The 62,855-nt window shown below is 42.4% G+C and overlaps 3 protein-coding genes across 3 annotated transcripts; 1 reads left to right on the top strand and 2 right to left on the bottom strand.

The window, feature by feature from the left end:
* Positions 1 to 18,055: 18,055 nt before the first annotated feature.
* On the top strand, positions 18,056 to 30,828 carry cmasa (cytidine monophosphate N-acetylneuraminic acid synthetase a). Its single transcript, XM_061710673.1, has 8 exons — positions 18,056 to 18,346; positions 21,711 to 21,853; positions 21,925 to 22,080; positions 24,197 to 24,333; positions 24,410 to 24,504; positions 25,678 to 25,849; positions 26,533 to 26,686; positions 28,518 to 30,828. Exons 1-8 carry the CDS (start codon positions 18,126 to 18,128, stop codon positions 28,718 to 28,720), a joined length of 1,281 nt encoding a protein of 426 aa, XP_061566657.1. The 5' UTR covers positions 18,056 to 18,125; the 3' UTR covers positions 28,721 to 30,828.
* LOC133420821 (E3 ubiquitin-protein ligase TRIM7) lies at positions 30,063 to 47,411 on the bottom strand. The gene is made up of 15 exons (XM_061710672.1): positions 47,306 to 47,411; positions 40,330 to 40,471; positions 39,887 to 40,106; positions 39,141 to 39,349; positions 38,340 to 38,444; positions 36,197 to 36,292; positions 35,117 to 35,350; positions 34,862 to 35,009; positions 33,475 to 33,522; positions 33,305 to 33,331; positions 32,175 to 32,239; positions 31,985 to 32,095; positions 31,776 to 31,894; positions 31,233 to 31,329; positions 30,063 to 31,123 (listed from the first exon to the last, which is right to left on the bottom strand). Exons 2-15 carry the CDS (start codon positions 40,468 to 40,470, stop codon positions 30,971 to 30,973), a joined length of 1,773 nt encoding a protein of 590 aa, XP_061566656.1. The 5' UTR covers position 40,471; positions 47,306 to 47,411; the 3' UTR covers positions 30,063 to 30,970.
* Positions 47,412 to 54,646: 7,235 nt separating this feature from the next.
* Positions 54,647 to 56,954, bottom strand: LOC133420185 (C-reactive protein-like). The gene is made up of 5 exons (XM_061709785.1): positions 56,858 to 56,954; positions 56,617 to 56,671; positions 56,057 to 56,159; positions 55,678 to 55,975; positions 54,647 to 55,045 (listed from the first exon to the last, which is right to left on the bottom strand). Exons 2-5 carry the CDS (start codon positions 56,669 to 56,671, stop codon positions 54,803 to 54,805), a joined length of 699 nt encoding a protein of 232 aa, XP_061565769.1. The 5' UTR covers positions 56,858 to 56,954; the 3' UTR covers positions 54,647 to 54,802.
* Between the last annotated feature and the right edge of the window lie 5,901 nt (positions 56,955 to 62,855).

Below are 62,855 nucleotides of genomic sequence, written 5' to 3'. Positions count from 1 at the left end.
CCTAATACCATATTTAATTTTCTCTAAATATAAAAAGGACATCAGGTCTTTCAACCAAGAATACAATTTGAGTGGCTCAAAATGTCCTATTTAAAAAAACAAAACTAGACAGGATTTTGCAAAGATAAATCACATTTAGATTCTGGTTGTGTATCATTATTTAGGCCTGATTAAAAACAGTTTCACGTAAAAAAATCTTTGGTAAAATACTTAGAAAATTACATTAGTATCTCAAATGTACTCAAGTTAAAATATCAGAAGTAATTTTGAACATTAAAAGCAGTTAGGTATTTGAAGTAAAAGTGAAAGTATAAAGCTCTGAAGGGCTTTTAGGAGCCAACTAATGTCAGATATCACTGATGCTGCAGCTTCACTAACTTAATGATAATTTAATCCTCCCAGATGTGTCTTCTGTGTCTTCTGAGGAGATTTTCAACAACAAGATTCAGTGACTCTGAGTTCAACATGATGCTCTTCATAAACATCTGATGAACAACGTTATCTTCTTCACAACTTCTATCTTCGTCTTCAAATAAAGTCTGCGATGCCAAGTGGTCCTACCAGGACCAGGACCCGTACATGCTGGACCTCTTTAGTTTTACCATTTGGCATTTAAGATAAACCAGCATCACTGAGTGAAACAGTGCACGACTGAACCTTAAATGGATGAGATACACGCTGGTTCACCTCATCTGCTCTCTTGCAGTCTAACAAACACAGGTGGTCGAGGAAACCGTGTCACAGTAAAAGTATTCATCTAGGAAATTTAGTAAAAGGTACTAGGATAAAAATATTAAAGTTGAGAACAGATGAGTGAACATTATACTTAGGCAGAGAAACAAAGTAGTTCTTTACATGACAACACAGTGAGGGGGGGTACTCGTGTATTTCTTGCTTGAAGCTGTGGCTCCAGGTGACATCCAGGTAAGTCTACTGTGTTTACACTTTCATCAGGACCGTTCAGCCGATGGGAGGATGAAGCTCTCTGGTTTTATTACTGAGTCCAACCCATTTATAGAAATACTTATATAAAAAAATAGGGTTAGTTGCAGGACTGTTTTAGTTTAACCTGGATTTTTTTGGTCTAATTTTTTGTATTTGTTCACCTCTTTGTTGATTTTTCTTTCAGTTCTGTTTACAAGATGGGTGTTAAATATTAAAATGTTGCATCATAAAGTGTCCTCTGTTCATCCTAATCTTGTATTTGCATAAAACTGTATGCCGGCAGCTCCTTCCTGTAATTACTCCCAGAAAAGGACAAAACCTCTCTCTTTATACACACACACACACACACACACACACACACACACACAGACACACACACACACACACAGCCCTTCATGTTTTCTGTAGTTTTCATCTACAGATGATTTCATCCATCCACCCATATCCATGCATCCATCCATCCATCCACCCATCCATCCATGCATCCATCCATGGTCATGGGAATCTACTCACTTCAGAATTTTATGATTTGCAAAGGAAACAAATATATTTTATTTTATTTTTTTTAACACTAAAGTAAAGTAAAATAGTTATTAGTCCTGCGAAAACATTCTTGCAGTCCAAAAGCTCTGAATCATGTCTTTGATTTCCTCAAAAACTCTGCCGCTGTGAAGTTCTTTTTCTTTTCTTTGTACTCTCAGCCGAGCGCCATCCTTTGGTGTTCAGAAGTGTCACAAATACAGAAGCAGGAAACCACACAAAAGAAAAAGCTCCAAAAGTTTACGCCCATATTCAAATATCCAACTTTGCAGCAGAAATAAACAAATTTACAGCCTGGTTTAAAAAAAGAAAAACAAAAAAAAAGAAAAAATGACGATTTGATGGAGGGTGAATTTATCTAAACCTCATCAGGTAAAAATATATAAGCAATACATTTATGCACAGTTAGGGGTGTGGTCTTGTCAGTGAGATTCTGTGCACTGCAAAAACTCTTTTCTAGGACAGTAAAAAACATTAAAAAAAAACATTAAAAAACCTAAAAGAAAAGTAGAAGATTGGTTTAGACTATTTTCTTATTTTTTTCTGGTTTTAAGTGAAGTTTTTTCTTACCCTGTTTGGCAAAGAAATGTTCCCTAAAATAAGACAATTTTGACAAAATTTTTGGAATATTATGCTTATTTTTAGAGGGGCTATTTTATTGATGTATCTTTTATTTCTTGCAGTGAAGTCAAACAGAACTTTTGGAGAATAAATGTAAGGTAGCATTAGTTTTTAGGTTAGCAGGAGCTAAATCAAGCTTAACTACCTCACCTGTGCTAACTGAGCTCCGGTCGGCTTCCAGGCTACTTGTTCTTGCCTATTTGTTCATTGCTGAATCAGCTCCTGTCAGTACAAGAGGCATCCAGCTCTTATTATAAAGTTAAATTCACTTCAGATTTATTGGTGAAATATCGGCCCAAATGAAGAAATAACTGACTTCTAATATTCTTTATAATCAGTGCAAATAACTTTTATTTCAACTAACCTGACTAACAAATCAGCTCATTATAACATAGCTTATTAACAGTAAATCCTAAATGCCACAAATTGGAGATAATATTAAATTCTCAGATTTCTGACATCAACATCAGCAGCTTGTTTTAATTCTGCACTCGTGTTTCAGTCAACAACAGATAAGAAGAGAGATATCAGCCTTCCAGTGTGGATGTGACTCCCTGAGAGACTACAGTTCGTACCGCTGCCCCCCCTGCGGTGTGTTTACGACCCCCCTCCTGTGTCCTCACTGTACTCTTGAGATTGCTATTAACCCAAAACCCTCACATCGTCACTTGAAGGGTCTCTTGAAACGCTCCAAACCCATTTCATCAATCGGAGACAGAAGTCCGAGGGACGACTGTGTCCAGTTCTTCACCTACTCGTTCATGAAGTCAGCCGTCCTCGTTGATTTACAACGTCTGATCATAAATCACTCGGGTTCTGCTGGATTCAGCTCTCATTTCTGGGGGGTTAATGCCAACGGACGCAGAGGAAACTGACTTTCAGGCGTACAACCCAGAGAGAGGCAACGAATTACTGTCAAACGTCAGTAATAATGAAATCAACTCACTGAGCTACAGTAGACGTCACTGGAGTAAGAGACAGAAAGAGAGTAACTGAGGCTTAATGACATCAGATGTTGGATGATGTGTCACTACTAAAAGGTTACCGGTCCAAATCCTGACTGGGCTCTTTCTGGGTGGTTTTGTACAGCTGGAACTGTTAACCACTTGTAGTCATCTGAAAATAATCCTGAAAACACTCAGATTTCTTTTTTAAGTCAGGCTGATCCCTGCTTAAACCGGCCCACGTCTGTCTAGCTCAGTGTTTTCCAACCCTGGTCCTCGAGGCCCACTGTCCTGCATGTTTTAGATGTTAACCTGCTTCAGCGCACCGTGATACAAGTGGCTGTGTCATTAACAGAGTTGTGCAGACCTTGATGACAAGCTAATTAGGACCATTAATTAGAATCAGGTGTGATGATGAAGGGAAACATCTAAAACATGCAGGACAGTGGGCCTCGAGGACCAGGGTCTTGTTTTGATGAGTGGAGCAATAATACTAGCACGCTAACAGCAGACACCATCACCACCCGTCAGAGTGGAAGTGGACTAAATCTGTTTCCTTCACGGACATGAATGTTGGGACAACGTAGGAAATACAAATAAACAGCTTAGACGAGCCCGTTTAGTTACCTGTAAAGTAACTAAACCTGTTAGATACAAATCAGGACCGTGTGAAAAAATAAAAGCCCAGGTGAGGTGAGGGAAGTACTTTAAAATTTGTAAAAGTACTTGGTTAATTTTTACCACTGATGTTTAATGAACTTCATCCAAACACAATCAGTTAGTTATCAAATGATATTATGAACAAGAACAAAAATGTCCAAATGAACACTGTTTTGTACTTTATACCTTGAATCCAAACAAAAAAACCAAAAGCCAACATTTGTATCTGTTATATTTGGTTGTTATTCTGGTTTATAACCCTTTTAAAGTCTTGATGTTTAGTGTTGACTGAAGTGTCATGCTGTTGATTGTTGATATGTCGAACTTCAGATGTGGGATGTTTTTGCTCTGTGATTCATTTGGACCAACTTCAACTACGTATCAGTGGAAAAACCTGAAAAATCACTTTGGTTCTGTGAAGCCTGTTTGTTTTGAAAGTTTTGAAAGCGGTGGGACAGTGTGTGGTGTGTTTCTGTGCCGCCCGCTTCTTCTTTCTTTTACTATTCTTTTACTCAGTTGTGTTTTCTGTACACGTAGTTCTTCCTCTGTTCATCGTGGTGACGTGTCAGAAAGGTCCCGTGAGGTCGGACGTCCAGGTAAACACAATCCAGCCACCAAAATAAACTTGTGCAAAACTCCAGTGGGGGTTGTCGGCAGCAGAGGAGTGGTGCACGCCGAGAGAACGAATGATCGGTATGCAACCGGGGCAGTTGGAGTAGTTTGGGCGGATGAGTAACCCGCTCCCTCCTCCCCGTCCTTTCTTTTTCATCCTCTTCCCAACTGTCAGTGATACTGCCGTACACGGGAGGATTACTGAAGAAGCATGGAGCCCAAACATCCAAGTCCCGTGGCCACAGCCGTTGACATTCTTAGAAAGTATATGAAGCACGATTTCAGAGCTGGAGGGAAACTTTAAACTTACATTTACTTACAACAAAGGAATAAACTCTTAGCTATGCTTTTGCTTTCTGACCACTGGATGCGACCAAATCCCTGGTTCAGAGCCAGAAAAGCGGGTGCTACTAGGGTAAAGGAGCTGTAAATGTGGGTCCCAAGTGGGTTTATCTGAAGAATAAACTGATAGGATGCAACTGGTTAACTGGCAACAAACTAAATGTGACCCCAGAGAGTGTAAGAAAACTGGACAAACCCTCCTCTGATGTCATACAAGGGTTTTTCTGGTGAGCTTTTAAAGTGTATTTCCCCTTCTTGGTGCACGGCGTCATATTGCAAATTGGCGGAACGAGCTGGGCTGGAAACACGGCCACTTTATATCAATCACTGCAAATTAACAATTTTAGCTTGGTTGGCTTGGCTTATACCAGTGGTTCCCAAACTGGGGGGCACGGCGCTATTGCAGGGGGGGCGCGGCGAGGTTGGAAGGTAGATTAATTAAAAAAAAAAAAAAGATTCTTTTTTTTTTTTAAGATTTTTTATTTCTTTAAGATTTTGCCTTCAATACATATGTGCAGTGAGAGAGAGACAGGTTCAGGAATCTTTTTTTTTTTTTTTTTTTTTTTTTTTTTTTTTTTTTTACCTTGTCTGCACACATATTATTGATTGATACCATGACGGTAGAAACCAAAAGTGTATATATGTGCATTATTACTATATGTAATATATACATATATATACGCACACATATGCGTACACATACATAAATATACACATACAAACCCAGTGTTTTTTTTTTTTGTTTTGTTTTTTTTGGGGGGGGGGAGGGGGTGGGGGGGGGGTGGTGACGACATCCACTGCCAATCCAGGAAGCAGGAACACACGGAGACACACGTCAAGCACTGGAAATCTGCAACAAAAAAACCACAAACAAAGCACGAAACCGGCACAGAGCCATCCAAAACACGAACAGCAATCGACCTAAATCTTGAGATCTGATCGCAGTCTGAGCTAAGCTATCGCTACCGCTACCTAAACCCAAAAACTAGAGAGCCAGCATGCAGGTGAACAAGCCAGTGTGTATGTCTATGTGTGTGTGTGTGTATGTATATGATCATGCATGTGTGTGTGTGTGTGTGTGTGTGTGTGTGTGTGTGTGTGTGTGTGTATGCATGTGACTAAATGACTATATGTGTGTGTGTGTGTGTGTGTGTGTGTGTGTGTGTGTGTGTGTGTGTGTGTGTGTGTGTGTGTGTGTGTGTGTGTGTGTGTGTGTGTGTGTGTGTGTGTGTAATAAACCAAACAAAGCTCCACCTGAAGTGTATCTATAGTGGGGGAGGGGGGGGAGCAACCCCGCCACCCGTGAGACCAGAGGCCGACAAGGAAGAGCCCGGAACCCAGGCCACCGGCAACCCCACAGAGGGGAGAAGTAGGGGGGAGGCAACCCACCGCCTGCGAGGCCCCCCCCCCACCCGGCGGCGGCCGAGGGGGCCCGCGGGCGGGGCCCCCACGGCGCGGAAAGAAGCAGCCAGGGATCCCGCGGCGGCGGACCGCGACCCAGGCAATCCCCGGCCACCCGGTCCGGGCCGGACACGCGGCCAGGAGGCCCTCACCCTTCAGGCCAACGACCCCCACCCGGCAGGGGGCCAGCCTGCCCGGAGAGACAGAGCCGCCCCGGCCGCCGACGCGGGCAGGCGCACCCGTCCCCCACGAAAGTGGCCCTCCAAGACCAGAGGGGCGCCCCGCCGTAGAGGCAGCGGGGGGGACCGGAGACGGGCCCGGAGAGAGGGAACCCCCCAACAAGGCGACACCCGCGCAGGCCCGACAACGGAGGGCCCCAGACCCAGGCATCCCATTCATTCATCCATTCACCTATCCGATACCTATACTAATAATAATATAATATACTATACATAATAATAATAATAATAATACTAATAATAATAATAATAATAACCATCTTTGTATAATATAATATTGATAAATTATTAAGTTTTTGATGTCCTGCCAATGGAGGCTCAAATCCTCCATGGCAGGACCCTTCCATACCGCATTCTCACCGACACAGACATACAATCACGCACCGTTTCCCCCTCCCCGGGGGGATCCAGCACCGCCAGAAGGCACCCCAGGCTGCACGGCGGGCCCCGCCGGGCCCAGGTAACCCGACCCACCCGTCCCAGGCCCAGGCCGGTGAGGGAACGCGGGTGATGTGGGACCCCCTCCCGCCCCTTGTGTTGAGTGCATGTGATTAATGCCATAAAAACAGGGAGGAGGGAGGGCCAAGTATCGATTGACACAGACCCCCCCCCCCTCCCGAACTACGTGTCCTTGTCAAATGTATTTATTAAGTGTTGAAGGTGCAGTGTCTATTTTGCTGTTAAAACCGTGAGGCGGGGAGTGCCAGGCCCCGCGGGACAGTGCCCCCCACGACCCGGACCCCCCGCCTTTCGCCTATGTGCGTATGAATCGTGTAGGGGGGGCAAGAGGGGGAGCGGAGGCCGAAGCCAGGAAGCAGGACCAGCAAAGCCGGCCCTGATAAGACACCCGCGTCCCCCCACCGGCCGTCCAGTAGACGGGGGCCGGCCCCCCGAGCCGGGCAAGGGCCCCACCGTACCTCCAAGGGCGCCCCCGGCGCCGCCGGAGCCCCCAGACGGAGGGGGAAGCGGTCCAACATCCTCCCATTCATACTGACAACATAAGACATAGATACCTGGGAATGGTGCCACCCCGCCGTCGCGCCCGCCCGTGCACCCCCCGGTCAGGGGAGGCCCGCTCCCCGGACCCGGCCCCACCCCCCCCCGAGGCCACCCCGGCGGACACCCCAAGGGTCCCGGAGTCCCCACATCCGCAGGGGCACTTGGCCCCCGCCCAGCGACGGAGGACCAAGGCAGCAATGCCCCCCCAGCGCAGACAGCCACCCCCCACCCAGGCAGGGCCGGGCCCTCCGGGTGGGACCCCCACGTCCACGGCCCCGCCCCCCCCGGGAGGCCCGGAGACGCCCCAGCCACAGCCCCCCGCCCGAGCCCTCCCCAGCCACCCCCCCCCCCCCCACCGCCATGAGGTAACCCCCCCCACAGGCCCCCAAGGCCCCCACCGGCTAGGGACAGGGCCCCGCGGCCCCCCCCACCGCCCCCCAGGGGCCACCAGAGGCCCGCGCCCCAGACCCCCCAAGCCGACCCCCAACCCCAAGCCCAACCCCAACAGGTTCAGGAATCTAACCGGGGAATCTAACCGGGGACCTGCTGCTTCAGGCCCCACAACTACCCGTTGCTACTGAGGTAGATGCATGTGGTAATCTCTCACCTGCAACCCCGGTTTGAGAGGATCTGTAACATGAACAAGCCCACCCCACTCACTGAAAAGGTGTGGGGATTAAAGCTGACATTTTTGCAGAGCAATTGTTGAAATTTTTATTATTTGTTTAGCTGTTGCTGCTGGGTTTTTTTCCTCAGGGAGTTGGTTATTTTTGTAAAAAAATATGTTGAAAGTAATGCATACTGTATTGTACAGTAAAAAGGAAAAAAAGAAATGTGTTGCACACATGAAGCAAGCCCACTCACATCACTGAAAAGATGTGGGGATTAAAAGTGTAATTTTTGTAGAGCAAATGTTCAGATTTTGGCTCCTGTTTGTATTGTTGTTGTTTCAATCTCCGTGAGCTGGGGCCTGTACTACGAAGCGGGATTTGGGGTTAGCGAGGTAACTTCAGGTTTAACCCTGGGTTTTCAGGACTACGACGGTAGTTCACTTCTTAGCGGGGCACATCGCCATGGTAACTTATGCTGAACAGCTAACCTGCTCCGGAGCAGGTTATGTTCGAGATACAGATCGCCGGGTGTAAAAGCACCGCCCACTGACCAATCAGCTCTCTTGGAAAATGACATGCCCTTTCGAAGAGAAGCTTGGTGAAGTGGAGCTTGGTGCGCGGATCGTGAGAGGATCCCTCCGAACAGAACGCGTATTCAGGGACCACCAAAACCCCTTTGCTTTCCCTGATGAGTACCTGTATGAACGATCCAAAAAAAAAGGAAAAAAAGAAAAAAGAGGTGGAGGAGAAAATAAAAAATAAATCAATCAATGAATAAATAAAACAAATCATCACCCAAAATCCGATGTACAGTCAATCCAAAACTAATACCAATTAAATAAATAAATCAAGAAGAAATGAAAAAGAAGATGCATTTGTAAGGGGATAGCAAAAAAGGGATTTTCAATTTCGTCCCTCGAACATTCTGAGAAGTCACTTTAAAAAACTAAATACCCCCCTCCTGAAAAAATAAAAAATAAAATAAAATAAATAAAAAAACCCAATTCTTTGGTACAGCATCAGCACAAGTTATCGGTCAACAACAATAGTTATAGAACCAATATATACAGGACTGTCTCAGAAAATTAGAATATTGTGATTTTCTGTAATGCAAACACAAAAACAAAAAAAATGTCATACATTCTGGATTCATTACAAATCAACTGAAATATTGCAAGCCTTTTATTATTTTAATATTGCTGATCATGGTTTACAGTCTAAGATTAAGATTCCCAGAATATTCAAATATATGTTTATATCCCTATGAATTTACGCATTTATACAGTCAGCGATCTTTTGCCAGCTGTCTTTCCTGCATTTTGCAGCTGCAACTGTGTTGCTTTTTGCCTGTATTATATGCCTATACTCATCATATTTCCGTAAAATTATTGTTTGCTCTTCGCTACTGAAATAAGCGGCTCTGACAGCGGACTTCTCCATGCTTGCGATTGGTCATGCGCTGAAAACACTGCCCCTTTTATGTGCACGCGCTCATATCCAGATTGGAGAAACCTGGGTTGATATACCGAGTTGATAACCACCGTCGTGTGACCGCTTAGCGTGATTGCAATTGTCCCGCTTAGTGAATCTGGATAAGGAAAAGATATCCTGGATATGTTGAACTTGCTTCGTAGTACAGGCCCCTGGTCAGGTTGAAAATCTATTTTTACAGAGATGGACATATGTTCAATGTATGAAATAAATTGCAGTCGCATTTGAATGCAAAAGATGTGTGTGTCTGTGTTGGGGTCGGGGGGGGGCTCGAAAATTCTCTTCTCTTACTTACAAAAGGGGGGCCTGGCAAAATAAGTTTGGGAACCACTGGCTTATACTAACTTGTGATGCTATTTAATACTAATTTCCATTTGTTCTGATTAAATCTGTCCAAATTATAGTTGTTTCAAATGCAGCCACTGAAATGACATCTGAAACAGGTGCTGCTGGAGCTGGAATGAGGCGTTCCACAGGGAACTATCACTCTCGGGGCTCGGCCGCTTGCAGGTCTGCAGGTCTGGTGTACCCAGGTCTGTGGGTCCCGCTGCATTTCCACTACTTCTCGTTCCAGCTCTGGCAGCATTCATTTTAGATGCCAGTGGTCATCGGCCGGCTGCAGGCCTCTCCTGTCTGCTGCAGCACAGCAGCTACTGTACAGCGGTAGGTCAGGAGGCTCTGAGGGCAGGTGTTCTGGTGCAGCTTTCTGAGGAAGTACAGTCTTTGTTGGGCCTCCCCCACCTGGTGAGAGATGTTTGTGGAGCAGGTGAAGGTGGCCGAGATGTGGATGCCAAGAAACTTGACTCTCCACCCTCTCAGTGTAAATGGGACGGGGTGCTCAGACTACTTGTATCTCCTTAAGTCCACTATTATCTCTTTGTTCTTGGCTGTGTTCAGGTCCAGGTTGTGTTTCCCACACCATTGCCTCAGATGCCAGACCTCCTCCCCGTAGGCCAAGTCGCTCAACTGTCAGAACCAGCTGCTTCAACAGAGCTAGAGACAGTTTGGCTGGTTATCCCTGATCAGATGTCTTCCAATGGGGGTGAAGTTAGCTGCTTCAGCTTTCAACCACATCTGAATCCTTCTAAAACAACCAAAAAACTATCTTAGTACATCACAACAAGCCATATTAATCTACATCCTCATCTCTTCTCATCTTATAACCCTTTTAGCACTTGGATCCTAAATGGGGGGCATGTATGTGGCCCACAAAGACTTCCCTTTTAGGGTCCAAAGTACTTCATCCATACGAGGCGGAGTCCTGCACTGCAGCCATGGTTGTGGTGTGGAGGCCGGACGGCCCTGATCTGGGCGTTACGGTGCTGATGCCCTCATTGGTCTTTGGTGGGGGGGCTCCTAGTGTGTATAGATCCCCAAGATACCGTTCCTCACCTTAGCGTTAATTATTTATTTATTCATTTATTTATTTATTTAGGAAGAGATGTTTTATTTATTTATATATGATCGGGGTTTTTTTTTTTTATGATGTTTGTGATTATGTTTTAATGTCTATTTGGGGGGGTATATGTGTGCTGTGTGGGTATTAATGTGAGGATGTGTGTGAAAATAACCAAATGTGTGTTTTTAACCATGACTGCCTGAGTTTTTATATGTTATATGTGGATTTTATTATGTAAAGCACTTTGCGTTACTCGTGTATGAAAAGTGCTTTATAAATAAAGTTTGATTTGATTTAATTTGAGACCTGTTGGTACCCGTTGCAAGGCCTGGCTCACCTGAACATGGTGGCGGAAGTCTATTGAAATGAAATTAAGTCTTGGATGACTGAGTCTACACCAATAAGTTTCTTTCTTTCTTTCTTTCTTTCTCTTTGTTTTGTTTTCTTGGCAGAGGGGTGGAACACTGGTCAGGTAGCATACCTGTGTGTACGAGGTATTTTGATGACGTTTGTGGTTGTTTACACTTTCTGGTGTCAATGCAGATGTACGATGACACGCTTTTTGAAAAACGTATTTCCTTTATCAAAGTCACAGTTTCTGGCAAAAGGTGGAGCGACGTCTTCGTCCGAAGTCAACTTGATATCATTTCTGTATTTGTGCAGAAATGTTGGTACAACTTGTGTAACATAAACTTCTTCATAGGATTAAAACAACAGAAGAGATGGATACTGGACGTTAAAAACCCATTAACCCGCAGACAACAAGCATGATTGGGAATCGTGAGGAGTGAAAAGCAAAGACATCACATCTACTTTACACACAAATATCATGAAAGCAGACTTTTTTTTTAATCTTATCTGGTTAAAATTAATCTTGGACATTTCTTGCCAAATAAGAATAAAGATGCACTTGTTTGTAATTGTGGGGGGAACTATTGGGTATTTACTTGTGGACTGTCGTCGCTCCACCATGGTTGAGCGTTGAAGATGTTGCAGCACCACCTACTGGCGGACCCGTCAAACTACAAGACAAAAGTTTAGATAATCATTGATTTTACATGAACAATCCATAACAAGGATTGTTCATTAAATTTTCAAAAACCCTTTGTCATTTTTTTATTAATACTTTAATGTTATAATGTTTACTTTTATGTTTAACTGTGTTCTCATTATATCTTGACATTTTATTATGTTTTTTTCTATAGTTTGTCTTTTGTACGGTGACCTTGAGTGCCCTGAAAGGTGCCTATAAATAAAATGATGATCACACTCGGACTGGTGACTGAGACTTGACTTTATTAGCATCACAACCTGCAGGGTTTATCATCTGCTCCAGGAAGAGATATCTCATTTCTTTTATCTATTTATTGTTTTACTGTGTTTCCTGTCTCCATCTCAGTCACTTTTGTCTTTAGCCACGTTCTGTTGTCCTATCATTGTGTCCAGAACAATGACATGTTTATCTTATACATTTGAATTAAATTTCATCTCTCTATTTTAGTTTAATTTGCCAGCTGCCACTCCAGCTGAATCTCAATAACATTTTAAGTTTACAGGGGTGTTTACAGGGGTTTAGGGGTGTAAAAAAAAATTTGGGGTGAACTGGTTAAAGTACATTAGTTTAAGATTTTAAGTGAATATACACATTAGTTTAGTAAGTTATATTTATTTGACTGTAGGCCTATATTAGGACAATTTGTGGCATGCATATAGTCAACTTTTGCACAGTCTTAGCTTGGATTTGTTTGAGTTTGGGTCAACGTTTGAGATAGTTATCAATTTGCTTATATTGTCTCTTTCGGATTTGTAGTTTGATGCAGTATTTTGTTTCTTGCAGTATTTGTTTTGTTTCACTGAGGGATTGATATGTGTATGAGGGGAATTTCATTTAGTAGTTTTCACTGTATTTTCTGTTAACCTTGTGTTGTAAATGGTCTGATCAGATAATATATATGTCTCTCTTTGTCCAATTATTGTGTCAGTCTGCGTTGGCAAACACCTAAAGACCCAAAGACCTAGGTAAAAACCTAAGTAAAGACCTAAAGACCTAAGTAAAGATCTAAAGACATAGGTAACGACCTAAAGACCCAGGTAAAGACCCAAAGACCCAGGTAAAGACCTAAAGACCCAGGTAAAGACCTAAAGACTTAGCTCCAGATTGGTTTAGTTTATCTCTTTCTCCTAGTTTATCCTTTTTGTTCAAGAAAAATCCTGTCTGATTCCTTTTTGCCAGCTTGATCGGTGCCTCACATCACCGGAGAAGTGATGAAATGAATAAATGAAATAACTGACCAGAATATGTGAGACTAAGTTGATGTTTTCCAGAAAAATTAACAGTTTTGTTTGTAGGTTATAGGATTTTGAAAAGATTTCATGCTGACTCTGGCATACAGGTTTGTAATTGTGGATTCCTCCAACCCCACATTTAAGGTTTCATGTTGAGATGGGGTTTGGACACGTGTGTCATGTGTTCTCATGTATTCTGGCTGCAAGGATGCGTTTCATCTCTTCTGTTGTATATTTGATAAGCTGATGACTGTAGGAGTCATTCTAAAAAACAGATACCACCTGAAGTTTCTGGAGGGAACAGGTTTGATCTTGAAGACATTCCCATCACCTGTCGAAAAACTTAACATTTAACAGTTTCAAACTAAACCTGAGCTCAGAGGAGCTGAGAGTGAGTCGGAGTCCATCTTTCCATCCACCATAGACAACAAGAACTAAGTCCAAATAAATGTCTTTGAAGATCTACAGGAGAAATCCTGGGAGTCTGAATCAGTAATTAAGAAACTCTTGTCACTTGAGTTGCGTCTTATAAAAAGGTTAATATGCATTTGTGATGAAATCTCCTGTTTCGTGTTGTTGTAAAGGGATTAACCTCCTGAAAGAATCGGGTCTAATAATGTAGTTCCAAATCTCTGCCAGCAGAGGTCAGTAGTGTCCACTAGTCCAGCAGGTGACCTTCTCTAGCAGGTCTTCACTGACTTTTTTGGTGCTGCAGCTGCAGCAAAAAATTCCCCATCTTGGGAATAATAATATCGACTCCTTAAATACCAGTTTTGATCCGAGCTGCTTTGTGAGCGATAAGTCTACAAGAGCAAGTTTCTAGTTACTGGCTTCTGCAGGGTCGACAAAGTCACTGCAGTTGGTTTGAGCATCAGCACACATACGTGTGAAGGTTAAGCAGGTTTAATAATTCAAGGTTCTTCCCTATCATATTTATTTTCATTCATGCAAAAATGTAGTCGTAAACCAAAGTAAACCAGGGCCATCACCAGAGTCATAAGGACTCATTCTGTGTTGGGAAAACTCTTCCTGGTATCTGCAGAACAAACACAGGCCATTTACAGCCGTACAGCTGCACCTTGTTTGCAGAAATATAACCGTGAACTGAGCCAGCATTTGAAGTCTGCACCACAAAAGTAGAAGAAAAGGTAAAACCAGGACCTAATTAAACACACAGACTCCTCAGATGGCTGATGGAGAGGGAAGACCTCCAGAAAAGCACGGAGGAAGTAGTTGCTTTGGCCGTATGTCAAGTCTTAAAGGATGTGAAAAAAAACAGCTGAGACAGACTTTGTAAACTTTCATAGTTTAGAACGAGCAGAGACACAGACAGCAACCATGTCAGGTCTCTGAAACTGAATCAAGACTAAGGCAAAAACTCACTTTAAAGAACTGAATCCTCGCATTGTACTTAGGTGTAATATAAGGTAAGGTAAAATAGACTTTATTCATCCCCGAGGGGAAAATTCATTTGTCACAGCAGCAGGACACAGAACAGAAATAAACAGGACGAACAAAAAATAAATAAATTCCTTAAAAAACATAGAAAGACTATACTATGCTTGCTGAATAAAAAACATTAAAAAACGCTCAGTCAAAAAAAAGTAAAACCAGTGGTTTAAAGTGTTGGATTTTTTGCAGTAATGTCATGGGACTGTCACTAGATAATGACAGCAACAACAACAACACCAGTAAAAACTACATGGAACTGTTAAAAAATCTAACTGACATAGGGATAAAAGATATGTCATATAATAACTAAATAAATCACAATTTTCATGGTATTATATATATAATTTTTGTCTTTCTTTTCTTTTCTTTTCTTTTCTTTTAGCCTCCCTCCACTGTCTGCCCATACAGTCTAGGATTCATTCATTCAACAGAGGGCAGACCCACAATGCGTAACGTTTGCAATGTACATTGCAAACGTTAAACGTTAAAAATTGTTGAATTGTAACAGTGATGTCGCTTTCATTTTTTCTAACATTATTAGCTGATTATATGTATAGTGGGCTGGCATCAGTATTTGATTTTAGAATGAATTTTGGCTGCTGTACGACTGAATTTCTCCTCTGGAAGATCAATAAAGTCTTCTATTCTATTCTATTCGGAGAATTTTGAGTGTATGTCTCACAGACAATGAGCTGAGTGTATTTCTCCCAAACTATAAGTTGTGGAATATTACTTTTTTAAAGATAATATTAAGATAATTTAAGGCAACTGTAAGTGTAATTTTTATTTTATATAAACTTAAAACATTTATAAATATCACTAAAATATTTTTGGGTAATCAGTTACAAAAATGTTTTTGAGTTCTGTGATCTTATTAGGGTTTACAGTGTATGGATGGAGAAGGTTACTCAAATAAATCAGAGATTCTGCTGAAAAACAGTAGCGCTCTCGCAAATACTCATCGGGGAAAGATAAAATGTCATACTGTGGTCTTATCACCCTCTCACGGTGAATTGAACGGACAATTTGGGCTTCTATGTGTAACAAGCAGCAGCCCTCCTGAACTTGCGCTTAAATACCCGAACATAACTGGGTTATCTGAACAAAACAGGTTATGTTCAGAGCCTATGTTACCATGGTAACTTACTTAACCTGACCATTTTGGAATGGAAATCCCAGGTTTACCATTTACCCTGGGTTAACATACCGAGTTTAGCCACTAAACCTCCTTCTTGGAATACCCCCCAGCACTTTGGACCATGTTGATGTTTTTAAAGTGCTTTATAAATAAAGTTGACTTGACTTGACTTTTATTTTTTTGTTTTTAGTGGATGTAGTGAACGGTGTGGATATTGAAAAAGCATATGATATGTTGTGGAAAGAGGGGCTGATAATAAAATTGTACGACGCAGGAATACGGGGACGCATGCTTAACTGGATCCAGGATTTCCTTAAGAACAGGGAAATCCAGGTGAGGGTGGGAGGGGCGCTATCCAGTGGCACAGGCATTGAGAATGGGACACCTCAAGGTAGTGTAATCAGTCCAGTCTTATTCAATATAATGATAAACGACATGTTTAAAGACATTGGGCCTGGGTTTGGCTTCTCTCTGTTTGCTGACGACGGGGCAGTATGGAAAAGTGGGAGGAACTTAAAATATATAACGGAGAAAGTGCAGGGAGCATTAAATCAAATAGCTGACTGGGGGAGCAGGTGGGGCCTTAGGATATCAGTGGACAAGACAAAGTATGTGGTGTTTGGGAATAAGAAAACTGAGTGTCAGGGGTTAGTCCTGTATGGACAGGGGATTGAGAGGGTGAAAAATTTTAAGTTTTTGGGTGTGCACTTTGACGAAAGGCTTACATGGAAGAGGCACATTGACAGCATAGTAACAAAGTGTGAAAAAGTGATCAATGTGATGAGGTCTCTCTCTGGAAGTACTTGGGGTGCTGGCCAAGAGACTCAAAAGTTAATATACAGGGCAATGGTGAGGTCACGATTAGATTATGGGTGTTTGTGTTATGGAACGGCAGCAAAAACAACATTAAAACGGCTGGATGTAGTGCAGGCGAAAGCGCTTAGAGTGTGCTGTGGGGCCCTCAGGACCACTCCAGTTCCGGCCCTGCTGGTAGAAATGGAAGAGACTCCACTGGCAAAGCGGAGAGAAAAACTGGCCATGCAGTGGGTGTGCAAACTGAGGGGGTTCCAAGGGGAGAACCCAGCTAAACTAGTCCTGGAGGAAGCGTGGGAGTGGGGAGGAGGCAGGGTTAAAAAGGAGTGCTTTATCAGCAGGACTAGCAAAGGGATGGAGGGGATGCGCTTGGGAGGGGTGGCCCCCACAGTGTGCTGGCCAGCTGTGCCGCCTTGGCTTTTACCTGCTCCAAAGACAGACCTCAGCATTCTGGACTGTGTTAAAACAGGTGGAAGGGCCGCCGACAGTGGAATGGTAAAAAAGAGACTAGAGAGCTCCTGGAAACATCATCTTCAAATATACACAGACGGGTCCCTAGATCCTAAAACGGGAAAGGCTGGGTTTTCCTTTTGCATTCCAGGGTTGGGAATTGTGGTGGGTAGACGACTGTCTGAGGGGGTTTCAGTTTTTACGACAGAGCTGACCGCTATAATATGGGCACTGGAGTGGGTGGAGGAGGTGCAGCCAGGGCAGGTTGTCATTTGTACTGACTCGGCCTCCGTCCTGATGACTTTGAGGGAAGGCAAGCTGGGAGTGCGTTCAGACCTGGTGGTGGAACTGTTAATGCTGCTATATAAGATTGAGAAGGCAAGAGGGGAGGTTGGGTTCCTCTGGGTGCCAGCCCATGTAGGGGTGGAAGGGAATGAGAGGGCAGATGCGGCAGCAAAAATGGCATTGAGGAGGGAGGTGGATGTTGAGGTGGGCATGGGAGTGTATGAATGTAGGACCGTCATAAAAAAGGAAATAACAGCAGTATGGCAGGAGGAATGGGAGAGGGAAACGAGGGGGAGGCACTACTTCAGCATCCAGAGAAATGTGAAGAGAGGGCTGAGCTTTCAAGAATCAGAAAGGAGGGGAGCAGTGCTAATGACAAGATTAAGGCTGGGGCACTGTGGGCTGGCCTGGGACCTGCTGAAGATGGGGAAACATCCAGATGGACTTTGTGGAATGTGCAGGGAACATCAAACAGTGAGGCATGTCCTTATGGAGTGCAGCCAGTTCGCAGAGGAGAGGAAGAAATTGTTTACAGCAGTAGCAGGGCAGTCCCCAAGTACAGTTACACTTAAGACACTGCTTAACCCCAAAGAGAATCAACCAAGGACTGTGAAAGCAGTCCTTCAGTTTATGGCAGCAACAGGACTCCAGCTGTAGTTCTGAGCTGCTCTTTCTGATCTTTTTGACTGTTCTGGACTTGACCTGTGGGAGGCAGCAATGTGCCGAAAGGCATCTAGTCTGCCGGAAATAACAAGAAGAAGAAGAAGTAGTGAACGGTGTCCATACCGGTAGGTGGCGGTGCGCGTCATGCCGTTGTTTGCCAACCGCCAACAACATGACACACGAAGAAGAAGCCGACCAAGCAGCAGCAGCAGCAGCAGAACCACTAAGGTGTTAATGATGGCGTCTCGGAAGCGGCTGGGCCAGAATGCTGCGTGTGAAGCGGACGGCGTGGCCCCCAAGCAGCTGCGGGTGGAGGGCAGCAGGCACGTGGCCGCCCTGGTGCTGGCCCGGGGCGGCAGCAAGGGCATCCCGCTGAAGAACATCAGGAAGCTGGCCGGAGTCCCGCTCATCGGCTGGGTGCTCCGGGCTGCCATCGACTCAGACAAGTTCGACAGGTGAGCCACACAAGCTGCAGTTCATGTTCAGTCCAATTCAGTTGGTTTGGCCAAAAGATTCGTTTGGAAAGATGTATTTTAACTGTGTAACTCAAGTCAGTATGGAGTTACGTCGATGACGTCAGTCACGGGCTCCACCAATCAGATTCATGCGATTACATTCCAAACTCAGAGCAACAAGTTCAACAGCTGATTGCAAAAATAGATAAAAAAATAATATAATTAAACCTGCTGTGGGAGCTTCAAATGGCCCTGGAACCAACCAAACCGCTCAGTTTCACTCCTGTAGGTTGTAAATATTGTAATCAGGGGTGCAGATCCATTGTCAGGATTGGGGGGGACACCAACGTGATTTTAATTTTAAATTTTTTGCCAATATGCAACTCATACCATGCCATAAATTGGTAAAGGCTCTCCAAAAAATACTGCACAGGGAATCATTTATTGTGCTTACCTTTCTTGTTTATTTGTCCTAAACGGCCCAACAGTGTGTGTCACTGCTTACTTAACTGTTATATTCGTAAATCATAATTTTAAGGGTTTTGGGCACGTAGTGTCTATTCATCTCAAATTCTTCTCACCATCTTCCTTTTATCCTATGGGACTACTTTATGCACGATCAATTGATGTATGGATGAAATATGGAGCCCTAAACAAGTTGTTTAAACTAACTGATCATGTTTTAACACAGTTATGGTGGTAAACAGTTCTGAAAAAAAAAGGACCCATTGCTAAGAGCACAATAAACACAGCACAAGTTGACCCAACATCAAATTTATTTACATAAATGTCTATGTTCGTTTTAATATATATTTTTCATATATATTTTCAATAAATATTCAACCTTTAAGTCTGAAAATACATTTGTTAAATTTTGAATAATTTAGGGTATTTTTATTGGGGGGGACAATTCATGTTTTTCAGAAATTGGGGGGGATATGTCCCCCCCGGGATCTGCACCCATGATTGTAATCATATTACTGGACAGGTGGAACTGTGACGTCCCCTACAGGTTTTGAAACACCTTTCCCCTGCTGCAGGATGTGCATGGAGTGGAGCTCCACTGGCCTCCCCACTGGTGCGCTGGTGGTTAGGGTTGGCAGGTGCTCGGTTGGCTGGACTGTTTCCAGCTTTGTGGTTTTCTTTTGTTAAGACAAGTATCCGTAGTTCTTACCTTCACACTTTACTGACAGTTTCGGCGGAACTTCCTCCTTCCTAAGAGAGTGTGTGAGAGCGTGACCGACCTGTCAGGTTTGACAGGTCGGTCACGCCCCCGCTGTCCTCTCGCCTCAAGAAAAGACCCAACAGAAGAAAAGAAAAATAAACTCAATGCGCTGTTAAAACCACTACTAAATGATAATAAAATAAACAAGCAAACATTCAACCATCTCATACCAACACCACGTATATACGGCACGCCGAAAATCCATAAAGCAGGAACACCACTACGCCCAATAGTTGACAGTAATGGTTATAGAATAGGTTATAAATAGAACTACGGACACTTCAGTCAGTGGACATCGCTAAGCTCAGTACCAGGATGATGACCAATGAGGAGATTAACTCACTTTCGTGGTCAATCGATAAACTGTAGACTTGTAGTTCTCAAGACCACTTTTTTGTGGTCTTGGTCTTGTCTCGGTCTCGGGTCTCTCCATGTCTTGGACTCGGATAATTCAGAGTCCGTTGCACCAAGGAGACAAAATCCGGGTGATCAGCAGTTTTTCCTCTTGTTAATGTACAGTTTTGTAAACTATTTGTATTTTCATTTGATTTAATGTTTTGGTGCATCTGCATGTTTGTCTGTCTTTAATTACAGTTTTGTGTTTATAACAGCCTTGTTTGGATAAATATATGGATAATATTTGCATATTGTCATGATTGATTAAGCATCAGGTTCATTTCAGTGATGCTGATATACGGTGTAATCTGATTACTATAATAGTAAATAATGTAATTTCAATCTTTAATATTTAAAATTCTGGTTTCATCTCCAAATTCAGTCCAATTTAAATCGGTAACATTTACTATTCATTACTTCTGAGGTGGAGGGACTTTGGGACTAGTTGGTAGTCGTGTCAATTAGGGCTGCACGATTAATCGTTAAAAAATCGCGATCTCGATTCATGCTTGAACGCGATCTCATTTCCAAATGACGACGATTTAAAAAAAAAAAAAAATTTTTTTTTTTTTTTTTTTAAAGATGGCTGCATAAAAAAAGGACTAGGCCTATGTTCTAGGTTGTTGTAGTCCTGTCATGGTCAACTATCATGTTGTCATGTTTGTTATATTTTGTTAATGGTTGTGGATTACATTTGGAGAAACATCTACCTTTCTCATCACCTGACACATATTGCACATAAATATTGTTAAAATTGTTATTGTTAAAATTATTTAAAGACAAGAGAGATGTTTATTGTTTTTATGTTCAATGTCAGCTGTTACAGCAAAAAGCAGCCAGAGGAATAATTTGTTGCCTCAGAACTACAGGATCTGTTACAAGTCCCCTTTCTGAAAGGGTGTTCAACTCAGGGAGGAACAAATATTGTTCAAAATTGTTATTATTGTTTAAATTATTCAAAGGTTTGTGTAAAGAAGACAAGAGATGTTTATTGTTATTATATTTTTGTTCAGCTGTTGCAAAGTTAAAGTAATAAGTGCAATACATTTTATATTGGAAAAAAATCGTGAGAGAATCGTGATCTCAATTCTAAGCAAAAAAATCGTGATTCTCATTTTGTCCAGAATCGTGCAGCCCTAGTGTCAATCCTTAATAGCTCTGGAGTCAATCCTCCAATAGTGTAGAAATAGCGGTAGTGCAGTCGCCACACATATCTGATCTCAGCTGACGGATGAAAACATTTATAGTGAGTTCATCATCATCCACTTCTCTGTGTTATTGTGCTGCAGTTGAATACAACATCTTATGGAAACTAGCAGAACCAGGATGGAGCTGATGTTCTACAATCACGCAGGATCAGGAAATAACTAGGTTTGTTTTGGTCTTGAGATGAACTAGTCTTGGTCTTGATTCTCTGGTCTTGGTAGCGTCTTGGTCTCGGTTTAGTTGGTCTTGACTACAAGTCTATTAAACTGTTACTTCAGTTAAACCCGGGGTCGGTAACAACCAGGACGTTTGTTGCTGTAGGTGATGTGTAATTCACTAACATTTTGAGAAGGAAAATAAAATCAAAATAAGACTTTTTTTCTTCTTAGATTGAGCTGTGAGTGGCCAATCATAAAGGTTAACTAGTTCACTGCAGATGTGACTGAGAAAGATTTTAAAACTTAAATTTCAGATAATAGAAGCAACAACGTGAAAAGTAACAGATGACGATGCTGATTATGAAACACCTTCTCCTAGTGTGTGGGTTTCCACAGACCACGATGAGATTGAAAAAGTGGCGTTATCCATGGGTGCGGAGGTGCACCGGAGAAGTCCGGAGGTCTCCAAGGACTCTTCCACGTCGCTGGAAACCATCCAGGAGTTTCTCAGCGTCCACAAACGTATGTGCAGCACAAATCCAGGTCCAGCGTAGACGTCCTCTAGCTTTAAATCCCTTTCTCTGTCCCAGCAGATGTGGATGTGGTGTGTAACATCCAGGCTACGTCCCCGTGTCTCCACCCGTCCCACCTGAAGGAGGCGCTGGAGTTGATCACCAAGCGGGACTGCGAGTCCGTCTTCTCGGTGGTCCGGAGATACGAGTTCCGCTGGACCGAGGTCAAGAAAGGCTGTGAGTCCCGATACTCTTAGTCTGGGATTATTTAGTATCACAGCTCCACGGTTCAGATTCAGACGACTTTATTAATCCCTTTGGGAGGTTCCCTCGGGGAAATTGACATCTACATCTCACTCACACAGCACTCATTTACAAATCAAACACCCCAGAAACCAAACACCCATATAAGATAAAAAAAATCAAAAATAAAGATAAAAACCTAAATAAAAAGTGCAGTACCATAAATAGAATTATAAGTGTTATGTAATATTGCACAAAGTTATTGCACTGTTGTGCTGAGAGGTGATGTTTAAGAGCCTCACTTGAGCCGTGAAACATCACTTCATCATCATTGGGGTTTGGTGCAATTTTCTTTGAATCAACTGTGAATGTTTACCTGGAAGACATTTTACAACCAGCTGAAACCAGAAGGAAGGAAAAAAGTAGTCCTTATTTCAACAAGATGGAGCAACACGCCGCACTTCATGAGACTCACTGGCACAGGTTTATGGAGGAGAGTCGTATCAGCCAACGTGTACGGACCTGAAATGGGTCCACTGTCGGAATCTGTTGTAATTTATGGACTCGCCAACAATCCTCAGCCTCCTTTTAGTAAAATCAGTTTTTTTTTTTCTTTTTCTAAACCCCAACTTTCCTTTATCCTTCAGCCAAGTTACAAACTCAGAAAACAGCCACATGATTGTTGTTTCATTTCCTTGCAACATCCTTCTGATTAGTGGGCGTCATTTATGACAGGGATGTTCCTCGTGGCAACATTTTGAGTCATGGTGAGCCAGAGTAGGGCTGGGTGACGGAAAACCCTCTGAGCAGGACAAAGTCCAGATCCAAGTCTGAGCGTTTCCAGGCTGTGTGCTGAGGAGGAGGCTGGGGTGGGGGTGGGGGGTGTTTAACAACTGAACAGCTGTTCTTATCCTCGTGCCTCCCTCAGGCCTTTTTGGGAAATCCTCCTGATTTAAAGAAAAAATAATACCACATTCCTCTAAATATTCATTCTGTCTTTTTTTATATACTGTACATCACAAAAAAAGTACTTATTTTTATTAGATTTATTTCATAATTTTTCCCCCAGAGACTAATTCTGCCAAATCAAATTCCTCATTTGCGAATAAAGTTGATTCTGTCATTTTCTGAATAACAACAGTGACATCATGCATTCAACGTTGCATTTGAAGAGTTAAATCCTGAAAATCATGAAACATTTGATAGTTTTGAACAGAGCTGAAGCAGTTTAAGAGATTTGAACAGGAAGCAGATATTTATATATGATGATTTTTCTTCTTTTTTTTTTTCTTTTTTGGCTCGAAGGTCCTCAAAGGATGCAGAATGTAAAATCTGACCGGACATAAAAATACTAATGCAATTAAAACCAATGCAACTGCTACTTTTCGGAACATCCACAAGTCAAATCAGCAGCAATGCCCCACCGCTGCCCAATTTGATATCTATAAAAGATCTTAATTATTAATCTTTAGTAAAAACAGTCACATCATGTGTTCAAAGTGGGATTTAAAGGGCTGCAATCCTAAAAATGACCAAATATTTTGTAGTTTTGAGCAGAGCTAAAGGGATTTGAGAGATTTATGCAACAAAAAAATGGTAAATTGAAGGAACGCACAAGGGTTGAAAATGGTTAAATAACTTCTGAAAGGGTTGTTGATGTTTTATCTGTTCATAAGTTTGGATTTGGGTTTGTCAGCGTGGGGCTGGGATTTACCGAGTTTCTGGCCTGAGCGGTCCCCAGCAGGTCCCCTATCAAAAGATTCTGAGAATCAGAAGGAATCTCTGTATACAGGGGGGGGGGCTGTAGGTCAAAACTAGACTCTTATGATTCTCTGGGGCCTCGGGGATTAAAAACAGGCTGATTCTCTGCTGGAAGTCTCTACATGAGCGCAGCAACACCTCCAGAGATCTGTGTCGTACTTCAAAAGCCTGCATCTCTGCTGGTTCGGAGTTGCAGTTGTGCCTTCGGTGTGAGCTGCTTACACACCTGGAAAGGCTCCATCATAGCTGAAATATATCCTCCCATCCAGACGGCAGTCTCTTTCAGGCTGTAACTCTGTGTAAACAAGCTGTGTTTGTCTTGTGTTTGATGGATCCTGCTTCCTTCCAGCTAATGAATCCACTCAGGCGCTGAACCTGGACCCCAAGAAGCGGCCGCGGCGGCAGGACTGGGATGGGGAGCTATATGAGAACGGCTCGCTGTACTTCGCCACCAGGGACCTGATCATGAACCGTGGATGTTTGCAGGTGACGACACGACCGGTCCTCAGCCCTTTAATCAGCACTGGGATGCTTGTTAGTCATGCTTGTCCCCTCTCTGCAGGGCGGGAGGGTTGCCTACTATGAGATGGAGCCCAAGTACAGCATCGACATCGACGAGGACATCGACTGGCCTGTAGCGGAGCAGAGGGTCCTCAAGTGAGAACAAATCAAACTCCATTAACAACATTTCTTGTCCTTCAAGGACTTAGCCTGATAGCGGTGATCGCCGGGGTGCGAGCAGCGGCAGAACAGGCAAATCTGGACCTTTTGTATTTTTTAGAGATTACAGTTGACTAAAGTTGCTTTTGTCAACGAAAATTATGACTAAATATCGTCGTCAACGAACCTTTACCACCTGAGGAAAACGAGACGCAACGAAAATGCCGGTCATGTGACGATAACGATAATTAAATATATAATGCAATATCGTAGATGAATAAAAAACAGACTATAATGTAGATTACAAAATAAAAAATCTGCTAAAATGTGTCTTCATTTTCGTTGACTAAAACAAGATGAAATGTTCTACCAAAGATCCTTAATGTCCATGTTTTCAGTAGTTTCCTCTGGTTTAGTTCTGCTGCTGGGTGACGTCACGTCCTCAATCCCAGTCGCGGGGAATCAGATCCAGAAGATGCAGCTGCAGAGTTAGAGGCTGATGCCGTCAACGCAGAGCTCTAGTTTCACGTCCATTAAAAACAAAGGTACATGGAGAAACACGGGGATCTTCTCTGGGAGAAGAAGAAGAACCATCTTTGGATACACTTTCCTACATAGACGTGGAAAAGAAAACCCAATGTGTCGTCGAAAAAGATGGAGAGAAATGCAGAAAAATTAATATGTTGTAAACTCAAATTAGAGTCTTCTGTATCTGGAATGAATGTATTCTTGAGCCTATAAGGTAACAATAATATAATAATAAGATAACCTTGTTTGAATTGTAAAATGGGTTTGGCTAAATCAATATTTGACTAAAACGAGACTAAAATGGTCCTTGACAATTCTGACTAAAATAAGACTAAAATGCTCAGACTTTTAGTTGACACGATGAAAAGGAGAATGAACGTGACTAAAACTAATAAAAACTAAAATGATAGCTCGACCCAAAGACTAGACTAAAACTGAAACAGGCTGACAAAAACAACACTACAGTTGACTTACTGCCACCAAGTACCTGTGTAAAGGTCTCTGTTGCCGTAAATCAGCATGTGAATGTTGCCATGTTGAGCCACATGCTGCCGTCAGCAGCTGCTCACACCCCGATGATCAGGGCTCGGGGGTATTTATTTGTTTGGTTTTCTGCTACCTGGACTGCTCTTCCGTCCACAGGCACGGTTACTTCGGCAAGGCCACCCCCGAGACGGTGAAACTGATGTTCTGCAGGGTTTCTGGGTGTTTGAGTGACGGGAGGATCTTCCTGTCGGGGTCTGGAGAAAAGATGCTGTCTTATCACAGCAGAGACGAGGCCGGCCTCCGCATGCTGCAGGACAAGGGCGTGAAGGTGACTGAACCGCAACCTACCTCTGTATCTAGTGGTGGGGAAAAAAATTGATATTGCAATATATTGTTGCGCTCTCTGTCGCAATAAATAATCGATAAACTGATGGCAAATATCGATATTTTATTACAACACACATCATGGATTTAGGCGGTTGTCACCGCACTATTGTTCATGCACTTCAATTTGTCCAGCTGTTCAGTGTTTACATTTACAAGACTAGGAGGCAGTGAGGTACTATGCAAACTTAAGTTGCTTACTGAGTTAGTATTAGAAACAAAGCAGTGCATTGTCCTGGTTTATATAAAACATGTTATTAATTTTTATGCACTTTAATTAGTCCAGCTGTACAGTGTTTACATTTACAAGCCTAGGAGGCAGTGAGGCTCTATACAAATGCTCTTTCTTTGTACATTGTGTACATGAAGTTTTGGCATTGAATAAATGCATAACTACGGATGTTTTCCTTTTTATGGGCATTTTTTCTTTTTCAGTCACATATATCGTGATATATCGTTGATGAAATTTCTTACAATATATAGAATATCGTAGATATCGTGTATCGTGATATTATCGTTATCGTGGACCACAAATCGCCACAGTATTGAATCGTGAGTTACCCGTATCGTCCCACCCCTATCTGTATCGTAAATAGCTCCTCGCTAGACCCTGTCTGCTTTCTCCAGGTGGTGCTGCTGACGTCCAGCGGAGACCCCGCCACCTCCTGCCAGAAGATGGGCTTCCAGGTGGAGCAGGTGGGAGACGACTTCCTGAAACAACTTGAATCGGTCATGAAGAAACACGAGAAGGAGCTGGACTGGAAGAATGTTGCATACATGGGTAAAGAAGCCGCCCCTTCTTATGACTTCATTACTCTCTAAAGGGAAACTATAAAAAGGTTCAATCACTGTTACGACGGCAGGTTAGAGAGTCGTGACTGAAGCTGATAGTTTGTAGCAGAAATTATCTTTGATTCCACTGTGATGTGTTGAGGATGTGCAGTGTTGTCCACTCATCTGCGTCGCTGTTACCCAACAGAGGGGTGCAGATTAGTGATGCACCGATTGTTCGGTAACCGAAATTGTTCGGCTGAAAATGGCAAAAAAAACACTTTCGGTGTTCGGTGGAATAAGTGGGAAAAAAACCGAACAATTAATAACGGCGTTGTAATATAAGGAAATAGACTGGCCGCTCCGTAACTGTTGCGCACCACATAAATCGTTGGCCAACCAAAAACTAACCACATAAGAATTTAACTAACATTCACCAGCAGGTGGAACCAAAACAACATAAATCAATCTATTACTGGTGCGTTTAGATGACGAAATCAAACAGCGAAGAGCGTGGAGTGAAGTGGTGCGGCGCAAACATGTCAGCAGTGTGGAAGTATTTTAGAGGGGCAAAGAATAATACAAGAATGGCTGTTTGCAATGAATGTTCTGCTCAAATATCTAGAGGGGGCACATCTGCAAAGTCTTTCAGCACTACAAGTTTGATTTATCATTTGAAATGATAAAAAACCCTGAGCGCTTTAATGCATTTTTATTGTTTTAAGGCCTATGTTACAATGTTCAGTAAGTTGAGCCTAACGTAAGCTCAAAGATGGCCAAAAAATGTATTTTGCTAATTTATTTATTTTAAGTTATTGTTCTTTGCTGGTATAATGTCTGCTGGAATATTTAAGAAATGCTGGGAAATTAAAAAAATTTCAGTTTTTTATGTTCAACAAAATGTTTTCTACCTTGTAATTTTGTAAAAGATTTTTTTCTTTTAAAAGCATGCCTAAATCAAATTTATTTGATTTATGCAATGGTGAGAAAATTGGCAAAATAAATGAAAAACTGCAAAGAACCATGTTCGGTATTGTTCGGTATTCGGCCACAAATTTTCATTTCGGTGCATCACTAGTGCAGATAAAACTGCACTCTTCATAAACTTTTACAAGATATGGATCTGAAGAAAATGGTTGAGGAACCAGTTAATTTGTAGAAAATGGGGGAGTTTTCATCACATCTTAGATGCTGGTCTGTCGCTTCAAAGTTTGTGTCAGTGGATATTAGAAGTAACTGCAGCCTTTCAGCCCCCTGCGATCTCAGTGGAGGTCCCTGGCTGGATGCTGACCGGGCGAGATCAGTGCAGCCGTGGGTCCTTAAAAAGTCTTAAATTCCATTTTGATAAAATAAGGCCTTTAAATGTCTTAATTTGTCTTAAATCTCAGTCCAAGGGTCTTGGATTTAGAGGGAATGCATCCAGTCTTCATTAAAAAGTTTTCTTACACTTTAAAAAGGGAAAAGTTTATGAAATAGTTTTGAGGAGAAATACATTTGCCTCAGTCGGGGTGGCCAGATTGGGCGGGTTTCAGTCCAATTGGCCTTCATTTGACTTTGGGCTGAAAAATATAGGACTGGGCGCGTTGATAAAATCTGGGCTGCTTTTCCTTGTTTTTACTAAATATTTTGGAGAGATTATTAACAAAAAAGTTTCCATTATGGCTTTGGAGTAAACATGTCATTCATGTGAAGAGATTCAAAGAGCATCAGCTAGCTGAGGCTTGGCTGGTCTACCGCCGTCTAAGGGTCACCGGTCTGAGCTGCGGGGGGTTCTGGTCCCAGGAGGCGGCTCCTCTCACAGCTCCGGGTTTTGAATCCAACTTATCCCTTTCTCCTCTCAGGTAACGACAGAGAAGACATCTATTGTCTGAAAGTGGCCGGCATGAGTGCAGCGCCTGGAGATGCTCCTGCAGACGCCGTCAAGGCTGCGAAGTACACGTGTGGGCTCGCCGGAGGAACGGGAGCTGTGAGGGAGTTCGCCGAACACATCCTGCTGCAGAACCAGAAGGCCAAGACCAAGTCCAAGACCCAAGTCTGTCACTAGAAGGTCGGAGGTTTAAAACCTTCATCATGGACCAGAATGGGGTGAACAGAAGCAGTTTGGGGTTTAAACAGATCTTTGCAACGACGTGGGAGTTAATTCATGTTAGCGGTGGGAGAAATCAACCTTTCAGAATAAAACTGCACATTTGAGCCTCTGACAAGTCTCAAAAATGTAATTCCACTTAAGTGATGGTGTGGATGGGGTTCCTACAGTGTTTTTGACTTTGTTAGAGAATAGAAAGTGAATGAAAAGGACTGTTTGTACTGATCCATTTCAAGGGAAGCCGAGCCCAGGAACTCCCCCGCTTCCACGTTTTCATAGATAATCAAACCAAAGATGAGGGGTGACCAGAAGGAGATGTGAGAGGAAGACACGTCTTCTCCAGACGGTCCTTTCTTCATTAACCTTTTCACGCTTGCAAAGTTTGTCTGAAGGGATCCGATCCACACCATCACCGAAGGGGAAGGACACGTTTGAGGTTCAGCACGAAGAACACTGAAAACACACTGAACCCGACACTTTAAACACGTCTCTTAAAGCTTAATTTACTTCTCTTTCATGATTATCAGCAAAAAAGCAGCTACGGTGACTTCAAACTCCCATCCTGGTGGGACATCAGTGTAGTGTCACTCATCTACACCGTCGTCATGGAAACCAGCTCTCAGAGTCCCAGTGGACATATTGGCAGAGGTGACTGATCGACTCAAGAAAGTAAAAGTAAAATAAGAGACTGAAGGAACAAGAGGCCAAACGATGAAATTTTAGCATGTTGGTGTTTTTAAAGTGCTTTATAAATAAAGTTGACTTGACTTGACTAGCTTCATAGTAGGAACTCAACCCCGCAGTTAACCGGGGAAAAGGTTCTTTGGTGCTGCTTTTAAAATAGATCTGATCCAGCTCGTGTTACCACCACCGAGTGTGGGATCAGAGCTGTAGCTTCTGCTACGTCTCAAGACGACGTCACAACCACGTGACGGTACCTCTGATCCATGAAATGGATGAAGAAGAATTTAAGACTTTAGCGTCTTTGTGTTTATCTCCATGTTGCACAGAAGAGATGATCCCTTTCTGACCAATCAGTTGAGAGCAGTGTTTTTAGCTCCTCCTTTATCCTTAAACAGAACTGTGCCAAAACCAGTACAGTATGGTACGCTTATTTTACTGTATAACAAGTTTGGATCAGCAAAAGCAAACACTGAAAACATCTCCCAGGTCTGACCCCGACCTGAACAACAAAGTTTACCCTTCAGAGACCAGAAAACCCCAAAAACGACCTGTTTATTGACCCAAAGAAAGGAGAGATTATCCGTTTCCCCGCAGGTTTGGACACATTTACATTCACACGCTGCTTTTGTGTGTTCACACTTCATTTAATATCACAAATATTAGAAAGATACAAAACTTTAAAAGACAAAAAGTCAAAAAGATTAGAGACAATTGATTTAAAATGTACAAATACTTCACATATCATACTTTCTTTTTTTTTAAAGTACAATTCCACTGAGTAGAATTAGAGATCCAGCGTTGGATCAGCTGGAGATGGGAAGTTTACATTTACCATGTGAAGGTTTATCATTTAACTATTTTACAGCCAAAGATTAAAGAAATAAACTTTGAAGGAACCTGTCCGACTTTAACCGGCTGATTTTGAATCAGTAGGTTAACCAAGAAAACTGGAATCAGTGAATAGTAACTAGAGTAAAACACTGCATAGATATGTATATATACATAATGACACATCTGCAAAGTGACTGTACTAATATTTCAAATACTAATGGAAAGACATGTTTTTGTTTCAAATGGGGAGATTGTCACGTTTTAAAGATAAAATTGTTACGTTATGTGAATGTCTTCCACTCTGGTGAAACTGTTAGCCTACCTTAGCATAATAAATTGTTAGATAATCGAGTCGGCAGCCAGACTTTTGCTGGTCTTTATGCTAAGCTAAGCTAAACAGCCTCATTTTTACCATCAGCAGAAATCAGACTGCTGTGTTTTTTAGAGGTTTAATCCTGAGAAACTGACTTAATGCTCAAGTACATGTGTCTGTAAATGTATCGTAATGTGATTAGTTTGATAAATTATTACATTAAAACATGTTAAACTGATCCGTCTGACGTCAGTCCACACACACTGAAGACGCTGGTGATGGATTCTGCGGATTCTTTTGTTCTTAAATATTTATTTATTATTTATTATTCGTTCACTCTTATCTTTACAGAGCACTTGTACTAACCAAAGAGCCGGGCTCTAGTCCGACATGTTGACCGGTGTGATTATCAGAGGCATGTCGTTCTTCCCTGATTTATTCGTGCACGGGCTGAAGAACGGGTAAACGTTCTCACTGAAAATGTCATTGAAAGTGTAGATGTGGACTTTGGCATCAACGTTGTAGAACGACACCTGTGAAGCCAAGAAGACACAAACAGAAACAGGACACAGTCATGCTTGATGAATTGAGCGGAGGCAGGCCTGATACTAAAACAGAAGAGTTGTATTTTCTATCCTGCACCTGTCCTTTCTCGTAGTCCACAAATATCCCGATCTTCTGTGGCGGGAGGTTCATGTGGACGTCTGTGGACGGTTCGGTGCGAAAGGCGTATTTACTCCTGAAGGGAGCACGAGAGAGAAAACGAGTGAGGTGGTTCGACCATTCAGGAGCTGTGACTCTGTAAGAGTTACTTGTTTTTTAATTCAAAAACAAGAAATGCGCAACACATGTAAAATGCCTGAAGATCCAAACAAGTCTGTGCAACTTTTTGAGCCAACATTAAATTATTTTGTTTCAAAGACAACGAGCGTGTATTTGAAAACCAAAATCTGAAAGAATCAAATTGTTGGGATGTCTGGCGAACCAAAGTGTAATTTTTCTCTCTTTTTAAAATTGCTCACTTTGGATTATTTTGGTAAAGATTTGGTTCATACACACTATATACCAGATCAGGATGCTTATTAATTAATTATGTTTTTAGTTTTTTTTGTTGCTTAAACTGAAAGACGCATGCTGACATCACAGCTATTGTGAATCAGCAGCTTCTCCGGCTGCAGAACCCACCTGTTTCTCAGACTCAGGAACCAGAAGCCGTTGTTTGGTGTGTAGTCGATTTTCCCCTTCCTGTTTACCGATCTCCGGGCCACGCCCAGGTCCCAGTCGGTTTTACCGCCCACTTCCACCTGTTCACGCAAGACACGGTTGTTCACAATCAAATCAAGGCCCCCCACGATCATAGAGGTGGATCCGTACTTGTATCCTCATGTCGTTACCTCCCAGTAATGTTTTCCGGATGACATGGCCTCCCTCCCCAGCACGCACACCACCCTGTCGAAGCGTTCTGGGTTGTCCGGCACCAGCTGGTGCCGACCTCCACACCTCACCTGCAGAGGCCGTGTTTCACCGTTAATGAGTTGGTTGTTAATGAGTTTAATTAGTGTAGATATTAAACAGGTGTCTCACACTTTTGCGGTCCTCTGACAGCACCAGTCTGGGGTGGGCAGTGGTCGGGTCCAGAGTAACGTCCACTGAGATTTAAGAAAAGGAAAAGGTTTCATTTAATGTTGATCTCTCAAACCTGTTTGGATTTATTGTGACCATCATTTAGGTTTCATTGCATCTGTTATGCAGACGAAAAAGTCTCTTACGTGAAAGGTTTCTTTTTTTAACATATTGAGACTTAAACTGATTAATCTTAAGACCCTAGATAAATCCTAAAATTGCAATTTGGACCTCGGAGCTAAGTTGAATTTTAAAAGAAATAAAATCCTTCAAAGCCTCAATTATTCAGATTTTGTAGCGAAACTCAAAAGAATAATTTGCAGACAATATTTGAAATCATTTTTGATATTTATACGATGGTTAATCAGTGACAGTGATACCAACAAAAAATTTAATAAAACCACAACAAAAAAATCTTGATAAACATAAGAGCACTATTTAACCTTTGTATGTTTATTTACATGTATCTGAATACAAAATGTACACGATCAATAGGCTTAAAGGAATTTTAAGCAACATTTATTGGGAAAGCATATTTAAAGTAGTCCCGACGATATAACATCCCTCTAAAGATACTAGTGCTAAATACCTGTACTCATAACTACATTCACCTGTCAGGTGGACACTCAGCTCTGAGTTTTGAAGACTATTTATTTATTTCACAAATTGTTAAACAGATTTCTCAGCATGTCTATATATTTGTATTTAGGTCTTGCATATTTGGATATTCGGATATCTGTGCATTCATTAGTCGGAAATATATGTTGTAAAAAAATATTGTATAAATGTCAAATCTGGTGGAGGAAAAACATTTTTGTACATTTGCAAGATTCTTCATTTGGGAAGAAAAAAGGTGGGTTTCGTTTACTAATGTAAAACATTCAGAAATGCCTTTTTAGATCAAAGCATCTTCGTAGTTTTGTAGATGCATCACATGGATTTCATCTCTCAGAACGAGATTTAGCTTTAGTGAGGGCATCAAAAAATAAGTAATCATATAATACAGATAAACACTTGAAAAATGTCCACAAATCAATACAAGTGTTATGTAAATCCATGACGTGAACTGGGAGAGTTTGAGTTTAACATACGTGCATATTCCTGAACCCTCTTGACCCCTGCAGGGAGACAAAAATATGACATTACAAAGTGTATCAACTGATGCTTAAGCTGAATGTTGCATATTATTTAGTTTTTATCCTGCATGAATATTCAGAACCGGTCTGTTATTTTTAAGGAAACAAAGGGAGTCGACACTCACTGGGCTGTTGTCGCACTGGACTCGGTTCCAGTCCGGGTGTAGGGAAACCTGCACAGAAACGGGACGTTTCAGGAACTGAAACGAGTCTACTTTAGGTTTAACTGATCATTACAGGAAAAATTGATGTGAGAATCGTTTAAAGGTAATTAAAATGAAAGGACTTGAGAGCAGGCGGCCTCCAACACACCAGCGTGACCCGATCAAGTTCTCCCACCTGGTGGCAGTGTTTCAGTGTTTAATGATGCAGTGGTTGACGGGCCCCATCCCAAAAGTAGTTCAGGGTTTCAGAAGGAAATCTAAGGAAGAGGATTGGGGCCACTGAAGAAAAAGAAATTGAATTCTGAGACAAACAGTCAGAATTCTCCCTCACTTTTCTGAAAAAAGTCAAATTTCTGAGGTTCAAGTCAGAATTCTGACTTTTTCTCAGATTAAATTTTTTTTTCTAGAGTGGCCCTAATCCCAGAGGCATAAGCGAACTAAGCGGCTGCTTAGGGCTCCGTGACCACTATGGCCCCCAAGAGTTAAAAAAAAAATATATATATACTGTATTTTTACATCAATACACATATTGACGAGGTACTGTTTATCTAAGTTGAGTGATTTTAATTATAATTCTAGTTTTTGTAGTACTTTGTTGTTGCACTTAATTGTTGTTCCACTTCAAATTGTTGCTGCACATTGCTGTTGCAGTTTATTTTAAACCAAAAATAAAGTAGATAACGTGTTTACAATAAATGGTTTATAAATGATCCATTTGATTATTTTGTTTCTTTTAGTTGGCCTACACTGTAGATGGCACTCAGTATCACACTTAGTACTATATCACTTTAAATATTAAGTGTAAATCAAGCCCAGGTTGTTCTTGTAGCTGAATTTGCTCCCATTTCAGATTAAAAACCATAAATGGGTAAAAACATGCCGGGCTGACAATAGGATGATGGAAACAACACTGCAGCAACTGTGCAGCTCTTTGACCTTTTATCTGTTGCTTCTCTGTGTGGCCAGTAGGGGCAGTTGCTGACTTTGATAAATATTCATTGAAAGATTTTTCTGCAAATTTGTTAATCTGTTGTAGCTTCCATGGTGTTAATCGCTGTGGATTACAATCTAACTACAACAAAAAGTTCTTACATCTAGTTTTACAAGTGTATTTGTAATGACAGGGAAGAACATTAAATACGTTAATAGTGGGTGTGTGAATGATCAATAATCAGTATTATTGGCAGTAATAGAGGGCCCCAAAATCCTATTTTTTTTTAGGGCCCCATGGAGGCTTGGGCCGGCCCTGCCTAATCTTCTTCCATAGAAGTCAGCTATTCTTCCGTTCTTGGTGTAGTTCCTGGTCGTTCATGGCGGGAACAAGCTTGGGGTTCTGTGTGGCGCTAACCGGTTTCTAGGACGTTCTTCAACTCTTTCTGGAACTTGTCCACCAGAGCGGCCAGAGATCTGTAGACCATGGATGTCCCCAGGTCGGCGTTCACGGACACTGCAGTCCAGTCTTTGGTGGGTGGGGGGTTGGAGATGGTGGAGAACATCTGGAAACAAGGTAGAAGTACATTCGGAAGGATTTCCCGGATACCCTGAACGTGTTGCGTTCCTTCTCCACCAGTCGACCTGCACTGAACTTCAGAGTGTCACCAACCTTAACGCAGTGCAAGTGGTCGTCTGACTGGGCCAGCTCGGCCAGCGCGCTCTCTCTCCTCCGGAGCTCCTCCACCTCCCTCTCCAGGTCCCGGATCATGGCGTCGGCCTGGCGCTCGGCCGTCCGGCGGCTGATCTCCATCACCTCCATCAGCTGAGCCTGGGAGCGCTCGATGGCGGAGGCCAGCATGGAGAACAGACCCACGCTGCCCACCGTCTCCCGCTCCATCGCCACCTGGGGGTGGAAGCGTTTAAGGCCTGGGTTCAACTTTAACCCCAAATTACAGCAAATGACTCGTCTGCAGTCAGTCGGTGAGCAAAGATAGAAACTTTTAATTTTAAACTTTAAATAACTTGAACATCATAAACACGTGTAATGGATATAATTGCGTACATTAGGTCATGAAAATGTTGCAAAATTGATAATAGACAAATAAAATGTCATGAAATTGGAAAACTCAGGTAAGATTTGGCTGCTCAGCTGAACTTTCTAGAAGATACTGTATTGATCAGTATTGGGTTTGTAAACCACAAGAATTTTATATGAAATCTTCAAAAAAAAAATTGAATGAAATCATTGCAGTTGACAATAAAGGCAACCAGCTTTAAAATCGTTTAAAACTAATTGTGTGAACAGTAATAGTGAAGTAAAAGTCCACCCTTTAAAATAAGTAGAAAAAAGATTTAAGACATTTAAATCATAAAGCATATGGAAATTAGTTTGACAGCTCTAAGATGTGTTTTGCAGCGTTGATAAAAAAGAAAAAGGTCACTGATTAAACTGAATAAATTCTTTGGACATTGAAGGGGCCAAAAATAAAATATTGATCCTGTTAGAGGTTTGATTAAATTAACTCGTAATGAACTCGTAACTGTTGCAGAAAGCTCTATAAGGAAAAGAAGCTGATATGCATACTTCTGTGTGTGTGTGTGTGTGTGTGTGTGTGTGTGTGTGTGTGTGTGTGTGTGTGTGTGTGTGTGTGTGTGTGTGTGTGTGTGTGTGTGTGTGTGTGTGTGTGTGTGTGTGTGTGTGTGTGTGTGTGTGTGTGTGTGTGTGTGTGTGTGTGTGTGTGTGTTTAACCTCCAACTCTGTCACTGACATCCTGATCTCTTCGATCTTTCTCGTTTTCTGCTGGATCATTTCCTGGATCTGCTGCTCCGACACAACAAGTTTGGCCTAAAAACAAACCAGTCAAAACTACATATTAGGTGTCACACTTATAATAATAGCATACATCTGTATAAAATACTGGTCCACCGTGAGTTTTGATTGTAACTAAACCACAGCAGGACCTGAAGCCCGTCAGGTGACCACAGGTTTTCTGGGGTACCAACTCAAAAACTCCAGAGAGAAACCAGCCAAGACATAACTCTGTCTCCTTTTGAGGGGATATCGAGGTTTGAAGTGATGCCATGTGGCAAGCTTTTTAGGCTACTAGCGTTGCCCGAGGTTTATCTAACCTTTACCTTTACCATCTTAGATGATACATTTCATCCACTATACGGCAAATGTCAGTATCTTCCTTCTGATACCGCGGACCGATACTTGTAGTTACTGGTTAGCTCCACTAGGGGGAGATGTTGAGCCGCCCCGCGGCTCCCCGGGTCAGTCTGCAGCCTGGCTGAGCCAGAGAGCTGCTGCTCTGTGGCTGTAGCCAGCCCAGCTGTTCCATGCTTCAGTAAATTCTATCTTCCTTAATTATACAAACTGGACGGTTGAGTATTACCCTTACTCACAGGGAACTTTATTAAACACTCCACGTAACTCACAGTACAACATAAACAATCCCATTATTACATTCCGGTTAGCCGTGAGCCGCGTTAGCCGCACCGGCAGCCCGCAGTCTGTCTTGCTTCTGTTGTCGTCCCTTATTCTGAAATATGTCCACCCTGCTGACGTCCCGCTGCATTAAAGGAGCATGAGGCTCCTTTTAAGAAATGAGACTCTCTAGCGCCACCCTTCGCTACGACGGCCGTTGGGGGTACTGGAGCCAACAGCGAAGCCGGCACGGGAGAACGGGGAGAACGCACATGCAGCGTCATGTGACGTCACATCCGCAGGACAGCGTGGGAAATTTGGGCCCGAATTGCAGCACATTTTGCAGCACACAGCCTGTTCAAGGCAACGGAGAGACACACTAGAGGGCTCATTCTTTTTGGTTTGGAACGCTTCATCTGACATTATTACTAGAAAACTTAAAACGTATACGAATTTCTTTCATAAATCCTGCCTCAATCCGGCCTCAAGTTCCTTTAATTTTCGCTATCTTGCCTGAAACGGCGCTGCCAGTCTCACTCATGGGTATCACTCTATATAACCGGACTGTAACAATGGGATTGTTTATGTTCTTCTTCTTCTTCTCTGTTTTATTGGCGGATCGCAACCAACTTTAAGGTGCATACCGCCACCTACTGTACAAGAGTGTGTAAAATCATTTCATTTAGCCTGTTTTTTAAATTCTATTTGATTGTTTATGTTGTTTCACACGGACGGCTTCAGGTGAAGCACCGCACATGTGCAGTTACCTGCGATGAGACTAAAGTGCAGGGGAAAGCTCCGCTGGCCGAGTTTTGTTTAAAATTGAATTTCTGTTGCAAATAAAACCTGTCATCCAATTCAATGCATTTTTCATTGCATTTTTAGCCTAGTTATTTTTGTGGTAGAAGTATCGGATCGGTACTCGGTATCGGCGAGTACACAAATTAAAATACTCGTACTCGGTTTGAAAAAAATGGTATCGGGACATCCCTAGTTATTCTCCTGTTTGTCTTGTGTCACTGTCACTGTACTGTATGGTGCTGTTGTAAGTTTTACTTTTTACCTGCAAACAAATCTACCTTTGGGGATCAATAAAGTTACCTTACCTTTCCTAGGTTGGTACCACAGTTGGGACTATTCTGGGCCACTTCTGGCACCTTTGGCTCAGTTATGCCAGTGGCAAGTATTATATTGGCCAATATGTCCAGGGGATCTTTGGCCAAATGTAGCTCAAATGTCAAAAACCAGCAGCTACTCTCAACCAACCTGCTCTGCTGGTACCACGGTTCAGCGAGGCGGTTGTGCCCACTGGAGGGATCTGTACCAGTTGTCTGCTGGCTTGCATTTCTGAAGATGAGGAAGTTCTTACCATCTTCATTGTTCCTCCTCTTAGAAACCATTGTTACAACATTCCTCTGAGCTTTACTGCTTCACTGGAAACCTGAATGTGTTTGTTGTTCCTAACCTTGGTTTCCATCCATTCAGCCTCAATAGTCACGGTGTCGTGGTCGTAATGGTCCTCGGTCTCACATTCGGGGCAGATGAACACGTGGTCGGTCCTGCAGTAAACCTGAGAGCAATGGAAGGGAGAGCATGGTGCTTCATTCCTACGCGAAACACCTGCAGAAATACTGCAGGAATGACATAGCAGCAGTTAAATGCAGCCTTCTGTAAGCTTTAAATATCCACTGGGCTTACATCAAATACATCAAAACACAACAATAAAAAACAGTTTTTTGAACCTATCAATATGACTCTGTCCTTCACAGGATAAGTAAAATGGATCACTGCAAAAACTCAAAATCTTAACAAGAATATTTGTCTTATTTCTAATTAAAATGTCTCATTTTAGTAAAAAAATCTTATTACACTTAAAACAAGACTCATCACTGGAAAAAACAACAATTTTCACCTGTTTCAAGTAGATTTTCACTTGAAATAAGTAGAAAAATCTGCCAGTGGAACAAGATTTTTTTGTAATGAGAAGATAAATCTTCTTCCACTGGCAGATTTTCCTACTTATTTCAAGTGAAAATTTACCTGAAACAGGGGAAAATTGTCAAATTTTTCTGGTGTTATTTTTCTGGCGATGGCTCTAAATGTTGAAATAGCAGTAAAACCACATTCATTGATGAAATGACATAAGGGATGGAAAGTTTTACAGGGGGGATGATTTTGACCGTTTTTATTTCAGGGGGGGATGCCATCCCCCCTCATCCCCCCTCAACTCGAGTACTGAGTGTAAGATAGTGATGTCTCATTTCACCAGTATTCCCCTCCGGTGGATGTCGCACAGCGGGAGACTCTGGAGGCTAGCGGCGCCACTCAGGGTGAACCTTCGGCGGCCGCTGGAGCGGGAGTTGGGAGGCGGGGGATGTGTCCAGTCCTGGTTCGGGCTTGTGAGCTCTGTGTCTTTCGGTACCGACGAAGCCAGGGAGTTTGTGGTTGGAGGAGCCAAAGTTGAGATGGGCTCGCCTGTCAAGAAACAAAGCTTAACGCAAGAAAAAGCTCGCCAAATAATCCCCAAGCAAAAGCTTTGAGTTCAAAACTGCTTTAAGAGCCTCCTGTACATTTGTCATGTACATGTCTGACAGCAGGCTGTCCCACTGTACTTATTGTACTGCCTAGAGGTGTGCGTCAGGTCATTTGTCTTGCTACGTACAAGACATCTGACAGAAAACCAGAAATACTTGCTGTGTGCTTTCCATATGTTGTTGTTTTTTTCTTTTTCAAAACACATCCACAAAGTGCCCACATCACTTATCTCCAGGCAACTGTACTAGTATTTCATAAAAAGACTTTAATCTTACCGTAAGCTTTACCAAGTATTTTGGATACTAAATTTAACCAGGTAGCTTTTGATTTTACATTTCAAGTTTTATTTCAAGTAGAGCACCATGACGACTGTACCCTCCGTATGTGGGATTGATTACCTTCATATGAGCATTGTCATATAAAAACATATTGATTCATCTATGAAACACGCAGGCTTACCCTGATTCTGAGACTTACGGGTCAGGGTTATCTGGGCCTCTGGCAGCCTCCGAGGCGTCTTCCTCTTCTTTAATTCTTCAACTCCTTTAAATCCTCCTTTTCCTCTGTTCTTCTCCCTTCCTGATACCTCTCCACCCGTCATGGATTTGAACTGCTCTGTGATCTCTCGTAGAGTCCTGTTGACCTGGAGGTCTGGCCGTTTCTGGAAGGTCTTCTTACATAATGGACACTGGGTCACCTGTAAGAGATGGATGGATGGATGGATGGATGGATGGATGGAATTAAAAAGAACAAAGCAGAGAAGAAATCAAGGACAACAAAAATAAAAGATAACACCAGGCAAAAGAAAGAAAAAAGATTGGATTAAAACAAATGAAATAAATGAATTATAGGAAAAACCTAAGAGAGTAGGAATAGAAAAGGCAGACAATAATAGCTGGAAGCCTTTAACAGTTGCACACCTTGGTTCCATCCCAGTATCTGGAGATGCAAGCCATGCAGAAGCTGTGACCGCATGGTGTGGAACAAGGGTTGGTGAACACCTCAAGGCAGATGGAGCACAGAAACTGGTCATCGGTCAGAAAACTGCCTTGCAAAGACATCCTGAAACACAAAATATAGACAAATTCATGCAAACAACATGGGAAGGTAGAGATGGGACGGTCATCGATTGCAATTGAGGTCATCAACATTCAGTGTAATTGTTTTGGATCCAGATTTGCCACTTTTCCAGTCTTCTGTTAGGACTATAGCCACTTTTTCACAAAAACTTTGGTATAAAGACACACAGGAGTAGAGCTTAGGGGTTACAGAGGTGGGTTTGGGTCTTCCCAAGTCCCAGGATTGCAACCAAGGCCCCTAACCCTAACTGCTCCCCGGACGCCGGTGGCCACTGCTCCTAGTCTAATGGGTTAAAACCAGAGGAATAATTAGGGCCCGAGCGCTGACAGTGCGAAGGCTCTATTGTATCTGTAGGAATTTTTTAATTTTTTTTTCTCGTTTTTATTTTTATTTTTCCGACGAAATGAGGGCCTTTTTGCCCCCCTAAACGTGCCCAAAAGTAATCAAATTTTGCACGCAAGCCAAGCCTGGCGAAAAATGTGATATTTAATGGTTTGCATTAATGGGCGTGGCCTAATGGCTCAACAGCGCCCCCTAGAAAACTTTGTGCCTCAAGCCCCACAATACGGTTTGACGTACATGCACGAAAATCGGTACACACCTGCATCATGTCGCAGCTTAAAGAAAAGTCTCTTGGCGCCATGGCCGAACTGAACAGGAAGTCGGCCATTTTGAATTAATCGTCTAATTTTGCCGCAATTTAAGCAATTTCTTCAGCCGCTTTTTCGCCCGAACCATAACGTGCACCCAGGTGTGTTATACATCAAAATGTGCATCTCGATCCTGCGACGATGCGCATTACTTTTCTCAGTCAAAAGCGTTACCGTGGCGACGATAGACGCCAAAAAGCGCACTCCCCCTTCATCTGATTGGTCAATATTTGATAGTCCCTATTTTCTGCCATAGCTTTTGAATGGTTTGACATAAAGACTCGTGGGTGGTGTCATCGGACATGGTTTTGAGTCCTTGAACATAATTGGTGCAAGTTATCCCCGCCCCTTCATCTGATTGGTCGATATCTGATAGTTCCTACTTTCTGCCATAACTTTTGAATGGTTTGATATTGAGAGTCGTGGGTGGTGTCATCCACTAAATGTCCAGGCCTGAAGACATCTACATGCAAGTCATACAAGCGCGTTCACTGCAGCACGCCTGAATGTGCACAAGGGTGCGAGGGCCCGTTCATCGCTGCTTGCAGCTTTAATTTATTCTTGTACCTTCACTGTCTAGATGCACATCCACAATGATCCCATGAATGTACAATATTCAGGTCAAGTGACACAGCTCGTAACAGTCGGCCCACACAGACTGCTGTTTCTCTCCCCATCCTTGTAATGTGCTGAGATATTTTCATCCTTTTGCCCCAGTTGTGCTCTTCCAGATTGGCATTTAACCTCTGTTAATGCTCTAGTACCTTGGGAACGACATGCCCTTCCTCAGGGTACAGAAAGGTGGAATAAAGGTGCTACTGAAGTAAGAAGGGGACAAGGTAAGTTCTGATGAGGACCCAAACCTGTTAATATTCAATTTAAACTCAATGCAAAGTATCTATTAATAAATTAATTGTTGCTGTAGTCATGATTTAAGCCTTTTCAAAGAGCCTTTTCAATGTTTATAGCTGTGGCCAGGAAGAATCTCCTGTAGCGGACTGTGAAGCCTCTAACTGAAAGAGAAAAAGCTGGGCGATAAGTCTTAACCAAAACTAATGTGTCAGGAAACAAAATCCAAACATAAGCCACATTCAAGGTAGAAGAAGAAGAAGAGGTAAACTGGAAAGGATGAGGCCAGGGAGCAAAACAGGTGAACAGAGGCCAGGACTGAGAAACAGGGGATATATATATATATATATATATATATATATATATATATATATATATTTATACACATACACATATAATACTGTTAAAATTGGAGTAAAAAGGTGCAATGGGACGGAAGTAGGGCAATGATAGCCAACAAAGAGCTTTGTACCTTGTGCTGCAACTGTTGCACAGTAATTTCCATTGGGATAAAAAAAGCATCTAGAATCTTGAATCTTAAAGGAGGGCCAACTATACTAATGAGCCATAAACAGACTTATCTCTCTTTGTCGCCACAAATCAGATTAGGATGGTCAGAAGACTTCAAGAATGAAGTGAGACGAGATTCTTTCCAAAATTGTCATGTACACTATGTTCAAATGCATTTTTGTGCAGGCAGCTCGGTGTGGCAATTGTTGAGAAAAAATAAAGGTACAGTTACATAAACACCAGAGCCAGCCAGACCGAGCAAACGATGTGGACATACCACCCACGGAGGATCTTCCATGCACAATTCATCACAACTAGATTTTTGTTGTTTCACTAATAAGAAAACATGGAAACGAAATACAAATGGAAATTTCTAAAGAAAGATGAATCTAAAACTGAACATCTTTCCAAACACAGTTGCACAAGAAGTCATTAGATGTACAGACATAACTGGCTGTGTTACAGCGAATCTAATCCGTGGCTATTGTTCAATCGAGATGTTAAAAACATTTGAACATCAGATTTGGCATGGTCGTTATCAGCTTGTTCTTTGACACTCGTCTGCATTTTTAACATTTCTACCTTCCTTTTGCAGGCCAAAAGAAACTATTCTTATACCAGTGAGAGGCAGGAACTGCAGGAGAGGGAGAGGACGGTAAGGTCCACTGAAAGGGCAACCAGTCACGACTCAAACTTAGTTCTGCCTTTTAGGACAAGGAATCCATTCAATCATTCACGTTTCAAAACGTCTGCATTATTATCTAGAGGTACACGAATTCTACAGATACTTACAGCTAAGAGATTATTACAGGAAGGAAATCAAGATGGATCCCTCTATGGAAGTGAATGGTGTGATACAAGCAGTGATTAATATTTACAAGGACACCAAATGTAGAATAATATCAACAATGTACCATGAACTGACAATGAACAAGAATACGACTGACTATGTAAAAGAAAAGTGGGAGTCAGAGCTTAATATAAACATTTCCGACCAAGATTGGCTAAATATGTGGAAAATACATCAAACATCCACCAATTCGCGTATATGGAGGGAGTTTTCTTGGAAAAACTTGATCAGATACTTCATAACACCCAAGGTCAAGGGTAAATATTTGAATGTGAACCTTCCCTGCTGGAGAGAATGTGGAGCAGTAAGCCCAGATCATGCTCATGTATTTTGGAAATGTGATAAGGTACAACTGTTTTGGAAGATGGTACATAAAACTCTGCAAGAGGTGTTAAGGTATGAGATCCCTATGTGCAGTAAGGTACTCTATTTGTGTAATTTTACAGATGAAAGTGTGCATGCAGGGGATAGATACCTAGTAAAAATATTATTAATACCGGGTAAAAAAGCTATCACAAGGAAATTGGGTAGAGTGGACTCTCCGAATCAGGAACAATGGATGGAGATAATAGAGGAAATCTATCTAATGGAAAAACTGACACATCGTTTAAGACTGCAAGAAACGCAGCTGGAGGACAAATGGCTGAAGTGGACATCTTTCAAGACCTGGTACAGCGACAAAGACTGTTGAAGGATCATCAGATACAGAGGACGAAACAGGGAACTAACAAATGACCATGACGTAGGAATGCTACTCCCAACAGGACTTTAATTTGTTTGTTTTGTTTTTTTTTGTTTTCTTGTGTGGCTGTTTGGTTTTTGTATTGTGCAAAATGTGAAAAATCAATAAAAAACAAAGTAAAAAAAAAAAAAAGTCTGCATTATTAAACTTGTTTGGTTCAGAAAGGACACAGCATGCTTGATATGAATGAGGCAACGACTAAGGTGTTAGAGAAGTAATATTCAAAGATGCAGCCGTGCCACGAGAGCAACAGTCCACTGGCCATAAAAACAACAACTCAGATACAAATAATTTCAGCATTTCTTAAATTACTTCTCATTCTTGTGTAGACTCTCACTCATCCAGGTAATCTAATTACTTAAATACGAGACAAGTCTAATTACCTTTCTGAAACCACGTTCGTTACATGCATCTGTTGAAACAGTCTGGAAAAAGACCCACGATTACGGTTGCCAAGATTGACTTTTCAGATGTAGTGTTTATTTCACAGGAAAATTACAACAGAGTTATTATATCGGAACAAGTAGCTTCTTACAATACTCGTGTTAGAGTCACTAAAGGGAGAAATCTCTTCCAGTGATGCCACATGACCCTTAGACAATCCTATACATACTGTACAAAAAAGTAGACCTGTACCAGTTCTACGACTTCATGCATCCACATGTGTTATAAAATCATCTGGTCCATACCAGGTTTTAAAACCAGGAAAATATAAACTCAAATCGACAGCATCAATGCATCCAACAAAAAGTCCCCCTTAAAAAAGTCCCGAGGTCAAAATATAAAGACTGGGGTGACAACTAAAAACCCACGTATTTAAAATGGCTGTCTGATGACACTTTTATCTTATTAGATTTTGTCGTATTTTATTGTTTTGTTGTTTTTGATTGTTCTTATTTAACATCCTTTTTATTACATAATGTAATGCACTTTGGCACACTGAAAGGCTGTTGAAAAGTGCTGTATAAGTACATTACATTACATTACTTAAAAACTAAGTACATGGTTTCACATGTAGAAGATTATGAACGACATGGTTCCCTCAAAAGGCCTCGTCACATCACCTCGGTCAGGTTTGGGTCTGTACGTTGGCTGGGCTCTAACTTCTTGGTTATTTTTTCTTTTTCAGACATTCTGTTTTAGTTTTAATGGCACGTTTGGGATCATTGTCCTGTTTTTTGACTCAAATCCAACCAAGCTTTGGCTGTCAGATGACCTCACGTTAGCCGCTTTTACATCAGCAGATACCCCACGTTTAACACTCCAATTTTAGCGTGTCGCCTGACCTTTTTACATTGACTGACAGGACTCATGTATTTATCGATGACGAGACGATGATGCCCACAAACTTCTGCTCCTCAGAGCCGTGGACGTCATAAATCAGCATATTACAGAACCATAATCTGAAACTCGGGTTATTGACAAACTGAAGAGCCTCAGAAAGAAGCAGGAGAGAGAGGTGGAGACTGCTGGACTTATTAGTGCAACACCATTTGGGGGAAGTCTCTACGTAAATCCCCGTGTCCTTCAGCACGGGTCCTCCACCCGCTCCATCTCCTGCATCACCCAGCTCTTCTGACGGTGGTGAAGCCGGCGAGGCCCCCCAGGTAGACACCGGGGGGTCATGTTACGTAAGCACCACTCAATAACGCCAGTCGTCTTTCCTCACATCCACTTGCATATAACACACCTCACCTTTAGTTTACCCAACGCACAATGTATACCTGTACTCAGTACTCGAGTTGTAAAAAAAAATCAGGGGGGATGGTGGATTTTATCATATGGGGACAGATAATTTGTGCTGATTACAAATAATATAATATATTACAAATAGTAGCACTGACCAAAACACCTGCAGAAATACTGCAGGAATGACATAGCAGCAGTTAAATGCAGCCTTCTGTAAGCTTTAAATATCCACTGGGTTTACATCAATACATCAAAACACAACAATAAAAAACAGAACTTATTAATATGCCTCTGTCCGTCACAGGACAAGTAAAATGGATCACTGCAAAAACTCAAAATCTTAACAAGAATATGTGTCTTATTTCTAGTTAAAATGTCTCATTTTAGTAAAAAAAATCTCATTACACTTTTACATTAACAAGACTCATCACTGGAAAAACAACAATTTTCACTTTAAATAGGTAGAAAAATCTGCCAGTGGAACAAGATTTTTTTGCTTGTAATAAGAAGATAAATCTTGTCCCACTGGCAGATTTTCCTACTTATTTCAAGTGAAAATTTACTTGAAACAGGTGAAAATTGTCAAATAAGTTATTTTTCTGGTGATGACTCTAAATGTTGAAATAGCAGTAAAACCACATTCATTGATGAAATGACATAAGAGATGGAAAGGGGGGATGGAAGTTTTACAGGGGGGATGATTTGGACCGTTTTTATTTCAGGGGGGGATGCCATCCCCCCTCATCCCCCCTCAACTCCAGTACTGCCTGTACTAACACTTGCCATGTTCATCAGTGATGTTCAATCAGTAAGACAACGTCATAGACCTCTATTCTATTGCTGTTACTATTATTAGTATCATTTTGAACTCTTTAAGAGCAGGTTTTTTATTTTTATTTATTTTTTGGGTGGGGAGCTGGGTGTTATTCCTGTATCTTTGCATTTATGTTTGTATTTCTGTTGTCTGTTATATTCAAAAATTACAAATAAAATAATGAAAAAAAAACCCAACGCACGTAAAACCAGGGATAACAATGGGGTCTCATAACCCCCCAGGTGTCTAGGTCCGGTGGGCACCGGATTTTGAGAGAAAGTCCTAGTTTTATGACCAAATCATCATCCTTCCACCGCCGTGCTCAACAGTTGTGATGAACTGCTTGAGCTGATATGCTGTGGTTTGTATTACATTTGAATACATTTGTATTTCAGTAGTTAATTTGATTTGGATATGAGAGAGAAATAATACGCAGGTTGGAGTTGTCTTGAGAATATTTTAAAAGTCAGCTCAAGTTTTGGAAATGTGAGGATCTGCTTTTCTGTGTGTTATGAAGCCTTACTTCAGTCACAACTGTGAAAACTGCAGTTTAAATCTCATTACACAGCTTTTAATACCATTAATGTGGCGCACGGAAGAGCAGCTCTCCCAGCATGTGCCACACAGCCAATCCCCGTAGTTTTGTCAGAAAAGCCTTGTTTGTGCCTGTTCTGATCCGTGTGGATAATAAAAGAAGAGTAAAAGCTGATACCTGAAAGCAGGTGAAGCTGTCAATCCAGAAAAGTCCAAAGAGGTGTGAAAACCCTTCTGCTCTGCGCTGGTTCTGCCACGTTCTAGCTGTGCACACCCACTTTTAAAGTCTTCCTGCCTGCCTCTTGAAGGTATAGCTATATATATATGTGTGTGTGTGTGTGTGCATATGTGTTTTTGTGTGTGTGTGAGAGACGGCGAGAGAACAAGAGTGGTGACACCACACCCACTCAGCTGTTTCTCCTTGTACCAGGTAAATGTGGCAGGACTGGTTGAGTTGGAGGGATAAAGGGACAAACACACACACACACAGACAGAGGTAAACACAGAAAGATTCAGGCCAAAGGCCATCTGATTTCGTCCTCAGCCTAAATCACACAGGACGTTCTGCCACATCTTGTTTCCGAGTCCTTTTCCCGTCCTGCAGGTCAAATATAATTTCTTAAAAATAAAAATAAAGCTTCTCTTACAAAGAAACCCACCACGGCCACATGATTGTGGCCGGCGGGGGGATGATAGTGCCTGGGCTGGCTCTCGGTGTTGCTCCGAGGGGCCCGGGTACTGGTGGTGTCTTATGTTGGCCAATCGGGATGAGGGACTTCCTGGTTCTGTTCTCATTCTGCCGTGGATGCTGGATGAGCGGTTGGTGGTTGTAGGTGTATATATGTATATGGACATGCGTGTATCTATACATGACTACAGGGTAAATAGTGTTTATATACAGTGGCGTGAAACTATCACTTATCTGCTAATGTATACTCAGGTGTACCACAATATATTTTTATACTGTCTAAATTCTTACTATTAATTTGTTTTACTTCTAAATATGGCAATATTTTTAATATATCTAATAACGAGGGTCCGTCTGAAAACATAGTATTGTTTTCAAGGGGGAGGAGTTTTTACTACTTCCTTTTCGAACATGTCAAGACTGCTGCTACAAAATAAAAAGATCTGTCTCTTGCATCCATTGTTAGAATATGTTCAAGCATGTCTGTTACTTTACGCAGCTATCATGTTTGAAATGAAGACTTCTGAATTGAATTGAATTGAATCTCTAATAAGTCAACCGTTTTCTTCTCCTTTTTGTATAAATACAGAGAGTAACTGCTGTTCTCACGATTCCTACTATTAAAAAGGGAAAATATGTCGTCCAAAGGTCTGCAGGACTTCTCCAAAACTCTCAGACCTTAATCAGTTCCAGGGTGAAAACATCCTCGGCCTACGTGAGTCAAGCCTTTATAAATGTAATATCTTTTGAGTAACGTGTAACATTTGATTCACTTGAAAGTAATTAATCCACCAGCAACGTGATTTCCAGCTGCTTGTAGTTTCCAGTCCTTACAGGTTCAAATTATAACGACATTAACAGCAGCTATATTACAATATGAAGAGTATGGGACCGAGGCTCAGTGCTGGCACCGGGACTTCCCTTTCTACCAGAAGTGATCAGAGCAGAGTTCTGGGGAGCAAAACAAGACAAAACAAAGCTTCCTCGTATGTGCATGAGCCTCCGTTTCATCAGTTTTTCTCTTAAAAATCTGCATGTTGTTTGTCAACATTCTCCTGAACCCTAAACTGGGTCATGTCCTAATTTATTTTTACACAAACTGGTTCTCGTGTCAGTGAAGTGGCTTTTATGTCGTTTTTTGCGTTCTGATGATTTCACAAGTTGCTCCCTTTCACAAACACTCACTAATCACCCTACCAATCGAAATGTGGGGTTTTGAAAACGGATCCTGACAAATCAACTTTGGAAAGTAGACATGGGTTAAATTAAATCTAAGGAATACCTTTACCTTGCACCGTCGGCGTTTCTGTGCTTGTCTGGCAGAGGTTCACACAGATCTTACTTCAGGTAAATTTCCACCTCTGTAAATAGGTCATGATCTACAGTACAGATCGTAAGAACCGGCGAGGCCTTTTCATCTGTACATTCCACACCGGCGCTTCCACGTTGTTTCGCAGCACATAAGTGTTTCACAACCGCAGCCCACAGATAACTGTACCTCAGCTTACATTTCTGGCATTTGGCTGCGACACAGCAGCTAGCGCTGACTGAACCTGTTTGCTCCAGATTCTCTAAAGACGCCATTGTGATGTCAAAGTATTTGCAAAGTAGTCTGAATCTACAAATCAGAGCCTGAGAAGTTTACTTAAGTCAACCTTTTTCTTTTTGTTTCAGTTGGCCCCTCGGAGGCACTAGAAACAAGTACTAAATACTGTGCAACACTTAAAATACCAACTGGAGCTGGAAGAAATCAATTAATTCATGTTTAAAATCAATTTCACTGTCCCCAGAAAATAATAATTTGCTGTAATAAATGAAGGACATCCAATTACTCTTATTGTCAGTAAAGGACCACAAAGTTCTGAGATTTGCTCATATGGGTTGAGACTGTGATCAGTCTTCTCAATAAAAAACATAATTCATCACAAAATAGGCTGAAGACAAAGGGAAAATTATATTTGTTAATTTATCTGGACACTAGATGTTTACTTTTTTGATTTGAGACATTAACTCAACCCTTTGCAAGGTTGGAAACTGGTCTTTAATTTACTAGAATGTCTTCTGAAATTCCAGATAGACCGGCGGTAAAAGTTAGCAAACCCGAGGAATCCCTGGAGGACCTTGATGGTCCGCGGGATTGGGGTGACTTTCACCTCCTCTGGACCAATGACGTAACTCAGGAAGGAGACGGGGCACTGATGGAATTCACATTTCTCAGCTTTAACGTAGAGCTGATGGGCCAGTAAACGCTCCAGGACCTGGTGAACATGACGGACATGCTGGGCGCTGGTTTCAGAGTAGATGAGGATGTCATCTTTGTAGAAAATGACAAATCAGCTCAGCATGTCGCGTAACACATCATTCATGAAACTCTGGAAAACCGAATGGGCGTTGACCAATCCATTTGGCATTACGCAGTATTCCAAGTGGCCTGAATGGGTCCTGAATGCAGTCTTCTACTCGTCTCCTTCTCGGATGCGCACAAGGTTGTAGACACTACGGAGGTCCAGTCTAGTGAAAACGGTAGCCCCATGTAACTGGTCAAGGGCACCGAAGGGAGTGTGTAGCGGTACTTCACCATGATGGTATTTAGCCCCCAGTAGTCAATGCAGGGCCGAGGCCGCCGTCCTTCTTGGCCATAAAGAAGGTCACAGCCACTGGAGATGTAGATGGGCGGATGAATCCCTGTTGGAGAGCTTCCTAGACATAAGCCTCCATGGCCCGATGTTCTGCCTGGGTGAGGGGATAGATTCAACTCTGGGGGGTGAAGTACCAGCTACCAGATGGATATGAGTGCATCAAGGGAAAGAGCGTCATCTTTACAAGCCAGCTCAGTTTTAAACTTAAAATTTGATTTATTTATATAGCACTTTTCATACAGGTAGAGTGCAACACAAAGTGCTTTACATTAATAAGTAAAAAGAAACAATCTCCCTTGATCCCCCACACTCCCCGTACCCACATTCATACGACATACACACATATACACACGGCATACTATACAGATGCAGACACACCCGGCACCCCCCCACCCTTGTGATAAAAATGGAGTATGACTGAGCACTGATAGACCAGGTGAGGAAACACCATCCTATGGGAGCCATCCACACCGAGAGCCGTCCAAGCCCACGACTACAGGAGACGCCACCGCAGAGACCCCCCGACCCAGACAGAGAGGAGCCCACACCACGGCTATAAAGCCCTGGAGCAGGACCCCCAACTATCCAGACCTGGAGCAGGACCCCCAACTATCCAGGCCAGGACAGCAGGACCCCCAACTATCCAGGCCTGGAGCAGGACCCCCAACTATCCAGACCTGGAGCAGGACCCCCAACTATCCAGACCTGGAGCAGGACCCCCAACTATCCAGACCTGGAGCAGGACCCCCAACTATCCAGACCTGGAGCAGGACCCCCAACTATCCAGACCTGGAGCAGGACCCCCAACTATCCAGACCGGGAGCAGGACCCCCAACTATCCAGACCTGGAGTAGGACCCCCAACTATCCAGACCTGGAGCAGGACCCCCAACTATCCAGACCTGGAGCAGGACCCCCAACTATCCAGACCTGGAGCAGGACCCCCAACTATCCAGACCTGGAGCAGGACCCCCAACTATCCAGGCCCTGGAGCAGGACCCCCAACTATCCAGGCCAGGGCAGCACCCCGTAGGCCCGACCAAGCTCCCGGTGTGGAGGGCCCCCATGAGGAGAACACTGGAGCTGAAAACTAAGAATCGCAGGCCTCAACCCCAGTCCCCTTTACCATCATCTGCGGAGTTAAAAAAACAAAACAAACAAACAAAAAAAAGAACAGCTTTCATCTGCAGAGCTTTTTCAATGCTGCCTGACTGAAATAAAGTTTTAAAAAAAACAACCTGCAGAGCTAGTTGACCGGAGCAAGGCGGAGGCGGAATTTTTAAAAGACATTACGTAAATTCTCCCAGTGACCGATTTGGAAAAAACGGTTCGACCAAAGTATTCAAAAGCGTGCAAGGACGTCATGCTTCACAAAGCTGGAAAATGCGTAACATGCAAGCTTTGCAGAAGTGATTTGACATGGCGCAGGAGCACCACGGTGATGATGCAGCAACTGAAATGGAAACATGAGTCATCGATGTGGATGAAGGGAGCTCAAGGGCTGAGTAAGAGCTACTACCTGCTACTAAATATAGCCGCTTTTGCACTGGTACCACCTCAGCTCGGTTCTACCCGTTTTGCGCTTTCGCATTAGGGCTGAGACGGGTAGAGCCGCTAAAAGTCGATACTTTTTTCTGTAACCATTTCAGTGAGGTTCTGAAAGCGGGCTGAGCAGGGACTATTTCTGACGTCACTACCTCCTCGCCACCGATTGGTCGGGGGGCGGGGACGTCACCACCTCCGCGCCAGTGATTGGTCGGGGGGCGGGGCCGGCAGACGTTTGAATCAGGAAGCGGGAGTCAGAGCGAGAGCGACCCGCGGCTCGCAGCGATTTTATTATTAAGCGCAAAACGTCTGTTTGGTGATCCAACTCTGAGGTGCAGATGTTCAAACCTGGTGGTTGTCGAGAAAAAATTAAAAAAGGGATGTAGACGGGCTGTTTTACTCTCAGCCGCTCGCGGCTCCAGCTGATTTCTCATCTGCGCCGACATGAACAAAGCGGTTGCGCAATCGATTACGTCACAGCAGCTTCACCCCAACCTGCCCACTTCTCACCTGGCAGTGCGAAACACACGTGTGGAACCGTGTAAAGCCGTGCCAGGCCGAGTCGGGCCAAGTAAGTCCTAGTGCAAAAGCGGTATTAATATCACTTTTCCAACTGTTGCTCTGCTTACTGCCCCCTATCGGTCACCGCCGGTATGACGCGCTCTCCTCGCGTACTACGCGAGCAACGCTGCCGTTGTTGGTGTACGCGAACGGACGCGAACGCAGGCACCAACTGCAAGTATAACTCGCCTTTAAGTCGTACAATATCCAACGTTTGTTCTGGTTCAAAGTGAGGACACGTAACGTTAATCTCTCCGGTAGCTCGCCTGATGCTGCTGTTTGTTTGTTAGCTTGCTATTGGCAGTGATAGGGTACGTGTGTGTTACTTTTTATTTTGAATTTAATTGGTTTATTTAAATCTGCCTTATAAATAAATTTTACTTGCACACCACCCAAGCATCCATTTTCTTCCTCTTATCCTTTACCGGGTTGCAGGGGCAGCAGTCTTAGCAGAAATGCCCAGACTTCCTTCACCCCAGACAGTTCCTCCAGCTCAACCTGTTTTTTATGCGCTTATTTGCTCTGTGAGTTCAAATTTTTTATTTTGGAAGAAAGAGGTGGAAATAATTTTTTTGTTTGATTAATCGATTATTAAAATAATCGTTAGTTGCACATTTCACAATTTCACATGTCAGTGTCAGTGAGTGTATGATAGTGTATCTGTGTGAATGGTTGTCCGTTGTCTAACCTGGGTTTGGGATTCGTTGCTGTTGGGCTTATGTGGGTGGCTCCTTGTTGGAGGGTTTTCGTGCTCCGTGCCCGTCTCCGCTTCCCCCCGCTGCCCTTGCAGCTGGGCCGCGCTTTTGGCTCTGAGATTCCCGCTTTCATCGGGGCGGCCCGCTGGCGTCGAAGGTCGGGGTGGCCCCGTCTCTTCGGTCAGGCTGGCCTCTCGCTGGGTGGGGGTTGTGGGCCTGGTACCTCTTGGCCCCACGATCTGCCTATGTCGGGTGGCCGGTGCTAGGCTGGGTCCTGGTCTATCACTGTGGGTTTCCTGGCTGCCCTTGCTGGCGGGGGGTTTCTTCCCGCCCTCCCCTGGTCCTCCGTGTGGCTGCTGGTGGCCTGGGTTCGGGTTTCTTCCTTGTCAGGTTCTGGTCTCTCGGGTGGCGTGGTTGTGCCCTCCCTCCTCCACTATAGTTGCAGTTCAAGTAAAACCTTGTTTTCACTTTGCACACACACAGTTACACGGACATACACACCTGCTCATTCACCTACATGCTCACTCCACAGTTTTGGGGGACAGATAATCGCAGTAGCCTAGTCTTGATTTAGTTTTAGAGACCTGGAATGGTTGCTGTTTGTGTCTCTGCCTGTTCCAATTTCTATTTGTTTGTTTTTATTTGTGGCAGATTCCAAAGGCCTGTGTGCCCATTGTGTGTTTTTTTGTACTACGCCAGGACAGTTTATACAAAGCAATACAGTTATTTCTAGTGAACGATTGATAGACAGTCGGCGCAGCCAGTGGCTAGCTTTCTCACTTCCTCATCCCTAATTGTCATTCTACCCCACTTAGCAAAGCAATCAGCAGCTTGTACTAACCGCGACAGTAATTTTTGATGTCCAGTGAAACGTAATATTCTGCTGTAAACATCTGCTGGCAGCTCTCCCCGTATTCCTGGCGGGGTTCGGCTGAAGGAGCTAGTGGCCAAAGCTAACTTTGCCGTGTTCCTGTCGGCTTCCCGTGCAAAATGACTGCACCCCGTAAGAACCATTTGATTGTTTTCACCACGACTGTAACAGTCACAACTGTAACAATACTTTACTTTGTGGTGGTGTGTCGCCCTAATGAAAAACCACCGCTGTTATGCAAGTTTGATACCATGAGAGGGTTTTACATAGCAAAAAAGAAAAAAAGAAGTGGAAAGCTGAGGCTCTTTAGAAAACTAATACCTTAGAGAATATCACCTTTGTTCCCTTTAAATAGCAAAACACCTATTTATGGCCAAAACCAGCTCACTTTGATCGAGTCAGTTCAACTTCCTTAGACCTCTAACTGCACTTTGGAGCAGTTATGTTTACTGCACAACTAAAGTTATATTAAAATGATGTATCTATGACATTGAAACATAAAATGCACAGAACACTTGCAATAATGCTTTCATATGTTTATTGAAGGGAAAGAGACTTAAGGAAATCAACTCATCTACAAGAAGCTAATGATTCAACACAAGTTGTTAGTATTTGTAACTTATCCTTTATACAGGACATGAAACATAGAAGTTATGACTCGCCACCTTCTCCGACACTTACGCCGCCGTCATTTTGGAAGTTAAGTCACAAAGTATGTCTTGGTTTTCTGTGAGCACGTTGCCAACGATTTTGTAGTCCAGCGCCCTCCAGTTCAGCACGTTTCCTGGAGTGAAGCTCTGGCTGTTCATGTAGTTCTGGATTTCGCAGGCGGACAGGGTGTAGTCCCACATGTGGACATCAGACATCATGCCAACAAAAGACTGTTTAGTGTCAAACCTACTGCCGTGAGAATCTTGTTCCTGCAGATGAGATGGCAAGTAAAGGTTTCATCATCCAATAATTCATCTTACATCTAAACAAGCTGTAGACGCCTAAATTCAGTTTAGGAGGGTAATTTCAGTTCATGTTTCCAAAGGTAATTTAGGTGTATTAAGATAAAAAGGTACTACTTACAGGTCAAATATTTACAGGATAATAAGTTCATGGTAAAACATAAGAATGTGTGTGCATGATGATAAGCTTAAAGATAAGAATTCTCATGTGTAAGGATTTGTGATATAAGAGACTGAACTAAAGCTTTCTAGCAAATTTGCATATTTAATTACTCGTTAGAGAGTTTGGGTTTCAGGTGTGGTTGTCACAGTAGTCGGTCGGGCAAGTGGAGTGGAGCCACACAGTTTGTTGACCTCTTTCAAATTGATCTTTTTATTCCTTATTTGGGGAAAATTCATGTCTGTATTGTTTTTTTTTAAGTAAACTGATGAACCTAACCGAGAGGATCCATTTATTTTTTTTTGCCATTAATGGATTGTAACAGGAAGAGGAGAGCATCAGGCTTATGGCTTCATTACTTAGGAATCTACACAGACGATTACAAAATAAATCAAACTGATTTGTGGAAAGACCGGTGAGGTTAAATAGAGAACGTTACCTGTCCTAAAATAATCGAAGGTTGCCCACTGATGTTTGATCCAGAGCTGATAAATCTCCGAATGGAAGGTTGTCCATCGACCCACACCTGCACCACCCCAGACGTAGAGTCCCATGTGCTGCAGATGAAGTGCCAGGTGTTTGGTTTGTAGTAGAAACCTACAAACCCTACCCTTTTATTCCTGATATGGGGCGCAACCTCCTGTTTTCTTTCATCCCAGAAAATCAGGAAATCGTTAGCAGTAGAGGGGGTGGCCAAAGAAAACAAGGAGTGGTCTCTTTTGAGGTCTGTAATGGATCTTAAAAGATAACAAATGAATTGTTTATTAGAAAGTACATCAAAGTAATTAAGACATAGCGGGTTCTGCTTTCATACGGACCTGTGACAAACGGTTACAGCACCGAAATTCTGTTTCGTCGTGATCAACTTCACATGAGCGGAGTTTGTTTCCGCTGGGAAGGTGAACATCTTTCCTGACAGATCTGGAGAAAAGAAAAGAAAATGAAATTAGTTGTTTTAACTTCTTAAAGAATTTTACACTATTACGCTGTTTACATGAAGAGAAGCAGCTCTGATTCTCTTCACGTGTTTAAATTTTTGTCATCATTAAATAACTCTCTTGTCACTAAAATTTGAATTAAATCCAGTTTTAGTATTTAATTATTTAAAATTCAACTAAAATCTAATTCATTTAGTGAACTAACCATTTACTGTATGAGGATTATTTTAACATGTTTTCCTGAAGAGTTTTTTCATGTTTTTCTCTTATTATTCTACAATTTTAATGAAAGCTAAAGGTTAGTTTCTTTATTTTAAGCTATAACATAAAATAAAAACATGAGATAGTGTCTATAGAATGACAATAAAAGACAAATAATTCCTTCAAAGCTCCTTCACTTTCAAAATTTCCTTCTAAGGTGAAACAGACAAAAGCACCACCTTCAAGAGCTGAAGCACACACCACCAACATCGCCAGTAGAAGGAAACACCTCATCTGAAAATAAAGGATTAAACATGTTCACATTTGATGCATAAAAATAAATGTTTTCACTAAATGTATACTACATTTACAGTTTATCACAATAAATACATGACGGAAAAAAAGTATACAAATAAAACTATTAATTTTACACTTGAATTTGTTTTTAATTTTCACACAAACTTAACATTGTGATCTCACCTTGAAATATGCGTTTGCGCCGATGAAGAGTCGTGTTCTCACTTTTTGAGTCAGTGTTCTCGTGTTGCCTTTTATCCTCTTCTTCGCCTCCCTGCTGCAACACACACACACACACGCACACACACAAATGCACACTAAAATTTGTTTTTTGTTGACACTTTCATCTGTTTATTTTCCTGAACATCTACATCTATTGACATCCTTGTTCCTCCAGAATAACAAACTACCTATACAAACACACATCATCTTATGCTTGTGAAGGTATTAACGCTAACACAACACGGTTCGGTCAATATTCAGTCTGCAGGTTATAATGTCAATAACTTCAATCTTCAATGTTAAAGAAGGTCTGTTGTAAAAACAGATTAAATCTCCCGGCTGGCCAGGGAACATCCTGGTACCCTCCTGGAAAAGCTGCTGGAGGTTCATGGATGATAACTGTCTTTGGAGGCTTATTAATGATTATATTAAAACAGAATCTCTTCCCCCAACAGTAACATGTATTCTACAGTGACACTACGTAGCGGCTGGTTGCAGCAGCTGCAGTAGCTCAGATTAACTCAAATCTCTTTTTTTAGTGTGGGTTTGTGATGATTGATTATGATGAACACAGAGTTTCAACACACCTGAAGTCCTTACTTTGTTATGTTTCACTCCAATACTTTTACTATCAGCCACAATAATTTGGTGGTATGTTTGGGATCATTGTCCACTTGGAAGAACCATCCAAAACCAAGCTTTGACTTTCCTTTTGGATAAGGTTGTGTTTGAGGATTGTCATGATCAGGATGATGGAAGATCTCCAGCTTACACCACTAGATCCACACAGTCTTCTTTCCTTTCAGCTACAATCTTTAAAATGTTGCTTGAAGCTTTTTAGGGAATCATTTAAACATTTTAAAAGAAAACATTTTTACCTCTTACACAAAAGCTGTTTCCCTTCTGTATGATTGTTCTGTGTTCCCATGGTGTTTGTACTTGGTTGAACGGATAAACATCAATCAAATCAACCAATCTTTATTAGGGCCCGAGCACCTTCAGTGCGAAGGCCCTATTGTATCTGTAGGAATTTTTTTTTTCTTTCTTTTTCTTTTTCTTTTTCTTCTTCTTCTGACGAAATGAGGGCCTTTTTGCCCCCCTAAACGTGCCCAAAAAGTCACCAAATTTTGCAGACAAGCCAGGCCTGGCGAAAAATGTGATATTTAATGGTTTGCATTAATGGGCGTGGCCTAATGGCTCAACAGCGCCCCCTAGAAAACTTCGTGACTCAAGCCCCACAATACGGTTTGACATACATGCACGGAAATCAGTACACACCTGTATCATGTCGCAACTTAAAGAAAAGTCTCTTGCCACCATGGCCGAAACCGAACAGGAAGTCAGCCATTTTGAATTAATCGTGTAATTTTGGCGCAATTTATGCCATTTTCACGTGTCGTACTTTAACAAACTCCTCCTAGCAGGATCGTCCGTTTGACATAAAACTCGCTCAGGAGACACAAAAGACGTTAACGATGAAAAGTTATCAAAATCGTGAGTTTTTGTGAAATGGCGTGGCCGTGGCGCCACGTCAAACTTCAACATTAAACAGGAAGTGATACTAGTAGCTGATTGGTCGATATTTGATAGATCCTATTTTCTGCCATAACTTTTGAATGGTTTTACATAGAGAGTATTTAAGGGTAAGCTTTTATTTTCTCTTTAACATTTAGGATCATTTTATAAAGTGTTGATGCTAATATGCTCCAGAATTCCTTATAGAATTCGGTTGGAAAGCCATCTGGGCCCGGAGCTTTATTATTATGCATATGCTGAAGAGCTTCATGGAGTTCTCCCATTGAGTGCGGCAAATCTAAATCCGTAACCTGCTCCTGATGTAACTTTGGCAGATTCATTTTTCCAAGAAACTGATCGACCATGGATTGGTCGGATGGTTCGATTTGTGATGAATATAGTTTACAGTAAGTCTCTAAAAAATTAATTTATTAAGCAGGGATCATGCGTAATCTTCCCTGATTGGTCCTTAATAGATGTTATGGTTGTTTTTTCCTTGTTTACTTTTAATTGATTGGCTAAATATTTCCCTGATCTGTTAGCGTATGCAAAGTTTTCCAGGCGAAGCCTTTGTACAAGAAACTGCGTTTTTGTAATTTGGGACGCCAGGTGTTGCCGATGAACCCTCTGGAGGTGTTGTGGGCCTATCATCGAAACACCGGGGAAAGAGGGTGCCCACCTGATGACCCCAATGAGGCTTAAAACCCCTACCCCCACTCCTCCTCACACACCCCCACCCCTCCTCATACACCATTGCAAGCCACTCCGATGGATGCACCGTCACCACTCATGTCTCACATATATGTTCATTCAAGTGATTGTTTCACCTAGTCCTAAAACAGAACTTACCTCGCATTACTGCTTTTCCTGCTTCCCATAGAACACTCGCTGATGTTTCCGGTTGATCGTTATTTTGCAGAAATATGTCCCATTCTTTTTTGAAAAATTAATAAAGTCAGGGTCTTTAAGCAATGATGTGTTAAATCTCCAATTTCTAGAGGGCGGTACGCTCCCCCTCTTCCCCAGAGTGAAAGAAACTGGTGCGTGATCGCTAATAATGATTGGGTGGATTTGGGATTCTGAGATATCTTTCATCAGAGAGCTGCTAACTAAAAAGTAATTTAACCTGGAATATGAGTGATGAACAGCTGAGAAAAAAGTATAATACCTGAGAGTTGGGTGGAGAGAACGCCATGTATTGCAAAGACCCAGATCATTCATATATTGCTTAATAATACCTGCGGACTGCCCACTCCTGTGACCGCTTGCGTTACTGAGCCTTTCCATTCCAGGGTCCAATACCAGGTTGAGGTCTGTGATGACTGTGTTGTCTAGGTGATCAGAAAGTGAGGTGAAAAAACGAGGAGTCATCAACATTTGGACCATATACATTAGAAATACAGAAATTCATATTTTGAACGTGCAGAGCTAATATTATATATCTACCCTCTGGATCTATGTGTGTGTCCTTTACAGTAAAATTGACCCTCTTATTAATGAGTATCGCTACCCCTCTTTGTCTGGAGTTGTAACAGGCTGAGAACACATGTGGAAACTGTGCCGTGGCAAGTGCATCTATTGAAGCTTTAACTAAATGGGTCTCCTGTAATAAGACAATGTCTGCCTGCAGGGTTTTTATTTGATTAAAGATTTTTGGTCTCTTCTCTCTAGTACCAGCTCCATTTACATTCCAGGTAAGGAATTTTAATTTGTCCATGATCCAATCGTTGGAGGTAATATTATATGTAGATGGTTATGTTGCATGAGCTTGTTTAAATTACTATTGATATATTGTCGCATATGTGCGTGCCATGTTATTCTATGTCTGTGGCATGTGTATTCATACCAGTTTACCAAACAGAAAGTGCAGCAGGATGGGACATAGGGAGAAAGAAAAAAAAGGAAAGTTTAAGATGAAAATGGGAAAAGGGGGTGAGTTGGGGGGGCTGGGAAATTATTCTAATCATAAAAAGAAAAGAAACGATCATGTGTGCTGTGTGTTGTTGAGACGAGCAGTGTAGTGATTATTAATAATTTAATATGAGCCGAAAGTGTTTTTGGAGCTATATCTATTCTAATCACCAGCAGTGAAGAAAATACTTTGTACTCATCCGTTTAGAAGAGCCAGGGAGTGGTGTCTGGATTGCGGTACAGTTGTCCGTTCACGTACATCTTGTCCACGGTGATTATTGCCCGTGCTCCCTCCTCCATGAGCCTCCTCCAGATCGGGAGATCCTCCAGGATCTCCCGGGGGAATTGATCATTGACGCTGAACGGTAGTCCCCGTAGCTGGGGGTCCGCGGCTCCTCACCTCGTCCTTCTGCTTAAAATGTTCAAACTTTGCTACGATGGGTCTTGGTCGCTGGCCCTCTGCTCTTCTTCCTCCCAGGCGATAGACACGATGGAATGTGATGTTCCGCACCGCCTATTCTGGAAGTTTTAGCTGTTTTTGGATGAAATCTTGAAGAATCAATTCCGTGTTTTCATGCGTCTTCTCTGGGATCCCCGAAAACACTAAATTGTCCCTCATGCTCCAAGCCTGCAGGCCTAAGACGGCCTCTTTCATGGTTTTATTCTCTTTCTGGAGCTGGTTCATTCCCTCTGTGAGGGAAATCACAGACTCCTTCAGACCGCGGTTTTCGCGCTTCTACCTGCTGCTGGCTGAATTCCAGAGACCCTTGAGAGCCTGGATCTCCTTGTGCAGGACTGCTAGAAGGGACAGGCGGGAGTCGAAGGCGGACAAACGGCTGTCTATAGACAGCAGAATGTCCGCGGTGGGATTTCCTGGAGGGGAGATGGCTCCAGGTGACTCCTCGGGCCGAGATCGCTTCGGTGTTGACGCGGCGGCGCCGCCAGACTTTTTCACCATGACTATTCAAAGTCAAAGCACTTAAATTCTGTAAGTGAGTCCAAAGTTTCGCTTTGCTCCAGATTGTTTTTATATTTGTATAGCCTATTTATGAAATAAAGCATTTGCTTTTTGAGAACAGACATGTTTTTTACCTCGGCATGTTGGATTCTGCTGCCTCGTAGTTTTCTCGCGATACTACAGCATCTTGCGAGAGTCTCACCCATAACTTTTCAATGGTTTGACATAAAGAGTCGTGGGTGGTGTCATCGGACTCGGTTTTGAGTCCTTGACCATAATTGGTGCAAATTAGCCCCATCCCTTCTTCTGATTGGTCAATATTTGATAGTTCCTATTTTCTGCCATAACGTTTTATTGGTTTGACATAAAGAGTCGTGGGTGGTGTTAACTGACTCGGTTTTGAGTCCTTGAACTTCATTGGTGAGGGCCCGTTCATTGCTGCTTGCAGCTTTAATTATTATTATTATAATTATAATTATTATTATAATTATAATTATTATTATAATTATTATAATAATAATAATTATTATTATTATTATTATTATTATTATTATTATTAAGGTATTAAAAATTAAAGATTACATTTGAACAATATTTATTTCTTTAAAGGGTGGGAAATCGTACAATAGTTGATTTTCCCACAACTATCACAAAAACTAAGAGATCACAAAAACTAAGATAATTTTTAACTGTAATTGTCCTGTTATTCCACAAGGTGGCACCATAAGGACTGAAATGGTCTGTAAATAATGTCTTCCCAACAAGTGACAAGTGAGTAATGTTATAGATTAGTGATGGGCAAATGAAGGCTCATGAAGCTTCCACAGGGTTCATCTGATTGTGCTGGAAGATTAACCAGTTTCGGGGCTTTGAAACCATGCAGGACAGTGACATCTGTTGGTACACTGCAAGTATATCATCTGCCTCAACCAGCCTTCTTGTCCTTGTTATACTTCAATATGTACATAATAAAAAAAACGTATAACAAAACAATTTAGGACAATATACGTTAGAATTGCTTGTGCTGGCCCGCCGGCGTCTACGGTCGGGGTGGCCCCGACAATCAGGCTGGCTTTTTGCCGGGTGGGGGTTGTAGGCCTGGAGGGTGTGGCCCTCTTGGCCCCGTGATCTGCCTATGTCGGGTGGCTGGTGCTCGGCTGGGTCCTGGTCTATCACCATGGGTTTCCTGGCTGCCTCTTCCCGTGGTCATGGGGGCTCCACCCGGGGCATCCCTCTGTCGCCGCTGGGAGGGGGCGGGCCTTGCTGGCGGGGGGTTTCCTCCCGCCCTCCCCTGGTCCTCCGTGTGGCTGCTGGTGGCCTGGGTTCGGGTTTCTTCCTTGTCAGGTTCTGGTCTCTCGGGTGGCGTGGTTGTGCCCTCCCTCCTCCACTATAGTTGCAGTTCAGGTAAAGCCTTGTTTTCACTTTGCACACACACAGTTACACGGACATACACACCTGCTCATTCACCTACATACTCACTCCACAGTTTTGGGGAAAGATAATCGCAGTAGCCTAGTCTTGATTTAGTTTTAGAGACCTGGAATGGTTGCTGTTTGTGTCTCTGCTTGTTCCCAT

The sequence above is a fragment of the Cololabis saira genome, chromosome 20 (genome assembly GCF_033807715.1).
Source record: "Cololabis saira isolate AMF1-May2022 chromosome 20, fColSai1.1, whole genome shotgun sequence".
In the NCBI taxonomy this organism is placed as follows: domain Eukaryota; kingdom Metazoa; phylum Chordata; class Actinopteri; order Beloniformes; family Belonidae; genus Cololabis; species Cololabis saira.
Note: the sequence above shows the minus strand (reverse complement) of the source record. Positions and strands in the feature narration are given on the sequence as shown.

Excerpts from the sequence above, each read along its gene's own strand:
- cmasa (XM_061710673.1), top strand. The coding sequence starts at position 18,126 with ATGATGGCGTCTCGGAAGCGGCTGGGCCAGAATGCTGCGTGTGAAGCG. Across the intron at positions 24,334-24,409 it reads TGAACCGTGGATGTTTGCAG|GGCGGGAGGGTTGCCTACTA; the intron begins GTGACGACACGA and ends CCCTCTCTGCAG. Across the intron at positions 24,505-25,677 it reads GCGGAGCAGAGGGTCCTCAA|GCACGGTTACTTCGGCAAGG; the intron begins GTGAGAACAAAT and ends TTCCGTCCACAG.
- LOC133420185 (XM_061709785.1), bottom strand. The coding sequence starts at position 56,671 with ATGAGGTGTTTCCTTCTACTGGCGATGTTGGTGGTGTGTGCTTCAGCT. Across the intron at positions 55,976-56,056 it reads GCTGTAACCGTTTGTCACAG|ATCCATTACAGACCTCAAAA; the intron begins GTCCGTATGAAA and ends TTATCTTTTAAG. Across the intron at positions 55,046-55,677 it reads CTTCGATTATTTTAGGACAG|GAACAAGATTCTCACGGCAG; the intron begins GTAACGTTCTCT and ends TCTCATCTGCAG.
- LOC133420821 (XM_061710672.1), bottom strand. The coding sequence starts at position 40,470 with ATGTCTTTGCAAGGCAGTTTTCTGACCGATGACCAGTTTCTGTGCTCC. Across the intron at positions 35,351-36,196 it reads TGTCAGTGACAGAGTTGGAG|GTGGCGATGGAGCGGGAGAC; the intron begins GTTAAACACACA and ends TTCCACCCCCAG. Across the intron at positions 31,330-31,775 it reads TTCCTGAGTCTGAGAAACAG|GAGTAAATACGCCTTTCGCA; the intron begins GTGGGTTCTGCA and ends TGCTCCCTTCAG.